This window comes from Cherax quadricarinatus, chromosome 5 (genome assembly GCF_038502225.1).
Source record: "Cherax quadricarinatus isolate ZL_2023a chromosome 5, ASM3850222v1, whole genome shotgun sequence".
NCBI classification, from domain to species: domain Eukaryota; kingdom Metazoa; phylum Arthropoda; class Malacostraca; order Decapoda; family Parastacidae; genus Cherax; species Cherax quadricarinatus.
Window position 1 is genome coordinate 71,272,600 of NC_091296.1, and position 72,089 is coordinate 71,344,688.

The window sequence follows — 72,089 nt, forward strand, 5'->3', positions numbered from 1 at the left end:
ATGTTCAAGTACATATTCCACACCTGCTAATGCCAAGAGTCACCAGTTATTACAAACAATGTCAAATCCATTCATCTAAAAGCAAAAACATAATGTGTACATTTTGAATAATACCCTAAATTTTGAATATAATAGGAATTTACAGTATATAACTTTGAATTCTTTATGCTATTATGTAAATATTATTGATATTGCCATCAATATTCTTGCTAGCATATAGTTGAGACTTGGTTGTTTTCTGTCCATAGGTGACGTGGGGCAGTATCCAGGGGGACGTCAACTCAGCAGCAGGGAACCTCAAGACAGTTGAGCAACAGCTGGGAATACACTCATTCAGGGACCCATTAATAACATCAAATTTCAGTGTATGCATGGAGGCATCTCCACTTCAAGATCACTTAGGAACACACTCCATTATGGAACAACATGCATCAACATCAGTCAGGGAGAAAGAGTTCCAGTGCCAAGATTGTCACAAATCTTTTCCAACTAAATGGAAGTTTGAACGACACAGACGAATTCATACAGGGGAAAAGCCTTTTGCTTGTGAACTCTGCTCATATCGTGCCTCACAGAAGCCTGTTTTACAAGCTCACATGCGCACCCACACTGGCGAGAAATTCTCTTGTCCACTTTGTTCATATCGCTGCTCTCAAAGAGTTACTCTACAAAAGCATATTCAGACTCACAGCCAAAGAAGTTTTTCTTGAGTTTCTACAAAAATATAATTAATTAGTATACTGTATAGGCAAAATTTACTTTTACTATTAAGTAAATGCTGATTGCAGATACTGTCCTTGGTCTAAAACTAGAATATCAAACTGATATTACAGAAAAATATACAGTGTGGTATATGTTAGAATTAGTAGAAGTAATATTTACCTATTGAGAAAAAATATTCCTGAAAAAGCATGGCACTGTGTATGATATTTCTATTGCTCAGTTAGGTAAAGTACAATTGGGTCTAAATAGTAACTGGATGAGTGCTTATATGGACACAACCTTACTTACATGTAACTAGGGGATGGCAACAAGCCACAGGCTTGCTGCTCCCTTACCAATTTGAGTATAGGTATTTGTAAGGTAATTTAAGCATAGCCATTTAATAATAAGTAACAAAATAAACTAAATAGGCAATAAAAAACATCATGCAAAATTTCAGTACAGTATAAAAAGAATATTAATTTGGTTACTAAGAATGTACTGTATTGTAATTCTTTTATTTTCAGCTCTAAATCTGGCTGCAGTAATAAAGCTAAATGTCATTATGTATATGTATTAGTTTTATTGGTTTAAAGATACCATATCTCAATAATGTTATTCCAATATATTTTGAAAATTATTTATTACAGTGTAGTAAAATTCTATCAGGAGTCGAAGAACCTATCAGAACAATACTTACAAATCATTAATTTGCCATGCTTCTCCATGTACAGGACTTGGCAACACTCACAGCATGAACTAAATTCTCTACTTGCACCTGGTCAGGTCTTGGCAACACTTACAGTGTGCATTATATGTTGTATCTGCACACGGTCAGGTACAACAGTGTACATTATGTGTTGTATCTGCACACGGTCATGTACAACAGTGTACATTATATGTTGTATCTGCACACGGTCAGGTACAACAGTGTACATTATGTGTTGTATCTGCACACGGTCAGGTACAACAGTGTACATTATATATTGTATCTGCACACGGTCAGGTACAACAGTGTACATTATATATTGTATCTGCACACGGTCAGGTACAACAGTGTACATTATATGTTGTACCTTAATTTGCAAAGGTCTCAGGGGCAGCAGAGCAAAACAAAAAGTAGGGAGACAGATGAAGGCTGGTGATGGAGGTATGATGAAGGCTGGTGATGGAGGTATGATAAAGGCTGGTCATGGAGGTATGATGTTAGATGACAGGTCATCAAGCTGATGCAGCTACCAGATTTATAACTGTTCTTCCAGTTGGCCAGCCTGCCAGCTGTGTTGGTGCTTCTGCCCAAGAAATGTTTAAAAAATTAAATGTGCTGAAACAGCCACGTGAAGTTATTTAATCACACACACACAGATGAATCACAGGAATGTTAGGAAGTGGAACAATCTGGAGAGTGCTGTAGTGGAGGCAGGATCCACGCACAACCATGAACGTACGCACGCACGCATGCACGCACACACACATGCACGCGCACACACACACACACACACACACACACACACACACACACACACACACACACACACACACACACACACACACACACACACACACACACACATACACTCATACACTCTCTCAGAGCATCTAAATTCATAGAAAAATAAAGGTAAAGGTTCTTAGCTCTTCATGGAAGGGGAGAGGGAGCCTTGGTGACTCTTGATCCAAGGAATTTGAACTACACTCCCCTTTTTTTTAATCAAATCTGATTACCCTTCTATTTCCTAGGTGCTGAATGACCCCTTGTAGGTTTAGCATTTCCCCATGATTATAAAAAAGTTTCACAAATACAGTGGACCCCCGCTTAACGATCACCTCCCAATGCGACCAATTATGTAAGTGTATTTATGTAAGTGCGTTTGTACGTGTATGTTTGGGGGTCTGAAATGGACTAATCTACTTCACAATATGGGAACAAATTCGGTCAGTACTGGCACCTGAACATACTTCTGGAATGAAAAAATATCGTTAACTGGGGGTCCACTGTAATAGGTGAAATAAAGCTAGCATTACCCTAACCTTTTCATCTCTTCTGCCCTCAGGAGCACCACTTACAGTTCGAAATATTGTGCTCTAACTTTAACTGCACATATCTTAGTAGTGCTGATATCAATAATTACTGTGTCCTGATCCCACTTGTGCACACACTATGGAAAACTTGCAAACTTGCAGTCAGGTGTGATTGCAGGCAGGTCCACTGTTTGGAGAGGAGACACAGCACCTGCCCTTCCCATATTATAACCCAAGTCACCCACAGTTGTGTTCTATACCTGGAGTTTACCTGGAGAGAGTTTCGGGGGTCAACGCCCCCGCGGCCCGGTCTGTGACCAGGCCTCCTGGTGGATCAGCGCCTGATCAACCAGGCTGTTGCTGCTGGCTGCACGCAAACCAACGTACGAGCCACAGCCCGGCTGATCAGGAACTGACTTTAGGTGCTTGTCCAGTGCCAGCTTGAAGACTGCCAGGGGTCTGTAGGTGTAGTGTATGATTTTGACTATTTATCAACTGACTTTGGATCTTCTCATCACCATATCTCATCTCTGGATATTAACCATGGCACCCAAGAGGAATAAGGGTAATGTTGGAGGTGCTGAGGAGAATATGCATGACTCACCGAGAATGTTGAAGAAAATGGAAAACTTAGATAACATTTGCTTCGACATGATGTACATGTGATGTAGGCCACATGAACTTTTGGTCTGAGAAAATCAACCATTCGTCCAATTAGAGACACTGATAAAAAAGTAAGAGCTTATGCAATGAGGAAGGCAAAGAGTCAGAAATATTACTGGACTGAGGGGCTAAACAAGGAAGGGGCTCCCATTTAGCACTATAATATGACACAAAGCTCTATCACACTATAAAAGCGTGTGAGAGGGAAGGGAAGCCTTCACAAGTGTGTGTGTGTTTAGTGTTTGATAGTCTGAAAGCTTTAAAAAGTACTACCAGTTTAATAACAAAGTTTAGTGGCAAAAGCAAGTCAATCGATCATGTTGCTGTAGGATGTTACCCTCCTGATCATGCATATATTATTTCTGAGAATAATTACAGCCCCGACCAAGAGTTTAATGCTGATGAAACAGAGCTATACTGGAAGCATGTGCCATCAAGAACATGCATTAGCAAGCAAGAAAAAAGTGAGGCTGGCTTCAAGACAGCTAAAGATCAGAATTAAATTTATCTCATTATAATAACAATCCTTACAGTAAACATTAATAATGGAACATTAAATAAACACCAAGTTATGTACAAGTAGGTGAGCACACACATGCACATGCATGCACACACACACACACACACATGTGCATGTGCCTGCAAGATGTCCAAGCTCCTTAATCTCAACACCTCAGCCTCTTCACCTTACCCTGCTAACCCTTCCTTAGAAGTTTCTAGCATTCCTCTCATCTGCTCTACATTTATGCATCCCCTTTGTAAGCTTATTTTGCTCAGTTAATTCTAAAGAGGCAAACCTGCTTGTTTCAGTTTCTTTCATGCTAATAACCTGCCTCAAATTTTTTCACTCCTTGTTCTTTATATAATATTCATACCAGATGATCTCAGACAATAAACACATTTCCATTGACTCATTTTAAGTAGAGTTCTCAATCAAGCTAAATTTTTGTGTACGTAGTTTATTATGAAATTGTTAACTAATGTGACTATATATTTACATGAATAAACATAGTAAACAAAATGAACTTGGTAACTAACCTACTTAATCTTGCACTACTATAATTTGTTTTAATTAATGCAGTATACAGTACTGCATCATGATAAGATTACTCTAATTGTAATGAGTATTATTATTAAACATGAAAAAATATAGAAAAAATAATGTATAAGCTCTACATATTTGGCAAAAGATTCACATGGGCATTCATGATTTTAAAGTCAGGAAGAAGTGATAAATAAGAGACTGTAGAAAGTCTGTATCAAATACTTCATGGGGAAGTGGAGAAGAATCCTTCTTCCATAAGCCATGCATGTCGTAAGAGGTGACTAAAATGCTAGGAGCAAGGGGCTAGTAACCCCTTCTCCTGTATAAATTACTAAATGTAAAAGCTTTATTGTTTTCTTCTTTTTTGTGCCACCCTGCCTTAGTGGGAAACAACCAATATGTTGAAAAAATACAAATAGAGAATTCTCTGAAACCCTTCATAAAATATTACCCTGCTCACTCTCCCACAGCGCATCAGGTCCCAAAACCATTCATCTCCATTCACTCCTGTCTAACATGCTCACACATGCCTGCTGTATGTCCAAGCCCCTTGCACACACAAAACCTCTTTTACCCCCTCCCTTCATCTTTTTCTAGGATGACCCCTACCCCTCCTCCCCTCCACTACAGATTTATATACCCATCCTTTCTAAATGACCAAAGCACCTCAACAACCCCTCTTCGGCCCTCTGAGTAACACTTTTAGTAACTCCACACTTCCTCCTAATTTTCACACTATGAATTCTCTGCATAATATTTACACCACGTATTGCCCATAGACACAACATCTCTACTGCCTCCAGCCTCTTTCTTGCTGTAGCATTTACAACCCATGCTTCACACCCATATAAGAGTGTTGGTACCACTATACTCTCATACATTCCCTTCTTTGCCTCCATGCACCACCCACCCTTTTTCCTTTATCAATTCTATGATTTACCTCATCCTTCATAAACCAGTCTGCTGACAGGTCTACTCCCAAGTGTCTTAACACATTCACTTGTTCCATACTCCCTCCCTCCAATGTGATATCCAATTTTTCTTTACCTAACTCATTTGAGAGCCTCATCACCTTACTCTCATCTATGTTCACTTCCAACTTTCTTTACACACCCTCCCAAACTTGTCAATTAACCTTTACAACTACTCTTTAGAATCTCCCAAAAGCACAACATCATCAGCAAAAAGAAACTGTGGAAATTTGGCTGGCAGGTTGGATGATGGGTCGCCAGAGTGCGTTTGGTCAATAGGTCAAGTCTACTTGGGAAAAGACTTATTATATTCCGGTTAGCTGGACTTAAGTCCTGGAGATGGGAAATACAATCTGAGCACCTCTGCCAAGACAGTGATTATGTGTGAATGATGGTAAAAGTGTTTCTTTCTTTTCATGGTCACCCTGCCATGGTGGGAGACAGCCAAAGTGTTAAAAAAAAAATAGAGAATTAGAGTACAGTGATCTTCATTTAATTTGTTAATGCCAAAGATACTTCAATGGCTCATTGTACTGCATTATAAATGATTGATTGAACTTAGGCTTTGCTATGTGTTTTATTCACACTTCTGTATCTTTGAACCTGCTCACTGGAATTACAGCACTCAATTTGACATTGAAACTACTATATTGCAGTTCAAAATCATAAACATATATTTAAATTTTCATTAAAAAATATAAACAATTGTACACTTAAGGTTTACCGATAATTTATAGCTTTACTATTGATACTTTCAAAGTAATGTGAAAATACAGTATTAAGTAACAAAGATGAAGATCTATCATTAAGCCATGAAAAGGCCATGTTATATGGTGTAATGATGTTGCAGTTTAGTCTTTGTTAATAGTGGTTTTCAAAAACAAAGAAAAGATTGACTAAATATATGCTTTTCAGGTGAGTCTATGTAGTTTTATCAAATACGTATATGCTGTATTTACTGACTTATGTAGGTTGATACAGTATTGCTAAGCACTAAATTTAGTGATGCTACCATTTGTAAAGACATACTGACACTATACCATTTTCCAGACTAAAGGCAGTGGGAACAAGGACGTAGGCAGCTCTCAAGCCCATCTCCGTCACAGCTACAGACTTCCAGTTAATCCCAACATTCCACTCGTTGAAGCATCGTCCCACCATGCTAGAAGCAGTCAACCTCATTCCTTAGGAAGAATTTGCAAGACAGAAGACAGTAGCCACCCTGATGCCCATCCTGCCATGAGATCCTTGGCACCTCTCAACCTGCAAATGTATTCTGTATCTGGACCTGGACCTGGTTATGCCTGCTTTTTATGTGGCAAGACCTTTGGGTTAAAACATAATCTGTACCGACATCTACGAACACACACTGGTGAAAGACCCCACCAATGCCCTCACTGTGACTATCGAGGATCTCGGCGTTCTCATGTACTCACTCATATAAATAGAGTTCACCAAAAGCATGATCAGGGTGATAATCTTACTCTCTCAGTTGAAGCTACAAATAATCCCCCACCTGCCTCTGGCTCAATCTAACTGATCACAGTTTCCAACAGCTCTGTCCACCACATTTTGTGAGTTGCCATAGAACTGCATTAAAATATCAGGAAAATAGAGCAAAAAGTTTATCATTTACATATAAGCTTAACCCGTAAACGGTCCAAACGTATATATACGTTTTTTCAACATTTGAAAGTACGTAAAAAAAGTAGATCTTCTTTTTGTTTTTTTACATTTGAAAATGTGTAAAAAAACTTTGATCTACTTTTTTTTTTTGTTATATTTGAAAATATGTGAAAAAGCGTAGATCTACTTTTGTAGCGCTACACATGTGAACGTAGATCTGCTTGGACCGTTTACGGGTTAATTATGCAGACATGCATACACATATATGCACATAATTATTTAGCATGCACTATATCTACAGATATAATGTATGCTTGATTATTTTTTATGAATGGGGTGCAAATGTATAATCAAAGGTTATGTTAAGGAAACCAAAATTTTTCGATGTTTTGTTTGTTTTGGGGAAAGTGGAGTGGCTTGTTTGATAGAACATGTCATTGTGAACATGTTTGTACACACTTCAATATATATAACCCAAAAACAACTGAAGAAAGGATAATAAATATCTGCTTCCAAATAAATGATAACAATATTTATGAGGAAAAATGCAGTGCTTTATAATTATTTATTACAAATGCTATTAAGTGTAAATAAAAATCTCACATTCCCTTACTAATTTCTATCACATCCACACAAAACCACCATATACTACCAAAGATCAATGCAGTTGATAAAGGTAACAATTTTACAAAGACAAAGATTTATTTCTTTGTGAAGGTTATAATGTTAGAAAAAAATACCTTATACATGTATTTGTTAATTACAAATTCCATAAGATGTAAATAATTACAGCAGCTCACATTTCCTGACCAATTTATTTAAAAATATATGAAACCTACATGAATATTTATCTATACAGAATTAGTGGAGAGTATTGATAAATAAATAAGAATTTCAGTAAAAAAAAAAATGTACAACACTGCATTAATTCAAAAATTGTTTACTATGACTGCCAGAAGAGTGCTGCCATAAACCTCTCAGTGGCCAAGTGTTGTATGTTTCCAAGATTTGATCCACTCAACTTTATATGCTTTGAAAGACTTGAAAAACAAAGTATATCTTGTAGCATACTGCTATTTTTTTTTTTTTTAACAAGTCGGCCGTCTCCCACCGAGGCAGGGTGATCCCAAAAAAAAGAAAATCCCCAAAAAGAAAATACTTTCATCATCATTCAACACTTTCACCATACTGCTATATATAAATAAAATACAAGTCATCAAGAATGACAGTGATGATGTCAGTATCTAAACATTGGTAGAATTTTTTTTAATGCTATGTATAAAAATTTTAGATAAAATTCAATATTACATATCTTTTAGACATCACATAAACAATGTTTTGATACATTTTTTATCGAAGTCCAGATGCTGATGAAATCATCCTTGTTCACTCTGCCTCTTATTTTTTACTTACAGAGGTAGAGTCACAGTTGAAGTGTCTACCCATGGTCTATTCATAAATTCATAAATTTTCTACTTTGGCTGATATTCTTACTAATAATCTTTGGTGAACTTTAACTGCAGATACCAAGCAGTCACTACGTGAATATGATCAATAATAAAAGTCAAATGTATTAGTTGATTTACAGGTTTTAAATGCTTTTTCTGATAAGGGACCCTAAAAGCCCGAGATGAAGTACAGTGGAACCTCGGCTCACGAACGCCCCACCATGCAAACTTTTCAGGATACGAACCATCGTTCAGTCGATTTTTTTTTATTCTGGATACAAACGAAATTTCAGGATGCGTACTTCCTCCTCAAGGGAGGTTACTTAAATAAATAAAATATTTATTTCTTTGCAAAGGTTACAATGTGTGTTTACATATCATAATATGATTGGAGCAAAGAAAGCCACTATCATGCCGATGCATTTCGGGCAGATTTAACCTTATATTTATAGACTACTTAAGTCTAAACAAGTGAAAAGTAGTGGTTACCAATGTTTTGCTGATGGTGGTGCCAACTACTGGCAGTCTTTTGAAGTTTCTCCTTACTGTTGTTGTTATTATTATTATTATTATATTGTATTATTATTATTATTGTTATAATTATTATTATTAGTAGTAGTAGTACGTACGTGGTGGGGGGCTCTTGATTTAGGGAATTAGATCTGTGTTGCAGTTCCCTAAATTAAGCCTATGTACCTTCCATCCCCTTCCCCCTCCAAGCACTTCCCCATAATAATAATAATAATAATAATAATAATAAAATAATAATAATAAAATAATAATAATAAAATAATAATAATAATAATATGATAATATAATATAATAATAATAATAATAATAATAATAATAATAATATGATAATATAATGTAGTAATAATAATACAGTGGACCCCCGCTTAACGATCACTTCCCAATGCGACCAATTATGTAAGTGTATTTATGTAAGTGCGTTTGTACGTGTATGTTTGGGGGTCTGAAATGGACTAATCTACTTCACAATATTCCTTATGGGAACAAATTCGGTCAGTACTGGCACCTGAACATACTTCTGGAATGAAAAAATATCGTTAACCGGGGGTCCACTGTAATAATATAATAATAATACTTATAATATAATAATATTATGTATAATAATGTACTATAATAATTATAATAATAGACAGCTTCAAAAGGCTATCACTAGATGGCAATGAATACCACAACAATGCAGGGGCGCTTATGGCCACCTCCACTTGTCACATAATGACAAATTTTATTCATTCTAGAGTATATATCAAGTTTTTATGTTATTTATATTGTTTATTATGTCATATTAGATCAATTGTGATATATAAATAACCCATAGAGTTGATATTAGCATTATATTGAAGTGTATTTTTTCTGCCTCTGAGAGCAGAAATTCCTCCGGGATGGATTAACGGCTTTTCAGTTAATTTTAATGAGGGAAATTGACTCAGCATACAAACAAATCAGGATACGAACAAGGTCATGGAATGGATTAAGTTCGTAAGCCAAGGTTCCACTGTATGTCATACCTATTTTATACATTGGCGGTATTTGCCACGTTGCTTCTCCTATCTACCCCTTGGAAAAATAAACAAATGCTGTACATGTATAATGTGATCCTTTATTGACTATATTTTGCCCACACAGTGGGCTTTATCAAGTCACAAACAGATCTGTTTGTGACTTAATAAAGCCCACTGTGTGGGTAAAATATAGTCAATAAAGGACCACATAATACTGCATTAATGTTTATTTTTCCATCATGATGGTATTTTATACCATTTATCCTAATCTACCCTTATCATGTGCCTTTTCCAGATTAATTAATTTGACAGAATATTATTTATCTTTATCTATGTATTCCTCACATATATCTTTCAAAATGAATACTTAGTCTACAGATCTCACTACCCTTCATAAAATTTCCTTGTTCCTGTGCACTCTTACTGTCTCTCTTTCCCTTAACACTGTTAGTAATAATTTGCCCTGTATACTCAACATGCTTTTTTTTTTTTTAACACATTGGCCATATCCCACTGAGGCAGGGTGACTCAAATAGAAAGAAGAACCCAAAAAGAAAGAAAAAACTTTCATCATCATTCATACATAATCATTGTCTTTACAGAGGCGCTCAGATACGACAGCTTAGACGTCAATCCAAACCGCGAATATCCAAAACCCCTCCTCTAAAGTGCAGGTTTATTTCCATGTAATTCTTACACTCTCTTTGGTCCCCCTTTTTCTTGTACAAAGAAATTATGCATGCTCTCTTCCAGTCCATAGGTACCTTCCCTTCTTTCATGCATTTATTGAACAAATACACCAACTATTCCAAACTTACAGCCGCCACCTTTTAACATTGCTGGTTTCCTCCCATCTGTCCTAGCTGCTTGGACATGAATCAGGCATATGTGAGCATGTTACATAGGAGTGAATGGAGACGAATGGCTTTTGGGACTTGACAGGCTCTTGGAGTGTGAGCAGGGTAATATTTTGTAAGGGGATTCAGGGAAATCGCTTAGCTGGACTTGAGTCCTGGAAGTGGGAAATACAATGCCTGAACTTTTAAAGGAGGGGTTTGGTATATTGGCAGTTTGGAGGGACATATACTCTGTCGTATCTGCACGCCTCTGCAAAGACAGTGACTATGTATCAGTGATGGTGAAAGTGTTGATTGATGATAAAAGCTTTTTCTTTCTTTTTGGGTCACCCTGCCTCGGTGGGAAATGGCCGAAGTGTTAAAAATAAATCAATAAATAAATAAATAAATAAATATATATATATATATATATATATATATATATATATATATATATATACATATATATATATATATATATACATATATATATGTATATATATATATATATATATATATATATATATATATATATATATATATATATACAGTGGACCCCCGCATACCGCACGCATCGCATACCGTACAATCCGCATACCGCTCGCTTTTTTCGCAAAAATTTTGCCTCGCATACCGCCCAAAAACCCGCTCACCGCTCTTCGTCCGAGACGCGTCCAATGTGCGGCCTGAGCCATGCTCACATGTTCCGCCGGTGGCATTGTTTACCAGCCAGCCTCCGCGGTAACATCCAAGCATACAATCGGAACATTTCGTATTATTACAGTGTTTTTGGTGATTTTTTCTGGAAAATAAGTGACCATGGGCCCCAAGAAAGCTTCTAGTGCCAACCCTACAGCAATAAGGGTGAGAATTACTATAGAGATGAAGAAAAAGATCATTGATAAGTATGAAAATGGAGTGCGTGTCTCCGAGCTGGCCAGGTTGTATAATAAACCCCAATCAACCATCGCTACTATTGGTGGTACAGCTGCTGCTGCTGCTGCTGTACCACCGTCAGCTGCTGCTGCACTGTCAGCTGCTGCTGCTGTTGTTCCACCGTCAGCTGCTGCTGCTGCTGTAGCACCTTCTGCTGCTGCTGTAGTACCATCTGCTGCTGCTGTAGCATCGTCTGCTGCTGCTGTAGCATCGTCTGCTGCTGCTGTAGCATCGTCTGCTGCTGCTGTAGCATCGTCTGCTGCTGCTGTAGCATCGTCTGCTGCTGCTGTAGCATCGTCTGCTGCTGCTGTAGCATCGTCTGCTGCTGCTGTAGCATCGTCTGCTGCTGCTGTAGCATCGTCTGCTGCTGCTGTAGCATCGTCTGTTGCTGCTGTAGCATCGTCTGCTGCTGCTGTAGCATCGTCTGTTGCTGCTGTAGCATCGTCTGTTGCTGCTGTACCACCGTCAGCTGCTGCTGCTGCTGTAGCACCGTTGTTGGTGTGGCTTATTGAGAATACCAAGAAACAATTAACCCCAGAGGATTTGCCACCCAGGATAACCCAAAAAAGTCAGTGTCATCGAAGACTGTCTAACTTATTTCCATTGGGGTCCTTAATCTTGTCTCCCAGGATGCAACCCACACCAGTCGACTAACACCCAGGTGAACAGGGAAAAATGCCTGGAACTAGTGCTCATATTGGTGAATTTAAAGCCAGCAAAGGTTGGTTTGAGAGATTTAAGAATCGTAGTGGCATACACAGTGTGATAAGGCCTGTTCTGGAAGAAAATGCCAAACAGGACCTACAGTACTCAGGAGGAAAAGGCACTCCGAGGACACAGTGTCTCATCAGTCATTGCTGCATCTTCAATAAAGGTAAGTGTCATTTATTCTTCATTTATTAGAGTAGTACATGCACAATATATATTGTGCATGTACTACTCTACTATTGTGCATGTATCCTTCTCTTTGTGTGTAAGAAAATGTATATTTCATGTGGTAAAATTTTTTTTTTTCATACTGGTGTCTTGCACAGATTAATTTGATTTCCATTATTTCTTATGGGGAAAATTCATTCGCATAACAATAATTTTGCATAACAATGAGCTCTCAGGAACGGATTAATATCATTATGCGGGGGTCCACTGTATACCTTCCTTTCTTTCAACACACCGGCCGTATCCCACCGAGGCGGGTTGGCCGAAAAGGAAAAACGAAAGTTTCTCCTTTTATATTTAGTAATATATACAAGAGAAGAAGTTACTAGCCCATTGCTCCCGGCATTTTAGTCACCTCTTACAACACGCATGGCTTACGGAGGAAGAATTCTGTTCCACTTTCCCATGGAGGTAAGAGGAAATAAACAAGAACACGAACTAGAAAGAAAATAGAAGAAAACCCAGGGATGTGTATATATATGTTTGTACATGTATGTGTAGTGTGACATAAATGTAAGTAGAAGTAGCAAGATGTACCTGAAATCTTCCATGTGTATGAGACAGAATAAAAAGACACCAGCAATCCTACCATCATGTAAAACAATTACAGGCTTTCATTTTACACTCACTTAGCAGGATGGTAGTACCTCCCTGGGCGGCTGCTATCTACCAACCTACTACCTAGGATATATATATATATATATATATATATATATATATATATATATATATATATATATATATATATATATATGCAAAACAACCACTGTGAAAGAATAGAGAAATTCCAAGTGCTTTTGTGACTACTCACATTATCATTGTTCCTTGATAATGTGAGTAGTCACGAAAGCGCTTGGAATTTCTCCATTCTTTCACAGTGGTTGTTTTGCATATTCTGAAATCACCTGTTTACTGTGATCTTATTGCATATATATATATGCTGGTCCAGTGGCTAACGAGACAGTCTGGAGTTTTGAGACTCTCTGACCGAGGGTTCAAATCCTGCCCGTGGTATGGTTAGTTTGCAATCGTGTCATTATGATTTCGTGAGTCATGTTGATGGCAGTGAGGGGACCTGAGCTAGAGTTCGTCACAGCCACGCTAGCTGGAGATTCGTCTGTAAAAACTTGCGTTTGTGGTCACAGTGGTGCCTATGCTAACCTTCCTATGGTGTAGAAATATACCTAGTTGGATGAATCTTATTGTGGCTAGCTGGTCCAGTGGCTAATGCGACGGTCTGGAGTTTTGAGACTCTCTGATCGCGGGTTCAAATCCCGCCCGTGATATGGTTTGTTTGCAATCGTGTCATTACAATTTCGTGAGTCATGTAGATCTACGTTTTTTAACATATTTTCAAATATAAAAATAAAAAATGTAGATCAAAGTTTTTTTTACAAGTTTTCAAATGTAAAAAAAGAAAAAGAAGCTCTACGTTTTTTTACATACTTTCAAATGTTGAAAAAATGTAGATCTACATTTGGACAGTTTAACCCTTTCAGGGTCCGTCCCGTAGATCTACGTCATGAGCTCAGCTCACTCTGATAAACTGTGAGTGGTACATTTGGGCCTAGATATGAGAGAATACATCTATGTGGTATGTGTGCACCACATAAAACAGATCCTGCAGCACACTGTGTATAATGAGAGAAAAAAACTGAAATCATGATTTTTCGATTAAAACAGCGACTTTGCAGTGTTTTTCGTATGTTTTTTATAGTTGTATTTGCGATTTCTTGGTCTCAATTGATAGAATGGAAGACATATTACAGAAATAGAGATGATTTTGATTGGTTTTAGCACTGGAAATGGCTTGAAACTGAGCTCAAAGTAGCAGAAATGTTAAATTTTTGCCGATATTCAAGAGTAAACAAACGACCTCACACGTCTAATACACGCCAGCTGGTGGGTCTAATATGCATTCACAAATATGTTGATGATATTTATACAATTATTACAGTATTGCATAACAGTAAATCTTCAATTTTTTGGTGTGAATAAAAATTCATTATGTGAATAAAAAATCAAAATGGAATTTATTTGTAAAGCCTCAAAACATAACTAATGAACAGAGGAAATGTTAGTTTAGTTCCAAGAATACCTACATTGTTTATTCTGGACCCTATTTTGAAATTGGAATATTTTGAACTTTGTGTTAAATTGGCCAAATTAACAATTTCCGATCACTTTAATTTGTAGTTGAAACAGTTGACTTGCTGATTTCTTGTGCTCAATCGATAGAATAGAAGAAATACTAGTGAAATAGCTAAGAATTTGGTTTACTGGAATAATGTAATTGGCCTAAAATGGGAGTCAAAGTCGGCAAAATCGCCGATTCGTAAATATCGTTGACACATCAAAATTCGCGAGAGCATAATTTCATCAATTTTCCATCAAATTTCGTACTTTTTGTTTTATTACCTTCACAAAAAGATTCTTTACCATTTCATAAGAAAAAATAACAAATTTTTTTTTTTGAAAATTCTTGGACACTGGGGCACCACTTCAGATTTGGGCCTTGGACCCTGAAAGGGTTAAGGGTTAAGAGTAGGGCATCCAGCAAAACTGGATGTGGTACTCTCTTCCCAAGGACACATCCACACCATCGTGTGTCGTTGAGTAGGGAGTACCACATCCAGTTCCGCTGGATGCCCTACTCTTAAGGATTATATGGTTCAGTGGATAAGGGCATCATGTATTTTTGCCCACCATGAGGCAGGCCAAAGCAGCATGAGTTCAAGTCCTTGGCTAGTGTAGTGTTGTTATTGATCAATACCACTCATTCGTGGTCACAATAATATAAAATACTGCTCGTTGAACTAGTACACCAAACAGGGACTAGAATGAAATTAGCCTAGAGTCATCCACACCATCGTGTGTCCTTGGGTAGGGAGTATCACATCCAGTTCCGCTGGATGCCCTACTCTTAAGGATCGTATGGTTCAGTGGATAAGGGCGTCATGTGTTTTTGCCCACCATGAGGCAGGCCAAAGCAGCATGGGTTCAAGTCCTTGGCTAGTGCAGTGTTGTTGTTGATATATATATATATATATATATATATATATATATATATATATATATATATATATATATATATACAGTGGACCCCCGGTTAACAATATTTTTTCACTCCAGAAGTATGTTCAGGTGCCAGTACTGACCGAATTTGTTCCCATAAGGAATGTTGTGAAGTAGATTAGTCCATTTCAGACCCCCAAACATACACGTACAAACGCACTTACATAAATACACTTACATAATTGGTCACATTCGGAGGTGATCGTTATGCGGGGGTCCACTGTATATATATATATATATATATATATATATATATATATATATATATATATATATATATATATATATATATATATATATGCAATAAGATCACAGTAAACAGGTGATTTCAGAATATGCAAAACAACCACTCTGAAAGAATAGAGAAATTCCAAGCGCTTTCGTGACTACTCACATTATCAAGGAACTATGAAAGTAAAGCATCCAAGGAAGGTATATAAGGGGGTCTGGCCAACACCTCACTATCAGATCCCACAACGGTTAAACACCTGACGCGCGCCGGCCCAACTGGACAGGTCCTTTGCACAACCAGCAACAAACTATTCTACCCAAGAAAATTTTTAAAATTATTATTTGTCCAGTGTATTATTAAATTCTTCCCAAATTCTATTAATTATAAATGGATCTAATTTATATAAACCAAAGGAAATATTCATATTATTGTCAAAACTGCTTTTTATGAAACAAGATTCAATTATATTCCTGTCAACCATGGACTTGCTTGATACTACTTTCTCAACTTTTTGAAAATCAATTGGATGGTTAAAATCTCTTACATGAATAAATAGAGCATTGGAATCTTGTCCAGTTCTAATGCCATATTTATGTTGTTTTAATCTTAGTTCGAGATTTTTACCAGTTTGACCGTAATAAACTTTATCGCAAATTTTACAAGGAATCTTATAGACACATCCATCAGCATTTTGGGGGGAATTCTTTATCAATAGTTTTTTTTACTGTATCAAGATTTTTGAATACAACTTTAATATTAAAAGTCTTAAGAAGAGAAGGCATATCAACCAAGTTTTCATGGTAAGGGAGAACCAACATATTTTTAGTTGAATAAGGCTGGTTGTCCCTTTTTGGATTGTAAAAAGTATTTCTAGCAACTTTAAAAGATTTATCAATTACATTTCTTGGGTATTTTAAATCATTACCTATTTCATAAATTTTGGGTATTTCCTCATCTATGAACTCAGGACTACAAATTCGTAAAGCTCTCAAAAACACTGATGAGAAAACAGACAGTTTGACTCTATCTTGATGCGAAGAATATAGTGGACATAGGAACAGTTATTTGTAGGTTTTCTGTAAATTTTAAATTTGAATTCATTATTACCCTTAATAATTAAAACATTTTGAAAAGGTAATGAGTTATTTTCTTCAAACTCAACAGTAAAGTTTATGGAATGGGCTAAGGTATTTAATTTTCCAAGGAAATGGTGTATATCTACATTTTTGGGCATAAGACACAAAATATCATCAACATATCTGAACCATTTAGCTCTATTAGGGAGGATTGTGTTAAGCAATCTTGTTTCAAAAAATTCCATGTATAGGTTACTAAGAACAGGCGAAAGAGGATTTCCCATTGCCATACCAAACTTCTGAGTGTAAAACTTATCATTAAATACAAATTTTGCATCAATAATGCAAAGTTTAATAAGTTTAATGATAGTAGGAACTGGCAATGGTAAATCATAGTTAACGAGTTCTTCAGATAAGAAACTTAATAAATCATCAACAGGAACTTTCGTAAACAAGGAAATAACATCAAAACTAACCATGTTAAAATCATTTAAGTCTGTCAAGGAGCTTAATTTATTAACTAAGTCTATGTTGTTTTTAACATTAAAGTTAGAAATTTTGCCAACAATAGGGCTCAAAATATCAACAAGCCATTTGGATAATTTATATGAAACTGACCCTATGGAGCTAATAATTGGTTTGACTGGATTCCCTGGTTTGTGTATTTTTATTAGTCCATACATGCAAGGTAAAGATGGATTAGTGGAAGTAAATTGTTTGACTAATTTATCTTTGCCTTTCAGTAGAAGTTTTATTGTTTTATTGAAATTGCTGTTAACGGTTTCTAGGGGATTTTTCCTAAGTTTCGAATAGGTTTCAGTATCATCTAAGAGATTATTCATTTTTTCTTGGTAATCATTTTCTTTCATAATTACTTTTGCATTTATTTTGTCTGCTTTAGTAAGGCGCAAATTTTTATTGTTATTAAGTGTATCATAAGACTTAAAGAATCTTTGAGGACAATTGGGAATGTTTGGTTTTAACATAGAGCTATATACCATTCCTTTACTAATATTAATTTCATCAGAGGACAAATCAGAAAATTTTTCAAAGTTACAAAGGGCTTTTGCAATTTCAACATGATTAAGTTTTTTTGAAGTTGCAAAACTTAGGCCATATATATATATATATATATATTATATGCAAAGAATTCGCGAGAGCATGCGAAATATACACAAACACTGATCTCTGGCTGAAGGAGACTCGAACCTACGAACCTTAGGACAAGGTACGCAGTGCTTTACCAATCTACCCACACTGGACCAATACCTTGACGTGTAGCATGAGCTACACGTTTGATCCAAGGCAGCCAGCTTTCAGGGAGAAGGCTTACAGCTTTTCATCTCATCCCCTGCATGCACAATACAAAGTATCTATATTGGAGTATCATAGGCAAACTTATGACTAGTTAGGATTTATTATTTTAAGATTAAGATTAGTATTTCTGGGTTTATAGTCAGTGGGTGAGTGAGTGTAATTGTGAACCACCAGGTGGTTATCATGTAGTTAGTTGTTGGGGTGTATCAGGAAGATAAGATGTTTTCTAACTGTAGTTTTGAAAGTGATGAATGTGTCTGCAGTTCTAGAGTTTACAGGTAGGGTGTTCCAGATTTTAGGTCCTTTGAAATACATTGAATTTTTGTAAAGGTTTAGTCGAACACGGGGAATGTCATAGAGGTGTTTGTGTCTGGTGTTATGCGTGTGGATCCTGTCACAACTATCAAGAAAGTGTTTTAGGTCAAGGTTAATATTGGAATTTAAGGTGCTGTAGATATAGACTGCACAGTAGTAGTAAAATAATATAATATAATAATAATATAATATGTATAATAATAAAATAATACGTACATAATAATACATGTATAATAATAATGTACTATATAATAATAATTATAATAGATGGCTTCAAAAGGGCGTTACTAGATGGCAGTGTTTACCACAACAAAGCAGGAGCGGTTGTGGCCACCTCCACCTGTTACATAATGACATATTTTATTCATTGTAGAGTATATATCAGGTTTCTATGTTATTTATATTGTTTATTATGTCATATTAGATGAACTGTGATAGATAAATAAGACATATAGATGATATAAGCAGAATTATTCAAGGAGTATTTTGTCCGGTCTCCAGACAAACGCTCTTCTGCTGACAATACCACTACATGAATGACATATTTTATTTATTCTAGAGTATATATCAGGTTTTTATGTTATTTATATTGTTTATTATGTCATATTAGATGACAAATAAGCTGTAGAGTTGAGATTAGGGAAATTATTGATGTACAGAATTCCACTGGAACAGATTGCATTTCAATTAATTTAAATGAGGAAAATTGACTCTGCAAACGGAAAGGATTAAACTCGTGAGTGGAGGTTCCACTGTATATGTATGTGTGTGTATATATATATATATGTATATATATATATATATATATATATATATATATATATATATATATATATATATATATATATATATATATATATATATATATACATACATATATACATGTATACATATATATATATATATATATATATATATATATATATATATATATATATATATATATATATATATATATATATATATATATATATATATATATATATATATATATATATATTGAAGTCATTCTGTTTCGCTCCATTCTCTCTACATGTCCGAACCATCTCAACAACCCTTCCTCATCCCTCTGGAAAACAGTTTTGGCAATCCCGCACCTCCTCCTAACTTCCAAACTACGAATTCTCTGCATTATATTCACACCACACATTGCCCTCAGACATGACATCTCCACTGCCTCCAGCCTTCTCCTCGCTGCAACATTCATCACCCATGCTTCACACCCATACAGGGGTGTTGGTAAAACTATACTCTCAAGAGGGGAATGTATGAGAGTATAGTTTTACCAACACTACTGTATGGGTGTGAAGCATGGGTGATGAATGTTGCAGCGAGGAGAAGGCTGGAGGCAGTGGAGATGTCATGTCTGAGGGCAATGTGTGGTGTGAATATAATGCAGAGAATTCGTAGTTTAGAAGTTAGGAGGAGGTGCGGGATTGGCAAAACTGTTGTCCAGAGGGCTGAGGAAGGGTTGTTGAGGTGGTTCGGACATGTAGAGAGAATGGAGCGAAACAGAATGACTTCAAGAGTGTATCAGTCTGTAGTGGAAGAAACGCAGGGTAGGGGTTGACCTAGGAAAGGTTGGAGGGAGGGGGTAAAGGAGGTTTTGTGTGCAAGGGGCTTGGACTTCCAGTGGACATGCGTGAGTGTGTTTGATAGGAGTGAATGGAGACAAATGGTTTTTAATACTTGACGTGCTGTTGGAGTGTGAGCTAAGTAACATTTATGAAGGGATTCAGGGAAACCAGCAGGCCGGACTTGAGTCCTGGAGATGGGAAGTACAGTGTCTGCACTCTGAAGGAGGGGTGTTAATGTTGCAGTTTAAAAACTGTAGTGTAAAGCCACCCTTCTGGCAAGACAGTGATGGAGTGAATGATGGCGAAAGTTTTTCTTTTTCGGGCCACCCTGCCTTGGTGGGAATCAGCCAGTGTGTTAATAATAATAATATATATATATATATATATTACAGTGGACCCCCGGTTAACGTTATTTTTTCACTCCGTAAGTATGTTCAGGTGCCAGTACTGACCGAATTTATTCCCATAAGAAATATTGTGAAGTAGATTAGTCCATTTCAGACCCCCAAACATACACGTACAAACGCACTTACATAAATACACTTACATAATTGGTCGCATTCGGAGGTAATCGTTATGCGGGGGTCCACTGTATTTATATATATATATATATATATATATATATTTATATATATATATATATATATATATATATATATATATATATATATATATATATATTTTATATTATCACACTGGCCGATTCCCACCAAGGCAGGGTGGCCCGAAAAAGAAAAACTTTCACCATCATTCACTCCATCACTGTCTTGCCAGAAGGGTGCTTTACACTACAGTTTTTAAACTGCAACATTAACACCCCTCCTTCAGAGTGCAGGCACTGTACTTCCCATCTCCAGGACTCAAGTCCGGCCTGCCAGTTTCCCTGAATCCCTTCATAAATGTTACTTTGCTCACACTCCAACAGCACGTCAAGTATTAAAAACTATTTGTCTCCATTCACTCCTATCAAACACGCTCACGCATGCCTGCTGGAAGTCCAAGCCCCTCGCACACAAAACCTCCTTTACCCCCTCCCTCCAACCTTTCCTAGGCCGACCCCTACCCCGCCTTCCTTCCACTACAGACTGATACACTCTTGAAGTCATTCTGTTTCGCTCCATTCTCTCTACATGTCCGAACCACCTCAACAACCCTTCCTCAGCCCTGTGGACAACAGTTTTGGTAATCCCGCACCTCCTCCTAACTTCCAAACTACGAATTCTCTGCATTATATTCACACCACACATTGCCCTCAGACATGACATCTCCACTGCCTCCAGCCTTCTCCTCGCTGCAACATTCATCACCCATGCTTCCCACCCATATAAGAGCGTTGGTAAAACTATACTCTCATACATTCCCCTCTTTGCCTCCAAGGACAAAGTTCTTTGTCTCCACAGACTCCTAAGTGCACCACTCACTCTTTTTCCCTCATCAATTCTATGATTCACCTCATCTTTCATAGACCCATCTGCTGACACGTCCACTCCCAAATATCTGAATACGTTCACCTCCTCCATACTCTCTCCCTCCAATCTGATATTCAATCTTTCATCACCTAATCTTTTTGTTATCCTCATAACCTTACTCTTTCCTGTATTCACCTTTAATTTTCTTCTTTTGCACACCCTACCAAATTCATCCACCAATCTCTGCAACTTCTCTTCAGAATCTCCCAAGAGCACAGTGTCATCAGCAAAGAGCAGCTGTGACAAGTCCCACTTTGTGTGTGATTCTTTATCTTTTAACTCCACGCCTCTTGCCAAGACCCTCGCATTTACTTCTCTTACAACCCCATCTATAAATATATTAAACAACCACGGTGACATCACACATCCTTGTCTAAGGCCTACTTTTACTGGGAAAAAATTTCCCTCTTTCCTACATACTCTAACTTGAGCCTCACTATCCTCGTAAAAACTCTTCACTGCTTTCAGTAACCTACCTCCTACACCATACACTTGCAACATCTGCCACATTGCCCCCCTATCCACCCTGTCATACGCCTTTTCCAAATCCATAAATGCCACAAAAACCTCTTTAGCCTTATCTAAATACTGTTCACTTATATGTTTCACTGTACACATATATATACATATATATATATACATATATATATACATATATATATATATATATATATATATATATATATATATATATATATATATATATATATATATATTTATATATATATATATATATATATATATATATATATATATATATATATATATATATATATATATATATATATATATATATATATATATATGCAGTGGACCCTCGAACAATGATGGCATCGAGTAATGATCAAATCGGGCACCGATGCATTTTTGTGTAAAAATATTGGCTCGACCAACAATGAAAAACTCAGGTAAGGTCATTCATCCTGAACGCGTCCGCCTTCCGCCGTCCAGCCTGAGCACCTCAGCTGCCCTGCCTTCAGCTAGTGTGCCATTGTTTACAAGCCAGGGCGGATGGTTTCACGCAAACATGCAATATATTTTGTATTATTCCATTGTTTTTAGTGCTTGTTTTTGTGCTAAATAAGCCACCATGGGCCCAAAGAAAGCTTCTAGTGCCAACCCTGTGGTTAAAAAGGGTGAGAAATACTATTGAAATACTATCGTACCACAGTCAGCTGCTGCTGCTGCTGTACCACGGTCAGCTGCTGCTGGTGCTGTACCACGGTCAGCTGCTGCTGGTGCTGTACCACGGTCAGCTGCTGCTGTACCACCATCAGCTGCTGCTGTATCACAGTCAGCTGCTGCTGTTGCTGCACCACCATCAGCTGCTGCTGTACCACCATCAGCTGCTGCTGTACCACCATCAGCTGCTGCTGTACCACTGTCAGCTGCTGCTGTGCCACGGTCAGCTGCTGTTGTACCATTGTCAGCTGCTGCTCTCACTGCACCATCATCAGCTGCTGTTGTACCATGGTCAGCTGCTGCTGTACCACAGTCAGCTGCTGCTGTACCACCTTCAGTTGCTGCTGTACCACCATCAGCTGCTGCTGTACCACCATCAGCTGCTGCTGTACCACGGTCAGCTGCTGCTGCACCATCGTCAGCTGTACTACTCAAAGATGTGGAGAGAGTGTTGTTGGTGTGGCTTAACTAGAAACAATTACCGAGAAACAGTTAACCCCAGAGGATAACCCAAGAAAGTCAGTGCGTCATCAAGGACTGTCTAACTTATTTTCATTGGGGTCCTTAATTTTGTCCCCCAGGATGCAACCCCCACCAGTCGACTAACACCCAGGTGAACGTGAAAAAATGCCTGGAACTAGTGCTCATATTGGTGAATTTAAGGCCAGCAAAGGTTGGTTTGAGAGATTTAAGAATCATAGTGGCATACACAGTGTGATAAGGCATGGCGAAGCTGAAAAATTCCAACCCCAACAAGTGTTCAATTGTGACAAAACAGGCCTGTTCTGGAAGAAAATGCCAAACAGGACCTACATTACTTAGGAGGAAAAGGCACTCCCAGGACACAAGCCTATGAAAGACATGCTAACTCTCATGTTTTGTTGTAATGCTAATGGGGATTGCAAAGTGAAGCCTTTACTCATGTATCACTCTGAAAATCCCAGAGTGTACTGCTGCCTTCAACACACTACATTAACTTGGTTAAATATCAGGTGGTTCTATATGCAAGTGAGTGATTGCATATGAGTGAAAATGCCCAGCAGCCTCCCTCTCCAATCACGTAAGAGCAAATTCTTACTGCATATAAATTTCCGGTAGAGATAGGATTGGCACATGGAAGTGAAGTCACACACAGCAAATCCACATAAAGTGAGGGACAGGTGTATGTATATATTTATATAAGTTGCCATTCAAAATCATCATGGTTTCATTTATAAAAAGTAAAGTTGCTCATAATTTTGATATGAAAAAATATTTCATAAAAATTTCAAACTTGAAAAATCATTAAATTATTAAATTCTTCTAATTTTCTGTAGCTTAACTATATTTTGTGGGAACAATATTTTTCTGCTGATGCTGCACACCATTATTTGTTTATGTGAAATTATACAAAAAACAAATCTAAGACCCTGATTCAGGGTCATGACTCAAGGTTGGGAACCACCAGTTGAAAGACAAGTATTAATTTTAGCTTCATTATGAAGATGTATAAATACTGTATGATACATATAAACTAAGTAAGCTACCCCAATATAAATTTCTAATAACAATTTATTAAAAAGAGATCAAAATGCAAATTAAAATTACATATAGTGAAAAACAAATTTTTAGGTTATTAAATTGTGAATAGAATTTATGAGATTGTTTTCATATCCTTGATGCTACATTTGTTTACACTTAAATATATCACTACAAGTGTGTGTGTAACATGTAGGTTGTATGACTCAGCACCAGTAAAAATAAATTTTCCTTCAGTTTTTTTAATTGATATTTTAAACTGTGATGGATTTTAAAATATCAGTTACAGAGTACTGTGGTCCCTCGATAATAGTCGGGCTCGATAGTCGTCCTTTTCAGAAATTGTCGCATTATTTTAGTCCAAACATTGGCTCACAAATGTCGGTTGACTCACTAATCGTCGTTCGTCCTAGTCGCGTACTCACGGCGCTGAGCCGCCTCGGCCTCCCTTCCCAGCCAGTGTGCCATTGTTTACCAGTAAGCGACAGTCCCCTCACATGTTCATATGAAATATTTTATAATATTCCATTCATTTTAGTGCTTGCAAGTGCTAAATAAGCTACCATGGCTCCAAAGAAAGCTCCTAGTGCCAAGCCTTTGGTAAAGAAGGTGAGAAATGCGATTGAATTTAAGAAAAACATTATTGAACAATATGAAAGTGGCATATGTGTGGCCGAACTGGCCAGGATGTATAACAAATCCTGTACAACCATATCTTCCATCGTGGCCAAGAAAAAGGAAATCAAGGAAGCTGTTGTTACAAAGGGGGTAAATATGCTGACAAAAATGAGATCACCAGTACTCGAAGAGGTTGAGAAGTTATTATTGGTGTGGATAAACGAGAAGGAGGAAGAAGGAAGGAGGAAGAAGGAAGGAGGAAGAAGAGAGATGGAAGAAGGTGCCTTCTTCAGAAATTAAGGGGATTTTTGAAATGTGGGGTAGGATGGAAAGATTTATGGAGAAACATCACCCTGAGAAGGATGTTGCAAGCCATATCGGCAACTTGTACAGTGACAGAGTCTTGGCCCATTTTAGAGAAGTTTTAAAGAGACGCCAGAAACAGAGCTCTCTGGACACTTTTTTTGTGAGACAGGACTCCAGTGACTCTCACGTTGGTCCTAGTGGCATTAAGAAACAGAGAAGAGAAGTTACCCCAGAAAAGGACTTGGTACCTAAGGTGTTGATGGAAGGGGATTCCCCTTCCAAACAGTAACTAATCCAATCTCTCTCCTCCTCCAGTCTTCCATACACTAAGAAGAATCACCAATAAAGGTAAGTGTTATGCTGTTAATGTTTCATTCATCATGTCCCATTATATTGTTTATGTACTACATCTATATTTCATGTAAAAAATTTTTTTGTTTTAATACTTCTGGGTGTCAGGAATGGATTAATTGTATTTACATTATTTCTTATGGGGAAAATTAATTCGAAAATTGTCTTTTTCAATAATCGTCGCACTTCCAGGAACGGATTAACGATGATAAACGAGGGACCACTGTATTTTATCAAATTTTAAGATGAAATACCTTCCTATTTATTTTTATGTTTGTTAAGGAAAGTATATACTACCGGAAAGCTTTCCAGCTTATCCCTTAAACTGTCCAAATGTAGGTCTATGTTCACTTGCGTAGCGCTCCGAACGTAGATCTACTTTTTTTTTTTTACATTAGAAAGCATGTAAAATCGAATGTAGATCTATGTTCGGAGCGCTACACGAGTGAATGTAGATCTATGTTTGGACAGTTTAAGGGTTAAAAATAGCCTTTATAATTGTGTTCTGTACTCTTCACAAGTGAGTCCATGTTGTATTTATCAGCTGATGAGACCTATGCTGTACAGTCATAATGAGGAGGGAGCAAGGATATGAAGGTGTGAGACTAAAAAGTGAGAGCTGGAACAGCCTGACAGGGTCTTGTTTTATCATGGGTTTGGCCTTGAGATGTAAGGCTGAGTTTTAGAGATCCTGGATCTCCAACAAGAATATGGAGTATGGGTAAAGTTAGCAACCAACCACATACCTGTGTGGAATGTTAGTCTCCCAGATGGTTCTATAGGACTCTGCAATGGTGTATGTCGTCGTCCTGAACTGAAATGTGCAATATTATAAGAGACTCTGCACACATTAACAGTATTGTGATGGACATAATTGGTGTACATCGTATAAACAGTGATAGAGTTCTGTGAAAGATGCAATGAAGCACTGACTGGTGTATAGACAACTGGTAGTGTTGTGCATTAGAGCCAGAGTAAAGTGTAATGAGTGTTGTGGACCTCTCCAGTAGCCTTAGTGGAGTGAAAGAGTCTTGTTCTGTCCCTGCCTGAGCATCAATGACACTCCTCAGAATACCTGTGCTCATCATACAGTGTCAGCTGGGCAGTCATTTAGTGTGCCATACATCAGCAACTTTTTACCACTCTGGATTTCTTCAGTATGCTATACTGTACTAGGCTACTGTACTCTGATCGAACCAAAAGAAATGTAACATGTTTGAATCACTGGAAGAATGTGCTTTACTACAACCATAATAATAACTACTACACTAGGATCAAAAGGAATATTACACAATATAATAACCTGAAGGATATATTTTACTAGGATCTTAAGAACTCTAACATACAAATGTTTCTGTCAGGAACAAGAAGCATTTGGCTTATCAAAATCCCTAAATCAAGCATCTGACCACATCTTCCCAAAGATGAAATCAACATTGATTGTGTAACACCCAGGTACAGTACTTATTAACTGCCAGGTGAACTGGGGTAGCAAGTGTAAGGAGATCACAAGAAAATCTATACTGTACTAGGACCAAAAAGAATCTCATATTCATCATGGACTAAAAGAACTGATTATTGTATAATACTGTTTTTGGAAATTCAGACACCTCAAGCATAATTAAGTTCAGTTTCAATGCTAATGAAAAATCATAGTATTGCAGATATAAATAATATTCATATATGAAATTTATAACTTTCTCAAAATTCTAATGGAGATCAGCTCAGCTAAGGAAATTTAAATATATATTTGAATTCTTTCTGTAGCTTTTCTTCTTTGCTTGTAACAGTAATATAAACTACAAAACAAATAACACTGAAGCTAAAGTTAAACAATATGTTGCCTGACACACCTTTCACTCTCCCTCAGGTGGGGTCGCCATTCCGCTTCACCTGTCATCATTGCTCCAAGAACTTCTACCACAAGAATGACTTCCGTAAACATGTGAGGGTCCACACTGGTGAGAAGCCTTATGCCTGTCCATTCTGCCCTTATCGTGCTGCAGTCAAGGCTAGGCTACGCAGCCATATGAGGACTCGACATGACTCTGATCTGTAGGTAGTAGAAAATGGAAGTTAACAGTTAAATGTATAGCTTACATACATTAGTATTTTTTTATTTTATATATACATATATATATATATATATATATATATATATATATATATATATATATATATATATATATATATATATATATATATATATATATATATATATATATATATATATTATATATATTATATATATATAGTATATATATATACATATGTGTATATATATATATATATATATATATATATATATATATATATATATATATATATATATATATATATATATATATATATATATATATATATATATATATATATATATATATATATATATATAGACAGGCAGTTTTAAATTAAGAGTTATTTAAACTAATTATGTGAAAATCATCATTTGCACATGAAAAGTATAACTAATATTTACAGAAATTAATAGGTAAAATAAAACCATATATTTCAACCTGCCTCATTTTATAACTGAATTCCAAATTATCAAATTATAATTCATGTTACTTTCTTTCTTTTCAGCAAATAACCATGTGTAATTAGTACTAATAACATTGGAAAAAATAAAGTATTTTTTAAATAAATAAACTGATAAATGGATGAATGAATTATAATACTTTTATAATGAATTATATTAGTTTTATAATGTATTTCAAACTTTGTACTTTAATAGTGTGTCTTAAAACAAAGTGGCAAGTTTCCCTCACTTGTTATATCTTAAAATAAAGTGGCAAGTTCCCTCACTTATTATACCATGAAATAAAGAAGCAAATTCCCTCACTATATATCTTATGTAGTCTTCTTGAGCACTTAGATGGAATGCTTGGTATTGCTATGTAACAAATACCATCAGTTTGGTACATGATGTAAAACTAAAGAAAAATTTACATAAATAAAAATGTAAAGCAAAGGTGTAAATTGTCATTCAGATGTTTGTAGTTGAGACCACGATTTTTTTTTTTTTAATTTACACTTATAGCTCAAGATTATTATTATTATTATTATTATTATTATTATTATTATTATTATTATGGTACTGTATATAATTGCAGTGTTTAATTGTTTATGTAAAGGTTTAACTGTTACGAGACTGCCACTAAGACTTTGAACCCTGGGTAAGAAGTTATTATTTTGCCAGTAAAATATATATTGCAATCTGCTCTAACATTTAACACAAAAAGTTAACTGCCATTATTGTTATCAAGGCTTTTACAATAAAAGAAATTCCTAAGTCAGTAGGGTCACTGTTATAGAGATGAGACTGAAATTGAGCCACAGACGATGATTACTGACAGTTTTACCATTAATGTATAGATGTACTGTACACTTTATAAATGTTGAATTTTTGCCTCAGCATTCATAACACAATAATTTTCCTTAATTTACTGTTAATTTTCACTTAATCTCCACATTCAGCAAAGGTGCCCGGCTGACAAACCTAATGAACTACAAACACCCACACTTTCAAACAAGGCATTTAGGAACAGTTAAATTTTTATGATGGTCAATTTGCAGTTATGAACATGTGTGAACCATACCCATAGGAAAATAGATTCAATGTGGACACACACATAAATTGGAACACCAGGAATGCAACTCATTTATAAATTGCAAGCCCCCTTAATGCTGCAGAAATACAATAAAAATAGCTTTCATTTAGTTTACATAAAACAGTTTTCAAGGTTTTACAGGAAATAAAATGTCTTGAGAAAAATACTGTACTTGACACAATAAATTATAATAAATAACACATGATGTTTTGGCCTAGAACTTCTGAAAGTACTGTATCTCAATAAAAATAAGTAAAACTGAATACATCTACTGAATAATATATGCTGTGTTGCAGCTAATGGGCTATGAATCAAATAAAGTTTTTGTTTATCAGATCACAATTATCATAAGTATCAAACAATATATCACAGTCTTCACAAGAATAAAATTGTAACTGGAATCCCTTCTAAGATGATCATGTATCTTGCTTCACAGTACACTCAGTAGTATTGGATGTACTATCTGGCAACATTATAGGGGTTCATACATAACTGATAACAAAACACTGAAAACATTTTCCATCAGTATATAATAAAGTATAAAAATTTTTCCATTTATAACAAATAATTTATTAAATTTACCTCAGTATGCATTTTAAGCTTCACAATTAAAATGTGCAGTGTGTTGTCTTATTATTTGTAAATTTTACATTTTAAATTCATGTATTACAGTATATCAAATCATTATATGTATGTATATATATATATTCATACAATGTTTGTATAATGTGCAGAAAACTTGACTGTACTGTTTACTGAATAAAAATTATGCTTCTTGTGTGGAAATTTAATTCCATAATATTATTTATACAGTACATCCTTTCTCTGGAGCACATTCTCCAGTACATGTATAATGCTCTTCAATATATTTAATCTTTTCACTGTCCAGGCCCCCAATCTGAAACTTGTCCACAGTATCTGAGAATTTAAAAAAAAAAAAAAAATTATTTTTTCTTATGAAATGGTAGGGAATATTTTTCTGAAGGTAAGAAAACAAAAACAAAATTTGATCAAAAACTGATGAAATTACACTTTCGCGAATTATGCTGTGTCAGTGGTATTTATGCATCAGCAATTTTGCCCACTTTGAGTCCTATTTTAGGTCAGTTACAGTGGACCCTCGGTTACTGGCCATAATCCATTGCAGAAGGTCAGCCTAAAACCAAAAAGGCCAAAAACCAAAATACAGTGGACCCCCGCCTTACGAACGCATCGCGTTACATTAAATCTGCCATACGAAGCATTTGAAAGCAAAAATTTTGCCTCGCCGCACGATAAAAAACTCGCCTTACGTGATTCATCCAGGACGCGTCCCACGTGTGGCCTCAGCTGCCCCGTGGGTGCCAGTGTTTACAAGCCAGCCAGTGTGGTCGCATCCACTCATACATTCAGTACATTTCACCTTATCCCAGTGTTTTTTGAGCTTGTAACTGCAAAATAAGTCACCATGGGCCCCAAGAAAGCTTCTAGTGCCAACCCTGTGGTAAAAAGGGTGAGAATTAGTATGGAAATTAAGAAAGATTTTGAAGGGTTTGGGGCTAACCCTTAGAAGCCTATGCCAGTTGTGGAATCCATTGTGCCTACTTCAAAGATTAAGGAAATGTGTGCAAAGTGGATTGAAGTGGATGAAAATCACCCTAACACAGCTATTGCAAGCCATGCTGGTGACTGTTACAATGACAGTGTTGTGGCCCATTTTAGGCAAATCTTAAAGGAATGGGAGGTACAGACCTCTATGGACAGATTTGTTGTGCGACACAGGTCCAGTGACTCTCAAGCTGGTCCTAGTGGCATTAAAAGAAGAAGGGAAGTAACCTCGGAAAAGGACTTGCTACATCAAGTTCTAATGGAAGGGGATTCCCCTTCTAAACAATAATTTCCACACTTTCCCCTCCTCCCATCCTATCAGTCATCACCAGATCTTCATTAAAGGTAAGTGTCATGTATTCTATTCTTAGTAGAGTAGTAATTGTGCATGTCTTCCTCAGTTTGTGTGTATTAAATTAATATTTCATGTGGTAAAAAAAAATTTGTTTTCATACTTTGGGGTGTCTTGCACGGATTAATTTGATTTCCATTATTTCTTATGGGGAAAATTAATTCGGCTAATGATAATTTCAGCTTACAATGAGCTCTCAGGAACGAATTAATATCGTAAGGTGGGGGTCCACTGTACAGTGGTACCCTGAGTTTCGAACTTTCTTTGTTCCAGAAGGCTGTTCCAGTGCTGTTATTGAACGAATTTGTTCCCATAAGGAATAATGTAAATTAGATTAGTCTGTTTCAGACCCACAAAAATACACTTACAAAAGCACTTACAATAATACACTTACATAATTGGTCGAGTTGGGAGCATTTTGAAACTCGGGGTACCACTGTAATATTTCCCATAAGAATTAATGTAAATCCAATTAATCCGTTTCAGGCATCCAAAAATATTAGCAAAAAATACATTTATTTTTCAAAGATTAACTATAGTTTTACATACAGAAAACAATGAGTACATTCATTACTTACCTTAAAATATTTGTAGTCTTAATGTAGGGCGAGAGGTGAGTAGTATTTATTTGTAAGAAGTCAGTGTAGGTAGCGTTAGATGTAGGTATAGTACTCGTATGTAGCCTCCCTGGGCTACACTACACAGCCATGTTATTACACTACACAGCTATATTATTACATTGTTCACTGAGTTTAATCATTTCTAATAACTACCTTTAGATGCCATCATAAACAAAGGGAGAAGTAATAAATAATTCATGCCAAAAATTATAAATAAACATATGATGAGCGGTTACTGGGCGAGACGCAAGATACACAGTTTTCTCTAACGCTGAATCAGAGAAAATATAATGTTTACTCTCCACCTGACTCTCCGCTCGAAAGCATGTAAACATTGCATGTTTTTATGCTGTATGCTATGTAACATGTTTCTTATATAATTTGGAAGAAAATATCATATATGGATTAATGAAAATGTCTATATTAACCTAAAATAAGACATTTAATGTGCCCAAGAGTGATTAACCCCTTCAGGGTCCAAGGCCAAAATCTGAAGTGGTGCTCCAGTGTACAAGAAATTTTGAAAAAAAAAAAAAATTATTTTTTCTTACAGAATTAAAGAGCATATTTTTGTGAAGGTAATAAGACAAAAAAAAAATTCTGATCAGTACTTACCGAGATACAGTGCCAAGAAGTTTGTCGAAAATGATGTGGTGGCGGCAACATCGACGAATTCCACATACGCGCATTACATTATTTAGCGGTTTTTATAGTTTTTTCTTTTCTTTTCCAATTTTTTTCTATTCCTACTAACATTTGGGGCCTGAGAGACCAATACTGTATATAATGTATATATTTAAACTCACTGTATTGAACACAATAACCGCACTGAAGTTATTATCATATTATTGTTTACCACTGTTGTTTATTACAATAAACATGCACAAATCTTGTATAATACTAATGTTCTATCATATATTTACATATTTACAATCACTGGACATGGTTTTAGAACTGCTAGAGCTTGTGGAACTCCTTGAAACAAGGCACCATGCACAGAGGCACCTTACATTCCTCACACATTAACCGAATGCCTTTGCATCTTTGTTTGTGCACAGACGATGCATCTCTTCTGAGCAAATTTCTTCTTAGTTGAAGGAAGCTGTATTATGAAATGATCACCTTCCCTCCTCAAACGCTTGGGTATATCCTGAGTAATTCGAGGACCTTGTTGTATAGCAGGCATTCTTACCTGGTACTTCATTATGAGTTGTCTGACAACAGACAAACAAAATTCACCATACGGTGGTCAGTTGCCAGTCTTTATTTGGTACATATTATATTCATTGAGCATTGAAATGTCCATGAGATGGAAGAAAAGTTTCATGTACCACTTGTAACTCTTACGAACACAGTCAACAAAACCAATCTGCATGTCACATTTGTCAACCAAGCTCATGTTTTGTGTATAATCAATCACTGTCACTGGTTTTCGAATACGTTCATTAGTCACTTGATCAACTTTTCCACTGTCTTTCATTTCATTACGGTGAATGGTTGTCAACAATGTGACATCTCGTTTGTCATGCCACCGTAATGCCATGATGTCATTGGCAGTAAACACCTGCACGTCATCACCACGAGCACCTGCGTTTAGCCTGGGCATAAGTTTACGATTAGAACACACTGTACCACACACATCTGTCTTGTTCACTCGCATGAAATCACTGAGTAATGGGCTTGTGTACCAGTTATCGGTATATAATGTATGCCCCTTACCAAGATAAGGTGCCATCATGTTTCTCACTATGTCACCTGAGATACCCAATAACATCTTGGTATCTTTCAATGTTTTACTTCCCGTGTATACAACAATATCCAACACCAGGCCACTGTCACAGTCACAGAGTACAAACAGTTTTATACCAAAGCGTTTCCTCTTGCTCGGTATATACTGCTTGAATGACAGTCTACCTTTGAACAAAATCAAAGACTCGTCAATTACAAGATTCTTGAATCTATAAAAGTATATGCTGAACTTTTGTTTGAGATACATGAAAACATTTGTAATCTTGTATAACCTGTCACTTCTGTCAGGCCTGGTTTTGTCAGAGAAGTGCAACATACGTAAGAGTAAGATAAACCTGTTCACTGGTATGATTTCACTGAAGACCGGGGTAGAAATTAGCCGATCTGTGGACCAGTATGCTTTTATATTATGCTTATAGACATGAGGCATAAGCATTATTGTTGCTAAAAGCAAATACATTTCTGCAACAGTCGTCTCTTTCCACCTGTGTAGTCTTGACTGTGGTGATATGATCGTATTTGCCATGGTGTACTCAAAATACTTATTACTTTCCCTGACAATAGTTTCCATCAATGGCTGGTCAAAGAATAATTCAAAGAATTCCAGTTCATTGGTTGTGGTTCCAAGGGGACAAGTAGGTAGAATTCCACTTCGAAAGTCATCAAAGTGGTGAGGCTTGGGAAAACAAAATTGGGATTTTGCTGCCAATCCCACATACGGTTTGCTGGTGGATACTGGATATCATAGGCTGGTTGTGCGGGTGGTTGTGGTTGTGGTGGGCTGGTGGCTGACGCTCTGCTTTGTCCTTGAACTGACGAGTCAGCAGCGTGGGTCCCACCATGCAGGTACACATTAAAATCACTAAGAGTCTCTCTACTCTTGATGCCATATAATCTCTTGGGTGCATTAAATGTCGTATATTACATTAATATAGACATTTCCATTAATCCATCTATGATATTTTTTTGAAAATTATATAAACATGCTATGTAACATATAAACATGATACATACACCCACAGTATAAAAATTGGCATATGAGATTTGTTTACCAAGCAGTTTGTAGGACTGTCAGAAGAATTATGTTTCCTGTAGTCAAACACTAGTCGCTTAACTGTAGAAAAATATTCTTTTAGTATGCCTTCACTCTATTTATAGCTATTCACAATTCTTGTGGGTTTAGTGCTTCTTTTTATTATGAATATAATAATAATAATAAGAATAATAATAATAATAATAATAATAATAGTAACTTGTAATAATAATAATAATAATAATAATAATAATAATAATAACTTGCAATCATAATAACTTGTAATAATAATAGTTTGTAATAATAATAATAACTTGTCAGAGCATCATTCCTTCTAAAAATGGTGTTACATGAGAATGGAAGTGTTGGTCTTTATTTATTCTACTGTACCACTGTGGAGACAATTTGTACACAATGTGAAGCATTTGTATGAATGTGTATCAACTATAACCAGACACATTTGTTTACATAAGTACTCTGCGGCTCTGTCATCTTACTTGCTCTCTCTCTCTCTCTCTCGTTTATTCATTTTTATCTCACTTACTCACCTCTGACCCTACATTAAGACTACAAATATTTTAAAGTAAGTAATGAGTGTACTGTATACACATTTTATCACTCTAGGGCACTTTAAGCGTCGTAGTATATTATGTGTGGGTGGGGTGGCCAGGAGGGCTACCATACCTACCCACACCTGACTTCTTACAATAAATACTACTCACCTTTTGCCCTACATTAAGACTACAAATATTTTGAGGTAAATAATGAGTGTACTGTGTGTGTATTTTACTTTTTATTGTTTTTAATGCCTAGTTCTATTGCTCACTTAATATATGTTAGTGTAAACTTGTTATCTGGCATTTACATGTATTTATAAGTGGAAAAAAATGGCGTTCTGCTTTCCGGCAATGTCTGCTTTGTGGTGGCAGCCTGGAACCTAACCTGCCATATAAGTGGGGCCCTACTGTATTTTGTTTTGTCTGTTCTTTTGTTAAGTCCAATCTGAACTGTTTTTCATATTGATGTTTATTATCAACGGATTCGAGGATGCTATTTGTAAACCATGGGCTTACTATTCACAGTATTGTAAAATAAGTCAAGCAAGCAAATAAAAATTATAATAAAAGATACCCATATGAAGAGGAAAGATGAAGATAAATTCTTGGTCCTGCATTTGTACAACAAATTGAAATTTTATACTACTGATACCCTTTGGCAAATTTAAAAAAGGCAAAGAAATTAAGTATGCTTAATGAAATTTGCTACTATGTACTGCACACAACACAGAACAGCATTTATTTCACAACTAAATGGACACAGGTTCAGTCCCACGTAAAATATGGTCAACTTTCTCTTAGACTTGTAATCAATACTGTATAATCCTTATATTGCTTCTTTCATGATATCTCACAGAATTATAATATTAAAAATTAGATCAGTCAGATGAGTGCACTGTGTATGTTGAGTTCTAAGTTTTTTACATCATGAATCAAAATTATAATAACACAATTGCAAGCAAGCTGGTTGGGTTCAACCCATGGCAGGTAAGTCCTAAAACTCACAAGCCAGTGAACTAAACACGGGACCAGCTGCCTCTAGTAGGATTCATATCCAGCTAGGTGTATTTCTATACACCATAGGGAGGTTAGCATGGGCCATGAATGTAGGTTTTATGGCTCCTCTGCCATGGGTTTGAGCCTCACCCATTCTGTGTTTTATTTGCAAATGTGTTATTATGATTATTTTATGAGTCATAATGGTGGTTTTGATGGGACTTGAGCAAGAGCATGCCACAACCATGCTAATGTGGGATTCATCCATAAAACCTTTGTGGTCACAGTGGGGCCTGTGCTAACCTCCCAATAGTGTAGAGAAATATACCTAGTTGAACAAATCCTATTAAGCCAGCTGGTCCAGTGGTTAGTACACTGGCCTGTAAGTTTGCCATGGGTTTGAGCCTCACCTGTTCTGTAATTTGTTTATATCATATGCAGTAGTGCATAGAGCACTGGCACTGCTCATTATTGCAAAGATTGTACACACAGGACAAACATATTACATGCATCTCGTTACTTGCACAGTTGGTGTGTTATCAAGTGCTGTGCAAGGTAAAATTATGAAGGTCATGCAATAAATACAATGCCATACATTCATAAACAAATACAGTGGAACCTCAGCTTATGAGTGCCCCACCATACGAGTTTTTCAAGATATGAGCAGTCGCTCGGTTGATTTTTTGTTTCTGGATACAAGCAAAAATTCAGGACGCGAGCTTTCCCCCTCAAACAACTTTTTTTTTTTAGACCTCCAAATATTACAAAAATAAAAGTGAATATATAATTGTAGTTCATTTTCGTGCTGTATTATGTTGTTTTTATTGCTTAAGACTATAATTGCAACAGAAATAATAGTATTTCTTATCTTAAATTGTGGGTGCTGGTGTTTGTCGATGATTGTGAAGAGAGTGGAGAGTTATGCCTCTACCATCCACCTCAGCCCTACTGGGCTGAGGTGGATGGTAGAGGTTCTGGTACTGAAGTTGATGGTTGCACCGGAGTGTACATAAATTCTGTAATGGATTTCTGTTCTATTTTACCCTGCAGTACATTATATAACTGACAATAGGGCATCTGCTGCTCTAGACACCATTTCAAGGTCTTCTTCAGTGAAAAAGTCGAGCTTTAAGTCATTCAGTAAGTCAGTCAAGTCATTCAGTTAGTCAAGTCAGTAAGTCAGTCAGTTAAGTCAGTGAGTCAAGTCATTCAGTCAGTCAAGTTTGTAATTCAGTCAGTCAATCAAGTCAGTAAGTCATTCAGTCAAGTCAGTAAGTCATTCAGTAAGTCAGCAACACTGGTATGCCTACTGGGTGTCATGATTGCTTGTCTGATACAGATTATGGTAATTAAAGGATCAAAACACAATTCACAAACACAGCTAGCTTGTAGGAAAGAAGTGGAACTGAACACATTTTCACAAAGCTGGGATGGTGGTGTCGGGAGTGTGGGAATGTCAGGGGATGGTGGGAGTTCTCCCCCGCTGACCCACAACAAGGAGGTCACTTGAGGTAGGGAATGGCCACCACCACTTGTCATATAATGACATATTTTATTCATTCTAGAGTATATATCAGGTTTCTATGTTATGTATTTATATTGTTCATTATGTCATATTAGATGAATTGGGATAGATAAATAAGCCGTAGAGTTGATATTAGTGTCATATTGAAGTATTTTTGTCCTGCCTCCTAGAGCAGGAATTCCGCTGGAATGGATTAATGGCATTTCAATTAATTTATACGAGGAAAATTGACTCAGCATACGAGCAGATTGGGATACGAGCTAGATCATGGACATTCCTGACTCCCTGACACTTCCACACTCCTGACACCACCATCCCAGCTTCATGAATACATGTTCAGTTCCACTTCTCTCCTACAAGCTAGCTGTGTTTGTGAATTGTGCTTTGATCTTTTAATTACCATATCTTGTATCTGCCAAGCAATCATGATACCCTGTAGGCATACCAGTGTTGCTGACTTACTGAATGACTGACTTACTGACCTGACTGACTGACTTGACTGAATGACTTGACTGACTGACTGACTTGACTGACTGACATGACTTTACTGACTTGACTGACTGATTGGCTTGCTGACTTGACTGACTGACTTAACTGACTGACTTGCTGACTTGACTGACTGACTTAACTGACTGACTTACTGACTTGACTGACTAAATGACTTAAAATTCGACTTTTTCACTGAGGATCCTGAAATGGTGTCTAGAGCAGCTGATGCCTTACTGTCAGTTGTATAATGTACTGCAGGGTAAACTACAACAGAAATCCATTACAGAATTTATGTACACTCCAGTACAACCATCGACTTCAGTACCAGTATGTCTACCATCCACCTCAGCCCAGTAGGGTCACAGCATAACTCCACTCTCTTCACAATCATCCATAAACACCAGCACCCACAATTTAAGGTAAGAAATACTATTATTTCTGTTGCAATTATAGTCTTAAGCAGTAAAAACAACATAGTATTCACTTTTATTTTTCTAAGATCTGGAGGTCTGAAAAAAAAAGTTCTTTGAGAGGAAAGCTCACATCCTGAACTTTTGCTCGTATCCTGAAAAACTCATATGGTGGGGTACTCGTAAGTTGACGTTCTACTGTATTATCATGTATCTCTCTTGCCTGCATTCCCATGAGTACAGGTCAAGGGATTTCAACCGTTCCCAGTAATTTAGGTGCTGGCATTTGTACATGCAGTAAAAATTCTCTGTATATTCTTTAGGTCTGCAATTTTGCCTGCTTTGAAAGGGGCCATTAGTGTCCAGTAAGACATTGATAAAAAATATATTGTAAGACAAAAAATATTGAGAAATATTCTTCACAAATAGAGTGGTAGTCTAGGATCTGAGAAGTAATACAATGGACCCTTGGTTATCCGCCGTAATCTGTTCCAGAAGGTCGGCTTAAATCTGAAATGGCCAAAAACCGAAATACAGTGGAACCTCAAATATCGAACTTAATCCGTTCCAGGAGCTAATTCTAAATTCGAAAAGTCTGAAAAGCAAAGCAATATTTCCCATAAGAAATAATGGAAATACAATTAATCCGTTCCAGAAACCCAAAAATATTATTTTTTTTTATTATCACACTGGCCGATTCCCACCAAGGCAGGGTGGCCCGAAAAAGAAAAACTTTCACCATCATTCACTCCATCACTGTCTTGCCAGAAGGGTGCTTTACACTACAGTTTTTAAACTGCAACATTAACACCCCTCCTTCAGAGTGCAGGCACTGTACTTCCCATCTCCAGGACTCAAGTCCGGCCTGCCGGTTTCCCTGAATCCCTTCATAAATGTTACTTTGCTCACACTCCAACAGCACGTCAAGTATTAAAAACCATTTGTCTCCATTCACTCCTATCAAACACGCTCATGCATGCCTCCTGGAAGTCCAAGCCCCTCGCACACAAAACCTCCTTTACCCCCTCCCTCCAACCTTTCCTAGGCCGACCCCTACCCCGCCTTCCTTCCACTACAGACTGATACACTCTTGAAGTCATTCTGTTTCGCTCCATTCTCTCTACATGTCCGAACCACCTCAACAACCCTTCCTCAGCCCTCTGGACAACAGTTTTGGTAATCCCGCACCTCCTCCTAACTTCCAAACTACGAATTCTCTGCATTATATTCACACCACACATTGCCCTCAGACATGACATCTCCACTGCCTCCAGCCTTCTCCTCGCTGCAACATTCATCACCCACGCTTCACACCCATATAAGAGCGTTGGTAAAACTATACTCTCATACATTCCCCTCTTTGCCTCCAAGGACAAAGTTCTTTGTCTCCACAGACTCCTAAGTGCACCACTCACTCTTTTTCCCTCATCAATTCTATGATTCACCTCATCTTTCATAGACCCATCCGCTGACACGTCCACTCCCAAATATCTGAATACGTTCACCTCCTCCATACTCTCTCCCTCCAATCTGATATTCAATCTTTCATCACCTAATCTTTTTGTTATCCTCATAACCTTACTCTTTCCTGTATTCACCTTTAATTTTCTTCTTTTGCACACCCTACCAAATTCATCCACCAATCTCTGCAACTTCTCTTCAGAATCTCCCAAGAGCACAGTGTCATCAGCAAAGAGCAGCTGTGACAACTCCCACTTTGTGTGTAATTCTTTATCTTTTAACTCCACGCCTCTTGCCAAGACCCTCGCATTTACTTCTCTTACAACCCCATCTATAAATATATTAAACAACCACGGTGACATCACACATCCTTGTCTAAGGCCTACTTTTACTGGGAAAAAATTTCCCTCTTTCCTACATACTCTAACTTGAGCCTCACTATCCTCGTAAAAACTCTTCACTGCTTTCAGTAACCTACCTCCTACACCATACACTTGCAACATCTGCCACATTGCCCCCCTATCCACCCTGTCATACGCCTTTTCCAAATCCATAAATGCCACAAAGACCTCTTTAGCCTTATCTAAATACTGTTCACTTATATGTTTCACTGTAAACACCTGGTCCACACACCCCCTACCTTTCCTAAAGCCTCCTTGTTCATCTGCTATCCTATTCTCCGTCTTACTCTTAATTCTTTCAATTATAACTCTACCATACACTTTACCAGGTACACTCAACAGACTTATCCCCCTATAATTTTTGCACTCTCTTTTATCCCCTTTGCCTTTATACAAAGGAACTATGCATGCTCTCTGCCAATCCCTAGGTACCTTACCCTCTTCCATACATTTATTAAATAATTGCACCAACCACTCCAAAACTATATCCCCACCTGCTTTTAACATTTCTATCTTTATCCCATCAATCCCGGCTGCCTTACCCCCTTTCATTTTGCCTACTGCCTCACGAACTTCCCCCACACTCACAACTGGCTCTTCCTCACTCCTACAAGATGTTATTCCTCCTTGCCCTATACACGAAATCACAGCTTCCCTATCTTCATCAACATTTAACAATTCTTCAAAATATTCCCTCCATCTTCCCAATACCTCTAACTCTCCATTTAATAACTCTCCTCTCCTATTTTTAACTGACAAATCCATTTGTTCTCTAGGCTTTCTTAACTTGTTAATCTCACTCCAAAACTTTTTCTTATTTTCAACAAAATTTGTTGATAACATCTCACCCACTCTCTCATTTGCTCTCTTTTTACATTGCTTCACCACTCTCTTAACCTCTCTCTTTTTCTCCATATACTCTTCCCTCCTTGCATCACTTCTACTTTCTAAAAACTTCTCATATGCTAACTTTTTCTCCCTTACTACTCTCTTTACATCATCATTCCACCAATCGCTCCTCTTCCCTCCTGCACCCACTTTCCTGTAACCACAAACTTCTGCTGAACACTCTAACACTACATTTTTAATCCTACCCCATACCTCTTCGACCCCATTGCCTATGCTCTCATTTGCCCATCTATCCTCCAATAGCTGTTTATATCTTACCCTAACTGCCTCCTCTTTTAGTTTATAAACCTTCACCTCTCTCTTCCCTGATGCTTCTATTCTCCTTGTATCCCATCTACCTTTTACTCTCAGTGTAGCTACAACTAGAAAGTGATCTGATATATCTGTGGCCCCTCTATAAACATGTACATCCTGAAGTCTACTCAGCAGTCTTTTATCTACCAATACATAATCCAACAAACTACTGTCATTTCGCCCTACATCATATCTTGTATACTTATTTATCCTCTTTTTCTTAAAATATGTATTACCTATAACTAAACCCCTTTCTACACAAAGTTCAATCAAAGGGCTCCCATTATCATTTACACCTGGCACCCCAAACTTACCTACCACACCCTCTCTAAAAGTTTCTCCTACTTTAGCATTCAGGTCCCCTACCACAATTACTCTCTCACTTGGTTCAAAGGCTCCTATACATTCACTTAACATCTCCCAAAATCTCTCTCTCTCCTCTGCATTCCTCTCTTCTCCAGGTGCATACACGCTTATTATGACCCACTTCTCGCATCCAACCTTTACTTTAATCCACATAATTCTTGAATTTACACATTCATATTCTCTTTTCTCCTTCCATAACTGATCATTTAACATTACTGCTACCCCTTCCTTTGCTCTAACTCTCTCAGATACTCCAGATTTAATCCCATTTATTTCCCCCCACTGAAACTCTCCTACCCCCTTCACAAAAAAATACATTTTATAGAGATTAATTATAGTTTTACATACACACAACAAATATAGTGTTCAATTATGTATTAATAAGTTTAAATAAACATATAAAATAACATTTTTATTTACCTATATTGAAGATTGGTGATGGCATCTGGAAGATAGGGAGGAGGAGAGAGGGAGTTGGAGTTAGTGTTTGGAAGGAGAATCCCCCTCCATAAAGATTTTAGGTATCAAACCCCTCTCTGGGGTTACTTCCCTTCTTTGTATTTTAATGCCACTAGAATCAGCTTGAGAGTCACTGGACCTGTGTCTCACAAAATAGCTGTCTACAGTCCTCTGTTTCTGTCAGAAAATAACTGTCCACAGTCCTCTGTTTCTGTCTCACAAAATAATTGTCCACAGTCCTCTGTTTCTTTCTCACAAAACAACTGTCCACAGTCGTCTGTTTCTGTCTCACAAAATAACTGTCCACAGTCCTCTGTACATCCTGGCAAGCTCAACAAGTCTCACACCACTCTCATACTTCTGTATTATTTCCTTCTTCACATCTATGGTGTTTCTCACTTTCTTTACCACAGGGGTACCATTAGGAAGTTTCTTTGGGCCCATGGTAGCTTATTTCACAGTCCCAAAAGCACTAAATACAATGAAATAATTGTAAAATGTTTGAATGAGAGCGCAGGTTAGTGTTCACTCAGGCATCAACAAAACCAGACTGGCTCACGGTGCCTGCTTGGGGACGCGGACAGAGTGGGCTGCCGGACAGGTCCGGTACCCGGCGGTTCGAAAATAGGGGCGAGTTCGATAATAGGAACAAAGTTGGTTTGAAAAAAGCGTTCTATTTTTGAAAAGTTCGATAAGTGATACGTTCGAAATTTGAGGTTCCACTGTAATATTTCCCATAAAAATTAATATAAATACAATTAATCCGTTCCAGACACCCAAAAAATATTAACAAAACATACATTTTTTAAAGATTAACTATAATTTTACATACACAAAACAATGAGAACTAAATAAAATAAATAAATGAACATTTAAATCACTATTACATACCTTTATTGAAGACTCTTTTTGGCTTATGGAAGACAGGGAGGAGGAGAGGGAGGGTCCACTGTATATGCATCTGCAGTATGCAGAATTGGAAATTTTATAAACCTACTGTATATGACAAACTAAACAATAAGATACATCTGCCATTCACACCGGTCAAACATGTTAGGAAACTCGGGAAGGTCAAGAGATTTGCAACATGATTAGTCCCAGAGCTGAGGTGAATAAGCTACAAGGAGAGATGAAAAAATGAACCTGATGACCATAGAAAATGACCAGGGAAAAACATGTTTATGATTTACAAGATACTAACTCAAAAACTTGACAGGGTTGATAAGAGCAGTGTAGTAAAGAAAGTGAATTCCTGACTAAAGTTCCTCTACAGACAAGTACATTATCTACCTACTGAGGCTCCCAGGACCTTATGTTTAGCTCTTATATTCTGCCTTCACAAAAAACTGAAAGACAGACTACAAATTACCCAGAACAAACAGCTCTGATCCTTGAATTACTAACAAGTAATCACATTTCATTTCTTCACCTCACAATATTAGGAGAGAGAGAAAAGCAAAAGGCAAGAAAACAATTCTAAGCCAAATATGTTACTACTTTCTTTTACCTTGTAAAATATGCCAGGATAGAGGGCAGAGGTGCTAGATGCTGGAGATACCTTACCAAGTCACAGTTATCATAATAGAGTGGTACCCCGAGTTACATACAGTTCCCAACTCGAACAGTTATGTAAGTGTATTATTTTAAGTGCTTTTGTAAGTGTATTTTTGGGGGTCTGAAACGAATTAATCTAATTTACATTATTCCTCATGGGAACAAATTCGTTCAGTAACGGCACTCGAACAGCCTTTTGGAACGAATTATGGCCGAAACTTGGGGTACCACTGTATATCTAGTATACAGCATTTTTATTATTACTGTTAAATTCATGAGAAAGTACTAGGAAGTGGGGTTGTAAGTGGATAATCTAGTTTGATATGAAGAGCAGCATTGCTCAAATTACTTGAATTGAGAGCCCTTCACCAGCAATAATGTAACCCCCTTTATGCTGGCAATCTAAAGAAATACAGAAACTTCCTGTTTGACAAAATAATATAAATAAATAAATGCATGTGTGTGTGTAATCACCTAGTTTGGTTGCAAGGGTTGAGCCACAGCTCCTGGCCCTGCCTGTCATAGAACTCCAGTAGGTTTGTGACACAGGATTTTCCCATCACTGAAACCATGCTGGTTGTTGTTGTTAAGCTCATTTCTAGGTGCTCCATCACTCTTCTGATAATCTTCATGACTTTGCATACTATACATGTCATTGACACTGGTTTGTAGTCTAATACTTCGTATCTGTTTCCTTTTTTAAAAACTGGGACTACATTCACTGTCTTCCATAACTCAGGTAATCACTCTTGTTTCGATAGACGTGTTGAAGATTGTTGTTAGTAGCACACATAGCGCCTCTGCTTCCTCTCTCAGGACCCATGGAGAGATGTTATCTGGCCCCATTGCTTTTGAGGTATCTAGCTTGCTTAACAGCCTCTTCACTTCTTCCTTGGTTGTATGTATTGTGTTGTATGTTTCTGGCTCTACGACTGCTCTCCTTATCCTCCTGGGTCCTTTGCCTTCTATATTTCTTCCATTCCCTAGCACACTTGGTTTTTGCCTCCCTGCACCTTTGGGTGAACCATGGGCTCATCCTGGCTTTTTCATTATTCCTGTTACCCTTGGGTACAAACCTCTCCTCAGCCTCCTTGCATATTGTTGCTACATATTCCATCATCTCATTAACTGGCTTCCCTGCCAGTTCTCTGTCCCACTGAACCCCGTTCAGGAAGTTCCTCATTCCCGTGTAGTCCCCTTTCTTGTAGTTTGGCTTCATTCGTCCTGGCCTTCCTGCTTCTCCCTCCACTTGTAGCTCTACTGTGTATTTGAAGCATAAAACCACATGATTGCTGGCCCCAAAGGGTCTTTCATATGTGATGTCCTCGATATCTGCACTACTCAAGGTGAATACTAAGTCCAGCCTTGTTGGTTCATCCTTTTCTCTCTCTCTTGTAGTGTCCCTTACGTGTTGGGACATGAAGTTTTCCAGTACCACCTCTATCATCTTAGCCCTCCATGTATCTTGGCCCCCATGCGGCTCCAAGCTCTCCCAATCGATCTCCTTGTGGTTAAAGTCACCCATGATCAGGAGCTTTGCCCTGCATGCATGAGCTCTTCTGGCCACTGCAGCCAGTGTGTCAACCATCGCTCTATTGCTCTCGTCATACTCTTGCCTTGGCCTCCTGCTGTCCTGTGGTGGGTTATACATCACTGCTATTACCACCTTGGGACCTCCAGAGTGAAGCATTCCCGCTATGTAATCACTTTCTTCTCCGCTCTCTCCTCTCTCCAGCTCATCAAAATTCCATCAGTTTTTAATCAGCAATGCCACTCCTCCACCCCCCCTGTTCCCTCTGTCTTTCCTCAGGATCTGGTATCCCATTGGAAAGATGGCATCTGTTATCATACCTGTAAGCTTGGTTTCTGTGAGAGCTATGATGTCCGGTGATTCCTCTTTGACTCTTTCGTGCCACTCCTCCCACTTATTTGTTGTTCCATCAGTGTTTGTGTACCATACCTTCAGTTTCCTTTCCAGCACTGTGGTTTGGGGGGCCTGTGAGGGTGGGAGAGCTGGTAGCATACTGTGGGATTCTATAGCTCGGTGTTGGGTGTGTGTGAGTGTGTGTGTGTGTGTGTGTGTGTGTGTGTGTGTGTGTGTGTGTGTGTGTGTGTGTGTGTGTGTGTGTGTGTGTGTGTGTGTGTGTGTGTGTGTGTGTGTGTATAAAAAATTTACAATAAAGACAAATACAAAAAAGTATATCTTACTTATGCTAATACATACCCAGTATTGATGTTTGAAAGACTTATTATGGCTAAATTATATTTTCAGATGTTGGTTAAAATATTTTTGGATATTTATACTGCACCTTATCAATTTCCCTGCTAAATTGATGCCAGCTACTTGCTGTGACACTGTCCAGAGGGTGGGCATGTCCTTCCTCTAGAAAATAACACATACCAGTAGTAAACCTACAAGTTAACAAACTAATAAGGGAGGACTGGATGGCCGGTAATAGCAGTTGTAGTGGACAGAGACAAGATTGCTTTGTGCTGATTGTAACATTAACCAATGAACATTGATGGTTGTTTCTGAATAAACTCACCCAGTAGACTTTGTCTTGCATTTCTAAAAACTGTTATATCAAGGTTGTTCTACATGTATATACGTACCACACGTTGTCACAAGCAAAGTGGGTGCTGGAGAGTCAACAAAACCATCCATTGTTTTCCTAATATATTCATGAAGACATTATCTCCATAAATTATCTCATCCAAGTCAGTTTCCCATTTAATGTCCCATGAGAGTTGTAAAGAGCTGTAGCTAGCTCAAGATTTTGGTCTGGGTTCAATCACATAGGTATAAGAAAAATCAGGTTCGATTATTACTTTGCATAATAGCTTGATAAAAGTATTAGACTGGACATTGTTTACAAAATAGCAATAACTAGTTACTGTATTAAGTCTTTATGGAAAATCTTCAAGAATTAATTGAGATGATCTTATGGGTTGAATAACTGGCTGACTGATTATTACAAACTGTATAATTACTGAGCACATGTAAGTAAAATCATTTATACAGATGCATCATTCATTACATTCTTGCCAGTAATACAACCATGTACAGTACTTCTCATACACATTTCTTCTTCTCAGATAATCCGTTCATGGAGTGGTGGAATTTCACCATCTGCTGCTGCCCGGCGCAGGGACCATACTTGCCCAGTGTGCAGCAAGGCCTTTGAAACTCGGTACAAGCTGGAACGCCACCAACGGACTCATACTGGAGAGAAGCCCTATGCCTGTCCATACTGCCCACACCGTTGTAACCAACGAGACAATCTCAAGGCTCACATTGCTAGTAGACACAGGGAGTTCTATGACCCTAATCATTTTGAGTTTTAGTTGTTTTTATTGTATATTAATTAACTAAATTTGAGATTGCAGTAATCTTCTTTGCACCATTCTGTCAAGTTATTTAATTAACCAAAATTTAGGTGAAGATGTTTCTTTTTAAATTTAAGAATGTTAAAAATTATATATAGCAAAATAAAGGATATGTTATGTAAATATTGTTTTTTGATCTACTAGTGCTAAATAATGGTGCTTGAAATACTTAGTTATCATGACAGTTTTCCTTTATCCATAGCAGTCATTTCCCATCAAGGGAGGGCGACTTAAAGAAGGAAATATTCTCTATCATTCACTCAATAGCTGTCATGGCAGAAGTGTTCACACATTACAATTCAAATAACCTCTAAACTGCAACATCTCCATCCATCATTCAAAGTATATGTACAAGCATTGTACTTTTCACCTCTAGAACTCAAGTCAGGCTAACATGTTTCCCATGAATCCCTTCAAAAATGCTATCTTGCTCACATTCCAACAGCACACTAAATCCCAAAAATCCCTTGTCTCCACTAACTCCTAAGTCACACTCACACACACACACACACACACACACACACACACACACACACACACACACACACACACACACACACACACACACACACACACACACACACATGCCTCCTGGATACTCTAGTGATAAACACTCAACTTTTCACCCCCCATCCTTCCAATTTGTCCTTGAGATCTACTCTTCTTTTCATCCACCCTGGACTATACACCCTCTTGGCCAACGTATTCTTCTCCATCCTTTCTAAGTGACCAAACAATCTCAACAACCCCTCCTCTGCTCTTTGAAATACAGTATATCTGTTAAGCCATCACAATGTGTTTTATTTTCTCAAGCATAGTACAGTATTTTCAGTCTCTTCTTCCTCTAACTTTCAACTCATATTTCACACTCTTGTAAGTATTGATACCACTATATTCTGCCTGTAATGTTAACTTTAATTTCCATAGACACTTCAACACTCTACCTTCTCTTTTTTTTCATCATCTATTTAATAATTCTCCACATCTTTCATAGACCTATTTGCAAACCCATCCACCCCTAAATATCTAAATATATTTACAGACTTAGTCTATGCTCCTTCCCTCCAATCTGATGTTCAACCCTTCATTACCTAGACATTTTCTTCCTTTCATCACCTTCCTCATTTTTGTAATTACTTTCAACTTATATACTTCTTCTACTTACCCAACCATACTCAACTAATCTTGCAACTTCTCTTTAGAATCTTGCAAAAGCACTGTGTCATCAACAAAGAGCAACTGTGACAATTCCCAATTCATATCACATTGATTATCCTTTAATCTCACACCTTGCCCAAGCACCCTAGTATTCACTTTTTTTGCAACCCTGTCCATAAATGTACTAAAAATCGTTGTAACATTGCATATACCTAACATTAATAACTCTTCACAATTTTCAAAAATTTACCACCTATTCCATACACTTGCAATACCTGCAATATTGTTCCCCTATTCACTATCATATTCCTTTTCTAAATCCATAAATGCAACAAACAATTCCTTACCCTTTATTGTTCATTTATATTTAATATTAACACTTGGTTTACACATCCCCTCCCTTTCTTAATCCTCCATGTTCCTCTGGAATCCTACTTTCTAAACCATAACTACTTTGATATACTTCACCATACACTTAACTTGGTATGCTCAGCATACTTGTTCCCTAACAATTCTCTTTCTCATTTTCATTCTCATTCTCATTTTCATTCTCTCTCTCTCTCTCTCTCTCTCTCTCTCTCTCTCTCTTTCTTTCTCTCTTTATATGAAGGAACTATGCATGCTCTGTCAGTGAATGGACCCCTTCCCTTCTTCTGTGTATGTAATAAACAAATACAGTGCTACCCTAAGTTTCGTACAGCTCCCAACTCAGTTACATAAGTGTATTATTGTAAGTGCTTTTGAAGTGTATTTTTGGGGGTCTGAAACGGACTCTAATCTAATTTACATTATTCCTTATGGGAACAAATTCGTTCAGTAACGGCACTTGAACAGCCTTCTGGAACGAATTATGGCCAAAACTCGGGGTACCACTGTACAGCCACTCTAAAACTATATCTCTACCTGCTTTCAGCATCTCAGTCATAATCTCATTTATTATAACTGCTTTACTTCCTTTCATCCTACCCACTGCCTCATGCACTTCCTACATGCTTACCTCTGACTCTTCCTTACTCCTACCAGGTTTTACTCCTCCGTGCTCAATACACAAAACCATTGCTCCTTTTCATCAACTTTTAAAAACTCCTTAAAATGTTCTCTCTATCTTTCCAGTACCTCTGTCACCCCATCTAATAATTCATCTCTTTTATTCATAACTGACAAGTCCATTTGCCTTGTAGATCTTCTAAACTTACTAATGGCTCTCCAAAACTGTTCCTTATTCTCAGGAGAGATTTACTGATAAAGACTCATCCACTCCATCACTCAATATTTTTTTTTCCTATTCCATGTCCTTTACCTTCCATATACAGTGGACCCTCAGTTAACGCCTTTAAACCATTCCAGAGAGCTAGTCTTCAACCAATTTAGCCTTTAACCGAATTAATTTTCCCCATAAGAAATAATGGAAATCCAATTAATCCGTTCCAGACACCCAAAAGTATTAAACAAAATATTTTTTTTTACATGAAATGTACATTTCCCTACACAGAAAACAATAATATATGCACAATAAAACAATAATAACATCACACTTACCCTTATTGTGGACATGTTGATGAGTGATGAGATGGTAGGAGGGCAGAGGATGCAGGTGTTCTATTGTTTGGAAGGGGAATCCCCTTCCATAAAGACTGCAGGTAACAAGTCCTTTTCTGGGATTACCTCCCTTCTTTGTTTTTTAATGCCACTAGGATCAGCTTGAGAGTCACTGGACCCCTGTCATGCAAGAGAGCTCTGTTTCTCACGTCCCTTTAAGATTTCCCTAAAATGGGCCACAAGAGTGTCATTGTACAAATTGCCAATACAGCTTGCAACAGCTGTGTCAGGAAAATATTCATCCATAAATGCTTGCAACTCTGTAAACATTGTACACATTTCCTTAATCTTTGGCGAAGGCAACTTCCTCCGTCTCTCTTCCTCCTCCTCTGAAGGAAATCCCAGAGTTTTGGTCTGTTGCTGTTGCACCTGAAGCTCTTGTAGCTCTGTAGTGGTTAGCTCTTCATCGTCATCCTCCACCAATGCTTCCACATCCTTGCCACTAACCTCGAACCCCATGGACTTCCCCAATGCCAAAATAGATTCCACAACTGGCAACGGCTCCGTAGGGTCAGCCCAAACCCTTCAAAATCCCTCTCTTGTACACATTGTGGCCACAATTTTCTCCAACCAGAGTTCAAAGTCCTGCATGTCACTCCCTCCCAAGCCTTACCTATAAGGTTTATGCAACTGAGGATACTGAAGTGATCTTTCCAGAACTCTCTTAGGGTCAATTCAGTGTCTGAGGTCACTTCAAAGCACTTTTGAAACACTGCTTTGGTGTAGAGTTTTTTGAAATTTGAAATGACCTGCTGGTCCATGGGCTGGAGGAGAGGAGTGGTATTAGGAGGCAAAAACTTCACTTTGATGAAGCTCAACTCCCCTGCAATTTGCTCTTGCAAGTCTGAAGGATGAGTAGGAGCATTGTCCATTATAAAGGAGGCACTTGAGTTCCAATTTATTTTCCAGGAGGTACTGTTTCACAGTGGGGCCAAACACATCATAGAACCAGTCAATAAACATGTCTCTAGTGACCCATGCCTTACTGTTTGCTCCCTACATCACACACAATTTAGTCTTGACAACATTGTTTTTCTTGAACACTCTAGGAATTTCAGAGCGCGATACACGAGTAAAGGCTTCACTTTGTAATCCCCATTAGCATTACTACACAACATTAGAGTTAGCCTGTCTTTCATAGGCTTGTGTCCTGGGAGTGCCTTTTTCTCCTGAGTAATGTAGGTCCTGTTTGGCATTTTCTTCCAAAACAGGCCTGTTTTGTCACAATTAAATACTTGTTGGGGTTTAAATTTTTCAGTGTCTATGTACTCCTTAAAGTCCTGCACATATTATTCAGCCGTTTTTTTGTCAGAACTGGCAGCCTCACCATGCCTTATCACACTGTGTATGCCACTACGATTCTTAACCCTTTCAGGGTCCAAGGCCCAAATCTGGAGTCACGCACCAATGTCCAAGAATTTTAAAAAAAAAAATTTGTTATTTTTTCTTATGAAATCGTAGAGAATCTTTTTGTGAAGGTAATAAAACAAAAAGTACGAAATTTGGTGGAAAATTGACGAAATTATGCTCTCGCGAATTTTGATGTGTCATCGATATTTACGAATCAGCGATTTTGCCGACTTTGACTCCCATTTTAGGCCAATTACATTATTCCAATCAACCAAATTCTTAGCTATTTCACTAGTATTACTTCTATTCTATCGATTGAGCACAAGAAATCGCCAAGTCAACTGTTTCAACTACAAAATAAAGTGATCGGAAATTGTTAATTTGGCCAATTTAACACAAAGTTCAAAATATTCCAATTTCAAAATAGGGTCCAGAATGAACAATGTAGGCATTCCTGGCACTAAACTAACATTTCCTCTGTTCATCAGTTATGTTTTGAGGCTTTACAAATAAATTCCATTTTGATTTTTTATTCACATAATGAATTTTTATTCACACCAAAAAATAGAAGATTTACTGTAATGCAATACTGTAATAATTGCATAAATATCATCACCATATTTGTGAATGTATATTAGACCCACCAGCTGACGTGTATTAGACTTGTGAGGTCGTTTGTTTACTCTTGAATATCGGAAAAAATTTAACATTTCCGCTACTTTGAGCTCAGTTTCAAGCCATTTCCAATGCTAAAACCAATCAAAATCATCTCTATTTCTGTAATATGTCTTCCATTCTATCAAATGAGACCAAGAAATCGCAAATACAACTATAAAAACATACGAAAAAACACTGCAAAGTTGCTGTTTTAATCGAAAAATCATGATTTAATTTTTTTTCTCTCATTATACACAGTGTGCTGCAGGATCTGTTTTATGTGGTGCACACATACCACATAGATGTATTCTCTCATATCTAGGCCCAAATGTACCACTCACAGTTTATCAGAGTGAGCTGAGCTCATGGCGTAGATCTACGGTTTGGACCCTGAACGTAAAGCCGTAGATCTACGGGACGGACCCTGAAAGGGTTAAATCTCTCCAACCAGCCTTTGCTGGCCATAAATTCATCAACAGCAGCACTATTTGGAGGCATTTTCTTAATGAGATCCTCATGCAACTGCCTTTCCTTTTCATATATTATTGACTGAGAAATACTATCACCTGATAATTGTTTCTCATTTATCCACACCAACAACAGTCTCTCCACATCTTCGAGTATTTACAATCTCTGTTTTGTAAGCACACTTGCACCTTTTGCAACAACAGCTTCCTTGATTGCCTTTTTGTTGCACAAGATAGTAGTGATGGTTGAATGGGGTTTGTTGTATAACTTTTCCAACTCTGAGATACGCACTCCACTCTTGTACTTTCTATCATCTCCTTTTTCAGTTCGATAGTACACCTCACCCTTTTTACCACAGGGTTAGCACTAGAAGCTTTCTAGTGGCTTATTTAGCAGTTACAAGCACTAAAAACAATGGAATAATAAAAAAAATATCGCATGTACACGTGGAATCATCCTCCCTGGCTTGTAAACAATGGCACACTGGCTGGTACACAGGGGGAGTGGCTGGGCCCGCTCAGGGCGCTGTGCAGACACATTCAGGACGAAAGCTCCTAACCAAGTTTTTAGGTGTTATCCGAGCCAATTTTTTTACGCCAAAGCAAGGCGTTATCCGATTTTGGCATTAGCCAATGCAGGCGTTAACTGAGGGTCCACTGTATTGTATAATTTTTATACAGTGGTGCCTCAGAATATGAACAGCTCAAAGCTCAAACAGTTATGTAAGTGTATTTATGTAAGTGCTTTTGTAAGTGTATTTCTTGGGTCTGAAACAGATTAAGATAATTTACATTACTCCTTATGGGAACAAATTTGTTCGGTATCAGCACTTGAACAGCCTTCTGGAACAAATTAAGTTCGTATCCCGAGGTACCACTGTAGTACAAAACCATCATATGCTGATTTTTTCTCCCTTACCACTTTGTCATCATTCCAACAGTCATCCCTCTTCCTAACAACATTCACCCTCTTGTAACCACAAGTTTCTGCTTCCCACTCTACCACTGAATTTTTAAATCCAATCCATACCTGTATAAAAAGACAACTGCTGATGGTAAAGAGGAAAAAGCACAGGTGTACAACACTTTTACTGATTCATAAAACTCTACCTAAAGCAAAGACATGAGGCCAGAAACTTATAAATAAAGTGTAGTAGCTGGAGATGACATGACAGGTGAGTGAGGCCTGCTTTAAGACCCACCCATGTTGAAAGGTTAAAACTGGTCAGGACAGTCATTGCCAGTTATTGCATGAAAACCATTATCCTCATTTGGTTAAGTATTATGTTATTTTTATTACATTTATTGCCAGGGCACTAAACCCATAGGAGTCATACAGCATCTGAGGGAATGTGAGGCAATCACATTTGATCCAAGGAAGGAGAGTTCAGGTTCAGTTTCTTGGATCAAGAGCCAGTGTCAAAGAACCTTTCATGAGAGGCCAGTTTATTTAATAAAACTGACAAATACTTACAGAACCCAATAAAAACATAATTCTTCCTTTGTTCAAAACACACCAGCACTGAAAGTTTAAAACTGATCAAAAGTGACATTCTCCAGTTATTATACAGAACTTAATTATGATAGTAAATTGGTATATTAGAACCTACACAGCTTAAAATAGTATTGATCTTTCTTCGGTTTAAATTCTGCTACATCTAACCCAATAACACTGCAACCCTTCCTCTATGTAAAGTACACCAGCTTTGAAAGTTTAAAGTTGATCAATAGAACCATTCTAAAGTTATGAATTTATGAATTAAAATTTTGTAGGTAGAAAAAAGAAAGAAAAACAAATTGACAACCATTATAGGTATTCCTTTTCAAGGGGATACCTAATGATTTTAATCCCATGATAAGTGGAATAATATTAACATTTTCAGTACAATATTTTATATTTTATACAAAAAATTTTTTGCACTAAATTGCTCACAAGAATGTTAATAATAAAACTGAGCTACAAGGGCGACTTGAAAAGTTTTATATATGAGGAGCTTATGGGTGGCAATCTGGTTGGAAATAGCATTATTAATGTTTTTTTTTTTGGATGGGGGGGGGAAGCTGATGCCCCTGTTGAGCCATATTCAAGACAAATGAAATCAAACTGGTGGTGGGAAGCGGGGAGAAGACAGCATAGCTTGTTTACAAGTCATACCAATTTTCAGGAACAGTTTTCGGCGGACATGTTTTATATGTGGTCATGATTAGTGTCACGGGTAGCACAGTGAACCAGTCTGTTGCTACAGGAGACATGGGTGCAGTAGTGATGTGATAATGGGTGTAGCAGAGAGTGGTGAACTGGTGGCAAGGCTCCCACACTGTGGTTGTAACAGTGGTTGAGTGCACTGAGGTGTGAGTTAGGGTTGCAAGAGTCACTGTAGTAATGGTGACAGCATTTTCTTGGCTCTTGGTGAAGATTTTGATAGCAGTTGCTGTAGCTGTAGTGACAATATTTTTTGTAACAATTTCAACCACATTAACTGTCTTAAAGTTGTTCCCAGGATGAATGCTGGATGAGCTAATGTGATTTGATTCAGTAAGTGCTAAATATTTGGGTGTATGCAAAGCCAAAGATCTGTGTTGAATATGCATATCTCTTCTGCCCACAGTACTATGCCCAGCTCCAGGCTTCTGAAATGAGTCTGTTAAGAGGACACAATATATTTTTAGTTGTGTATGGTAAGGTTTCATAATTTTACTTATAAAAGTTATAAAAAGATTGCAGGGAATTGCTGCAATAGCACAGATTACAGGGAGTTAGTTGCCGTAGCACAAGCATGCATGCAGAAGTGACACCAGTAATGCTTGTGTACAACACCACAGTTCACACGCCCACATAATGGTGTGGGATAGAGCTACACTGATATTACACGAAAATGAAAGAATTAAATTGTCTGGAGTCTTTAGCTATCAAGCTACCCAACACCATTAATCTGAATAGTGACATGTTCATCTTGCTGCACTCATCACCGATATCATCTTCAAACAACACAAACTTAAAGCATAGCATGGGGCCAGTAGTCCTCCTGCATTGCTCCTTTGATGCTCCACTTCCTGATCTTTTACCTGATATCAATCACCAAATGTGCTATTTAAGAAGCATTGTTCTTATGTTTTCTGTGTACTTGATAAAGCACATTCCCTTCCCTCCCATGGGTGAAACACTGTACTAATAAAGGCTTCCCTACAGTTTGTGTCTTCTTACCATGTCTTACCATATGTCTGCATTTCATGCCTCCTGTATAACTGTCATTTATTGGCATCCATAGTCATACATCCAATTGCAGTCATTGTCATATATGTATTTATTTACAGTCACTGTCATATATGTATCCAGTGACAGGCACTGTCAAGATGAGTTTGTTGATAATTGTCCATGAGTGAATATTTTTAAGTTCATTGTTTATTGACTCAGGATCTGAACTTGATATTAATTAAAAAGGTTGTGACATCAGCAAGTTTTATTAAGCAGGTCACTGACACAGATGCTAAAAAGAAGAAGAGGGGCCCAGAATGCTGCCTATGTGGACACCTAGGTTTATGGGCAGGGTACTTGTGGAGAAAATTTCTCCAGGAGGGGGGTATCAGCCCCTTTCAGCCCTGAGGGGCCCAGCCCTCTCAGAAGGGGCAAATATCTTGTTTACTGCTACAGCGAGTAATTGACCCCAGATGCAGTACCAGTATGTGACGTGGCTCGACACTCCATGCGGTCCTGTGTTGCAAAGTGTAGCTTAATAAAAGACAGTTCATCTCTTACCTTAGCAGGACAATTAAGGAAAATCCTGCTCCCACTTTATTACCATAGTAAAGATAGTGGACATTGTTGTCTATGCTTAAGACAGCAAGAATCAAACATTCTGCTTTGCTTCATCGAGGAAGTGGCAAGGAAGCAAAAGTACTAGGTCAGCTTTTCCTTTGTGCTAGGGGAGTAACGGCGTGGGGCGCTGTGACGTCTTCAGATTACTTTTGACTCTACTGAGAGTGACACTGACGCCAGGATAACCAACAAAGAACGATCTGTGCGTTAGTGTGAACAAAGTGTCTCATAAAACACAATAAACACTTAAGAGAAGTGTGATCAGCTTCTTTAGTGATAAGATTGTGAACAATAAAGACAAATCTTGTGGAACACAGTGTACCAGTGTGCGTATTCCTAGACTATGGAAGACGTGGACATCCAAGGACACTTCAGCTTCTATCAAGTCACCGATATCTGTCGAAGGTGTGAAGAACACCATAGCTCACGCTACAAGAGCAAGGTAGGTTACGAATTTCTTGTAGTACGGGGCACTGCGCAGTTCTTGAGTTGCAAGGAGTTTGTAATCAACCTATAGTCAGCAGTTAGGTGCGGACTTTTGAGTCCACACAAGTAAGTTTGTCAGCCATCAGTGAATGAAATATGCTGACATAACAGCCCCTAGGGGTAATTTATAATCTTACAAATTATAACTCATTTACAGCCCATTGAGAGATGACTTCGACAGCTTCTAAAGACCTCGTCTGCAGGGGCGGCTGTGCAGGCGATGAGCTGTCTTTCTAAGTTAAGTACAAACTCTTTAAACTTAACTGGTAATGCCATTTCTCAACATAATTGGTTGTGCTCGAACCGGATAAAGGCCACACTGTGGTCCAAATATGTTGTACTACAGTGTACAAATAATCTACGAGCCAAGGTCCTTCGAAAAAAGCTGTAAAACTAGTGTTTTACAATATAAATCAGTATAAATGAGTCCCTCCAGACTCAATCAGAGAGAATGGGCAGCCAAAAGAAAACGGGCACTCACCCAGCATTCACCCAAAGAAAACAGGAGCTGGGTGACTCACTCAACAAGAAAACGTGGGATGGCACCCTGCATCCACTGCTCCAATCTCGAAAATCGCTGACTAAGACAACAACCCAAGTGATGTTCAGTTTGTCTGAGTGTATATACACATAGTGTTTATAATGTTTATAGACAGAAATTAAGAGACAAGATTGCTTTAAAGTTTGTTTCTTATAGATATACCTATTATATTAAAGGAACTATATATAAAGTGTAAGCTTTCAAATATATATTAACAGTGACATTTATATATGTGTAAGTAATATTCATGTGTGATTTACAGTTATACAGTGACATTTATAGTGTATAGTGAATGAAGTGTATAACATCGTTATTTACGATTAATTGTGGTCAGGCTGACACAGCAAACTCAAGCCATATGTACTCTGTACCCTTCATGGTCATTGACCCTGAGGTTAAGCTTAGTAGGTCAGTAGTGTCTGACTCGATTATTGCTGACTTAAGCATAACAAAAACTCAGCTGTTTATAGCAGTACAGTGTTTTTTAAACACTCTAAGTGTGGTGCTAGAATTTACAGTATACAATTAAAATGGCTTGTTTGAAAACTCAGTTTCAGTCTTTACAGACTAAGATTACACAATTAGAAAATCTAATTTCAGTCTGTATAGGATTAACTCAAGATACAAACATAGATTTTGATGATCTTGAGGTCAAATTTGAATTACTTGCACAACGTCTGAAAATAATTAATTCAGACTATACACATTATGAAAATAAATTTCTTGAATCAGATCCATCTGAGGATGAAATTAAAAATGTTTTGGATACTTTTAGTAATCAACAATTAAGGTGGACAGGAGTACAGGCTATCTGCCATAAAACTCTGCCACAGAGACCTACTGTAACTAGTGGTCAAACACCTGTTAAACCTGTAACAACAACAAGTGTCCCATTACCAAGCTTACCTACATTGTCATTACCTATTTTCCAAGGTCATAATTATGAAGAATTCATTAGTGGTTTTCAATCCATAGTAAATTCACGGACTGACATAGATGAGATTGCTAAGTTCAATTACCTTAAATGTCTTGTGAAGGGAGAACCCTATGAACTGATTAAGTCATTTCCAGTGGTTAAAGGTAATTATCAAATAGCCTTACGTGTCTTAGCAGACTATTACTTTGATGCTGACAAGGCCAGAGTTAGACATGCAGTCTTAATATCAAGCTTGAAGCCACCCAAACATTGTTTTTCAGACTTACAGGCATTTAGAATCACATTAGACAATAGTCTCAGATCTCTAGGTGCTAAATATGACCTAAGGCAATGTGATTGGTTTATCAGTGGTATTGTACAAGATAAGTTGTCACCACAAACTATTGAACGATTAAATATTATGTTCAATAAACGCTATTTCACTTGTGAGGAAATTAGCAATGGTTTACAAACAATTGTTTCATGCATGCAAGCAACGAGACAAGATGAAAAATCCACAAATCCAGTGGATAATAAACCTTCAACTCAGTATAAAAAGAGTATACCTACTCCCACTAAACCACAGAATGGGAAATCCCATATAGGCATTTATCAAGCTGTGAATACAACAGACAGTAAACAAACTGTCACACATAAACGTACTCCAAAATGTGTACTTTGTGATGGAACACATTGGGCACAGTATTGTATTCAATACACATCAATGGAGGCACGTAAACAACGTGTTCATCAGCTGAAAAGGTGCATCAAGTGTTTAGGTGAACACAAGGGAGGTAAATGCTCACTGAAGAAGTGTTTTAAATGCAAGGGTATGCATCATACAGCATTATGCCCAAACACTTTTGCTGAACAGCAGAAGACTTCCACAGAATCAGGAAGTCAACAAGCAACAGCATTAAATGTGAGAGATAGGTTTAAAGCAACTGCTCTCCCGATAGCTCGAGTTGAGTTATCTAATAAATTACACAAAACCAATGTGCTAACACTATTTGATCAAGGCTCACAAAGGTCCTTCATAAGAAAAACAGTGTTGCAGAAACTGAATAAACAACCCTATGCCAAAATACAGTTAGATATAGCTGGTTTTTTCCACAATTCTGGTAAACAGACATATGACCTAGCCAGAATCACTGTTGGTCTAGGAAACAGGAAAAAGACAGTAGAAGCTGTGGTAGTAGATGATTTGCCTAAGTCTGTGCAGATCCAGGGATTAAAAGAAACAGTTGCAGCACTGAAAGCAGCTAAGGTCAAGTTAGCCTGTCCTGACATACAGACGGACACTATTAGTCCAATTGATTTAATCATTGGAAGTGATTATTATCACTGTTTTGTGCAAAATATAGTAAGTAAACATGATGTTCACTTGCTGAAAACAGCAGGAGGCCACATGATATGTGGTCCCATTCCCTCTCAAAGTGGGAAAGAAGCTGATATTGATTCAGTGGAAAATGTACTAGTTACGAGAATAACCGCTGATCATGTACCACAGCAAAAATTATCATTACTGGAAGAAATGAATGAACCAGTTGATAAGTTGTGGGATTTAGATGCGATAGGTATTGATGTAAATAAACCAAGCCCACAAGAGTCTCAGACTTATAATCAATATTTGGACACTGTCAAATATAAAGATAGACAGTATTGGGTTAGGTTACCATGGAAATTAAATCCACCACATCTGCCTAGCAATTATCGCATGGCTTTCGGACAAATGAAAGCACAAATACATGAGCTCAGGAAGAATCCAGAGCTACTGACTGTCTATGATAATATCATACAAGAACAGTTGGACAATAAATTCATTGAGGAAATAGTCGAAGATAAGTTGAAGACAAACGCTCATTATCTCCCGCACCATGGAGTCAGAAAAGATTCTGAAACTACTCCACTACGTGTTGTATATAATTGCAGCGCACATGCAAATAAAGATGTAGCAAGTCTTAATGACTGTCTGATGACCGGACCCTCACTAACTGAGAAGCTTGGAGACGTGCTTATAAAATTTTGCATAAACCCATATGCCTACACAGCTGATATTTCCAAAGCTTTCTTAAGAATAGGACTACAAGAAATAGATAGAGATTATACTCGATTCTTGTGGCCTGAAAATCCACATGATCCTCAAAGTCCTGTGAAAACTTATCGTTTCAAATCAGTATTATTTGGTGCAACATCCTCTCCATTCTTACTAGAAGCTACTCTAAATACACATTTGAAGAAATCTGAAAGTCCCTTCAAAGAAATCTTAAAGAAAAGTTTCTATGTGGACAATCTTCAAGGTACTGTGAATAAAGAGGAGGATTTGAAATCCTTATACAGAGAAGCTAACAAGGAGATGAAAGAAGCAAATATGCCTCTAAGGATGTGGAATACAAATTCAATGCAATTAAGGGAACTTATCAAAGAAGATTTCCCTGAAACTGAAATTCTTGATTACAACAATATGCTGGGACTTAATTGGAACACACAGGAAGATACTTTGAGTCTCAAAGGGATAAACAATAATTCATGCAGTACACTCACTAAACGTAGTTTACTGTCAGAGGTATCACAATGTTTTGATCCTCTAGGACTCGTCTCACCGATTACCATAAAGGGTAAAATGCTTATGCAAGATGCATGGAAGCTCAAAATTGGATGGGGTGAGAACTTGCCTCTAGAAATGAGTCGAGCATGGGATGAAATATCCAAGGAGTTTAAACAACTTCATCAAATTACATTTCCCAGACAAATAGGTCAAGAGGGAAACAATTACACATTACATGTGTTCTGTGATGCGTCAACCAGAGGTTATGGCGCTGTAGCTTATATGAGTAATGCTGAAGGAAGTACACTAATTACTTCAAAGGCTAGGGTAGCACCCTTGAAGGTCAGAACAGTACCACAATTGGAACTGACAGCACTCTATGTAGGTACAAAATTAGCTGTCTATCTCAACAAAGTACTTGATCATCTCACTATTGAAAAAACCGTGATATGGAGTGATAATGAAGCAGTTCTCCAGTGGTTAAGAAATAATAAGAGTAAGCTGGTCTATGTAAAGAACAGAGTAGCAGAAATAATAGAGATGCAGAGAGATTATCTCTTTCTCCAAGTCTCTACCCAAGAGAATCCAGCTGACATGTTGTCACGTGGCGTCCCACTCAAGAAATTTGTGGATAATAAATTATGACTCCACGGACCGCACTGGCTCTCTAATGAAAATAACTGGCCTCAGCAAAAAGCTCACATTATGCCAGAAGAAACAATCTGCTTGAACACAACAGAAGTAAGTTGTGTAAATACTGCAGACACAACAGAAAGAGTCATTGATGGATCTAAATACTCATCTTTGGGTAACTCTTAAGAGTTACAGCTCTTGTCCATAAATTCATTAAAGGAATAAAACCTGATTATGAATGTCTTGAACCCATTAAATACTGGGTGAAACTAATACAGAAAGATGTTTTCTCTACAGAATATAAATTTCTAGAAACACAAGATAAATCCCCAAAGAAACCTGTTATGATTAATTCTTTAGGACTTTATCTCGACTCAGAAAAGATTATAAGATGTCGAGGAAGAATTCATAATTCTTCACTACCTAAAGAAGCCATACATCCAATATTGATCCCCAAGAATCATTGGCTAACAAAACTGATTGTGCAAAATGCCCACAGTAACGTGTTACATGGTGGGGTAGCTGACACACTTTGTCATATACGACAATCCTACTGGATACCTCAAGGTCGACAAAGTGTGAAACAACAAATAAAGGACTGTATTACTTGTCGTCACTATGATATGTGAGTATGTCAGTATCCAGGTCCACCTCCATATCCCTCTGAAAGAGTTTGTCATATCACTCCATTTGAGGTGACAGGTGTAGATTACACTGGACCAATAATTTTAACCAAAACAGTTGACAAAGTTCCTATCAAGGTGTACATCTGTTTGTTCACTTGTGCTACAACTAGAGCAGTACATCTAGAAGTAGCCACTGACATGTCTGCTGAAACCTTTATCAAATTATTCAGAAGGTTTGCAGCCAGAAGGGAATGTCCCAGACTGATGATTTCAGATAATGCATCGAACTTTGTTGCTGGTGCTGCTTATATAAGCAAGATCTTTGATCAACCAGAAGTACAACAGATGCTGTATCAACGCAGTTGTTGTTGGAGATACATTCCTCCTAAATCTCCATGGCATGGCGGATTTTATGAAAGAATGATCGGCATTGTAAAACGTTGTTTGAGGAAGACTCTTCAACATCAAAGAATCGACTTAGAAGAATTCCGTACAGTTGTGACTGAAATAGAAAATAGAGTCAACAACAGACCTCTAACTTATGTTACCGATGATCTGGACAATTTAGAAGTGTTAAGTCCATCTCATTTACTCCATGGCAGAAGGCTCGAACCTGTTCCTCCCATGAATGATAAAGAAATCATAGAGGATCCTTCTTTTTTCGAACCTGAGCAACTCAGACGTAAATTCAAACACCTTAATAAAGTGATTGAACGTTGGGAGAAAATTTGGCGAGAAGACTATCTCACCTCATTGAGAGAACACTTCTATGGAGTTGGTGTTCCTGAAAATCATAAGTCCTTAAGACCTGGTGACATAGTGATTATCGACAATGATGGTCCGAGGTCCCAATGGCCACTTGGAAAAATTGTGACCATATATCCTGATGCAAATGGAATCATCAGGACAGTTGATGTTTTGAGCAAAAGTGTAGTGAATAAGCAGACAATAAATAAACTAGTACTGTTAGAATTACACAGTGTTGAAAACAAAATCAGTGATTCTCCAGAAACCACACAGACTAAAGCTGTTCAGAAAAGACAAGCAGCAGTGGTGGCGAGTGAGAAAATCAAATTAATGTTAAGTGATGAATAGTTCACCTGCAGCGAACCTCCGCCGCCCCCCAGTGTGGAGAAAATTTCTCCAGGAGGGGGGTATCAGCCCCTTTCAGCCCCTTCAGCCCCTTCAGCCCCTTTCAGCCCCTTCAGCCCCTTTCAGCCCTGAGGGGCCCAGCCCTCTCAGAAGGGGCAAATATCTTGTTTACTGCTACAGTGAGTAATTGACCCCAGATGCAGTACCAGTATGAGACGTGGCTCGACGCTCCGTGCGGTCCTGTGTTGCAAAGTGTAGCTTAATAAAAGACAGTTCATCTCTTACCTTAGCAGGACAATTAAGGAAAATCCTGCTCCCACTTTATTACCATAGTAAAGATAATGGACATTGTTGTCTATGCTTAAGACAGCAAGAATCAAACATTCTGCTTTGCTTCATCGAGGAAGTGGCAAGGAAGCAAAAGTACTAGGTCAGCTTTTCCTTTGTGCTAGGGGAGTAACGGCGTGGGGCGCTGTGGCGTCTTCTGATTACTTTTGACTCTACTGAGAGTGACACTGATGCCAGGATAACCAACAAAGAATGATCTGTGCGTTAGTGTGAACAAAGTGTTTCATAAAACACAATAAACACTTAAGAGAAGTGTGATCAGCTTCTTTAGTGATAAGATTGTGAACAATAAAGACAAATCTTGTGGAACACAGTGTACCAGTGTGCGTATTCCTAGACTATGGAAGACGTGGACATCAAAGGACACTTCAGCTTCTATCAAGTCACCGATATCTGTCGAAGGTGTGAAGAACACCATAGCTCACGCTACAAGAGCAAGGTAGGTTACGAATTTCTTGTAGTACGGGGGACTGCGCAGTTCTTGAGTCGCAAGGAGTTTGTAATCAACCTATAGTCGGCAGTTAGGTGCAGACTTTTGAGTCCACACAAGTAAGTTTGTCAGCCATCAATGAATGAAATATGCTGACATAACACCCCCTAGGGGTAATTTATAATCTTACAAATTATAACTCATTTACAGCCCGTTGAGAGATGACTTCGACAGCTTCTCAAGACCTCGTCTGCAGGGGCGGCTGTGCAGGCGATGAGCTGTCTTTCTAAGTTAAGTACAAACTCTTTAAACTTAACTGGTAATGCCATTTCTCAACAGTACTCAATGAGGTGTCACATAAGGTTACATGTTGATGTCTGTTACAGAGACAGGATCAGAAATATGTGTAGCTGTGTCCTCTGAGTCCTTTCAGCTACAGTACTGATAATGTGAATAAGCTTAAAAAAAAAATTTCTCTATTGTAGGAAATAATCTTGCAGATAAAGTGAAATCCCAAAGACCTGTACCAACATCAGTCGTTATCTGACCGATAACTACCCAAACTTCTACTTGTCTCTTACTACAATCTCTTAACCCTTAAACGGTCCAAACAGATCGACGTTCAAATTCGTAGTGCTACAAAAGTAGATCTACTTTTTTTACATATTTTCAAATATAACAAAAGAAAAATGTAGATAAAAGTTTTTTTACACGTTTTCAAATGTAAAACAAAAAAGAAGATCTACATTTTTTTACATACTTTCAGATGTTGAAAAAACGTTTATATACGTTTAGGGTTAAACATAACAATTATTAAATCATTAAAAAAATCAGCAAGTAGCACGAAAGAAATACTGCCATAAGAATAATCAAAATAAAAAATAAAAATAAAAATTTTATTTCTTTGCTAAGGTTACCATGTGTGTTTACATTTCATAATTTGATTGGTACAAAGAAAGCTATTATCATGCTAAGGCATTTTGAGCAGACTTAATCTAACACTAAAGACTGCTTAAGTCTAGACAGGTGAAGAGTGGTAGATTACAAATATTCAATATTTTACTCTATTATTAATATGAGGTAGTACAATTAATGATACAAACATATATTTTTAAGTTTGTACTAATAGCTAAATAGTTAAGGGATAATTAAATATCTGGAAGAGTTGCTCTAAATTTGGTTAGAGTTTAGCATAGTGTGGATATGGTTGTTATTCAGAGATGAGATGATTTTTGAGTATACTACAGTGGTCCCTCAATAATCGTCCAGCCTGAAAGTCATCCATTGCGGAAATCGTCGCATTATTTCGTCTAAACATTGGCTCGCAAATGGTCCGTTAACTCACTAATTGTCTTTCGTCCTGGATGAGTACTCACGGCTCTGAGCCGCCTCGGCCTCAGTTCCCAGCCAGTGTGCCATTGTTTACCAGTGAGCGACGGTCCCGTCACATGTTCATACGAAATATTTCATAATAGTATTCCATTCATTTTAGTGCTTACAAGTGCTAAATAAGCTACCATGGCTCCAAATAAAGCTCCTAGTCCCAAGCCTTTGGTAAAGGTGAGAAATATGATTGAATTTAAGAAAAACATCAAACAATATGAAAGTGGCGTACGTGTGGGCGAACTGGCCAGGATGTATAACAAATCCCGTACAACCATATCTTCCATCATAGCCAAGATAAAGGAAATCAAGGAAGCTGTTGTTGCAAAGGGGGCAAATATGCTAACAAAAATGAGATCACCAGTACTCGAAGATGTTGAGAAGTTATTATTGGTGTGGATAAACGAGAAGCAATTAGCAGGAGATAGTCTTATGACGTCGATTATTTGTGAAAAGGCTAGGCAGTTGCATGACGATTTGGTAAAGAAATTGCCTGCAACTAGTGGTGATGTGAGTGAATTTAAGGCCAGCAAAGGCTGGTTTGAGAGATTTAAGAAGCATACTGGCATACACAGCGTAATGAGGCATGGTGAGGCTGCCAGTTTGGACCAAAAAGCGGCTGAAAAATATGTGCAGGAATTCAAGGAGTACATAGAGGCTGAAGGACTGAAACCTGAACAAGTGTTCAATTGGGACGAAACAGGCCTCTTTTGGAAGAAAATGCCAAAGAGTACCTACATTACTCAGGAAGAAAAGGCACTGCCAGGACACAAGCCTATGAAAGACAGGCTGATGCTCATGTTCTGTGCTAATGCTAATGGGGATTTCAAAGTGAAGCTGTTACTAGTGTACCATTCTGAAAATCCCAGAGTGTTCAAGAAAAACAATGTTATGAAGAGTAAATTGTGTGTGTTTTGGAGATCTAATAATAAGGCATGGGTCACGGGAAATTTTCGTCGAGTGGTTCAATGAAGTGTTTGGCCCTAGTGTGAAGAATTACCTCCTGGAAAAGAAATTGGATCTCAAGTGCCTCCTAGTAATGGACAATGCACCTGCTCATCCTCCAAACTTGAATGACCTAATTCTGAAGGAGTTTGGGTTCATCACAGTAAAGTTCTTGCCCCCTAATACCACTCCTCTCCTCCAGCCCATGGACCAGCAGGTCATTTCAAACTTTAAAAAACTCTACACCAAAGCAATGTTTGAAAGGTGCTTTAATGTGACCTCAGACACTCACTTGACCCTAAGAGATTTTTGGAAAGAACACTTCAATATTCTCCATTGCATAAGCCTTATAGGTAAGGCTTAGGAGGGAGTGACTACCAGGACTTTGAACTCTGCTTGGAGAAACTTGTGGCCAGGTTGTGTCCACAGGAGGGATTTTGAAGGGTTTGAGGTGGCCCCTAATGAGCCTATGTCAGTTGTTAACTCTATTATATATAAGGGTCACCCCGATCCACAAAGGAGGAGACCAAACAGAGTTGAATAACTATAGGCCAATATCCAACTTACACCCTCTCTCAAAAATCTTGGAAAAATTAATTCATAAACGAATCTACTCCTACCTTATCTCCCAAAACATACTCAACCCCTGCCAATTTGGATTCAGGCCTAATAAAAATACTAATGATGCTATTATACACATGCTAGAACATATATACACTGCAATAGAGAAAAAAGAAGTCCCACTGGGGATCTTCATTGACTTACGTAAAGCTTTTGATACAGTTGACCATGACTTGCTCCACGTAAAATTGTCACACTATGGTATAAGAGGGCACTCCCTCAACTACCTCAAGTCATACCTCAGCAACAGAAGCCAATATGTGTACGCAAATGGGGCAAACTCTTCTGCGCAACCAATTACAGTTGGTGTCCCACAGGGAAGTGTCCTTGGCCCTCTTCTCTTTCTCCTATACATAAATGACCTTCCAAATGCTTCGCAATTACTCAAACCCACACTATTTGCAGATGACACTACATACGTCTTCTCTCACCCGAGCCCAGTCACGCTAGCCAATACTGTAAATACCGAATTACAGAAAATATCTACCTGGATGAGGACTAACAAACTTACACTAAACATTGACAAAACCTACTTCATTCAGTTTGGTAACAGAGCTACAGATGTCCCTCTTAACATAATGATAAACGGATCACCTATCACAAAGCTAACAGAGGGAAAATTCTTAGGAATCCACCTTGATAATAGACTCAAATTTCATACACATATACAACAAATTTCTAAGAAAATTTCCAAGACTGTAGGCATACTATCGAAGATACGGTACTATGTTCCACAGTCAGCCCTCCTGGCCCTATATCACTCTCTTATTTACCCCTATCTCACCTATGGAATTTGTGCATGGGGCTCAACAACAATTAACCATCTCAGACCACTAATTACCCAACAAAAGGCTGCAGTTAGAATGATAACAAATTCTCACTACAGGCAGCACACTCCACCAATATTCAATACACTAAACCTACTCACCATACAAAACATCCATACTTATTACTGCACCTATTACATACATAGAACATTTAACTCTGATATTAACCCTCCCCTCAAACATCTCCTTGCCAACCTCAACAGAACACATGACCATAACACAAGGCACAGATCACTCTTTGATGTTCCTCGTGTCCATCTCACACTATGCAAAAACTCAATGCACATAAAAGGCCCTAAAATCTGGAATTCATTACCTGTAAATATAAAAGAAACACTACCTGTTTATAAATTCAAGTCTCTTCTCAAAGATCACTTACTCACCCAAAACCAAATAAATACTGAATAACTGAACCTTATAAATTGTATATCTTAAATGTTTCTCACAATTATATCACATAAATGTTAAACCTAAAACCGAATCTAACTTTATTATTTTTTTAAATACACTACCTAACAGAATACTTCATACGACTGAATGTACAACAATGCATGCAACCATAAGACCTGTCTTTTGTAATACTCACTTGTGCTTTAAAGTAATCTGTTTACATTAATGTTTTATCACTGATTTCATCATTGCTTAGTTAATCCTAAGTTAATTTTAAGCCAGCCCGTAATGCTATGCATAGTATAAGTGGCTTTGGCATGCTGCTCTTATCTGTATTTTTTGTACCTCTGTATGTGTGCTCAAATTGTAAATAAATAAATAAATAAATAAATAAATAAATATTGTGGCACTGAGGAGTTCCATGGAGTTGGATGTGAGTTTGGAGGATGTGGAAGAATTGTTGGAGGACCACAACAAAGAGCTAACCACTGAGGAGCTGCAAGAGCTTCAGCAGGAAGAGCAACACATCACAGCTCAGAATCTTGCTGCAGAGGAGGACGAAGAGAGATGAAAGAAGGTGCCTTCTTCAGAAATTAAGGAGATTTTTGAAATGTGGGGTAGGATTGAAAGATTTATGGAGAAACATCACCCTGAGAAGGATGTTGCAAGCCATATCGGCAACTTGTACAGTGACAGAGTCTTGGCCCATTTTAGGGAAGTTTTAAAGAGACGCCAGAAACAGAGCTCTCTGGACAGTTTTTTTGCGAGACAGGACTCCAGTGATTCTCAAGCTGGTCCTAGTGGCATTAAGAAACAGAGAAGAGAAATAGCCCCAGAAAAGCACCTGGTACCTGAGGTGTTGATGGAAGGGGATTCCCCTTCCAAACAGTAATTCAATCTCTCTCCTCCTCCAGTCTTCCATACACTAAGAAGAATCGCCAATGAAGGTAAGTGTTATGCTGTTAATGTTCCATTCATCGTGTCCCATTGTATTGCTTATGTACTGCATCTATATTTCATGTAAAATTTTTTTTTGTTTTAATACTTCTGGGTGTTAGGAACGGATTAATTGTATTTACATTATTTCTTATGGGGAAAATTGATTCGAAAATTGTCTATTTCGATAATAGTCCCACTTCCAGGAACGGATTAAGGACGATAATTGAGGGACCACTGTACAGTGGTACCCCGAGTTTCGACCATAATTCGTTCCAGAAGGCTGTTCGAGTGCCATTACCGAACGAATTTGTTCCCATAAGGAATAAGTAAATTAGATTAGCCTGTTTCAGATCCCCAAAAATACACTTACAAAAGCACTTACAATAATACACTTACATAACTGTTCGAGTTGGGAGCTGTACGAAACTCGGGGTACCACTGTAGTCCTAAGTTGATTTGTGGGCAGAGGACCTCTTGCTGTTTCGGGCAAAGAGTTCCAGATATTAGGGTCTTTTATGTGCATTGCATTTTTGCATAGTGTGAGACGGACACGAGGGATGCAAAAAAGCATTTTGTACCTCGTGTTATACCTGTATGCTCTGTTGAAGCTGTCTAGGAGAAGTTTGAGTGAAGGGTTAATTTTTTTTTTTCAACAAGTCAGCCGTCTCCAACCGAGGCAGAGTAGCACAAAAAGAAAGAAAATCCCCAAAAATAAAATACTTTCATCATCATTCAACACTTTCACCTCACTCATACATAATCACTGTCTTTGCAGAGGCACTCAGATATGACAGTTTAGAAGTCCCTCCAAACTGTCAATATCCCAAACCCCTCCTTTAAAGTACAGGCATTGTACTTCCCATTTCCAGGACTCAAGTCCAGCTAACCGGTTTCCCTAAATCCCTTCACTAAATATTAAGGGTTGATATTGGAATTCAATGTTTTGTATATGCATATAGTAGGCACAATAATAAGTGTGTATATTTAGTAAGTTCAAGCTTTTGAAGAGTGGTGGGGTGTGTTGTCTGGCACAGGAGTTTGTGACCATCCACACCATCGCTTTTTTGTTGAGTTATTAAAGGTTTAAGGTGATTGGCTGTGGTAGATCCCCAAGCATAAATACATACCATTGGTGAGGTAAGGGTATATTAGAGAGTGATATACAGTAAGAAGTGCCCTTTAGGGTATGTAGTATCACATCTTGGAAAGGATACCTACTGTTTCGGAAACTTTCTTAGGTATATGCTGGATGTGGGTCTGAATAAGATTACAGTTAAGGTGGAGACCTAGAAATTTGCCCTCAATGTGTCTTGTAATGGGTGAACCATTTATCAATAAGTTTAGCTGGATATTTAATGCTCTGTTTCCAAAAAGCATAAAGTAGGTTTTGTCTGTATTGAAAGTTTGTTGGTCATCATCCAATTTGATATTTTATGTAGCTTGCTGTTTATAGTGTTACTAAGTATAGCCAGGTTTGAGTGGGAGAAGACGTAAGTGATGTCATCTGTGAATAGAACTGGTTTAACCCGTAAACGGTCCAAACGTATATATACGTTTTTACTGCTACTGCCCCAAAAGTATATTTACGTTTCATTTTTCATTCCTTCAAAATTGGCACGATAGGCCTGAGTTACTTAGACACAAGAGAATGGATATGCGCACTCAGTGTGCACCATATGAAAAAAATCGAGGACGCCTGGGTACTGCATGGTAACACCAGTTACATTCAGCTCCAACTTGGGTCAACATCATGGCACATCCTCGTGATTCACTCACGCCTCTGGGATGGCCAGTGTGGCCACATCAGACCCTAGGCCAAGCACTTCTGGGGTGGCAGGTGTGGCCACACAAGACCCTGGGCCAAGCACCTTTGGAGTGGCAAGTGATACCCATAGGCAGCTACACAAGTGTTTTAGTGATAGTGAAAGGGATGACGATGAGATTGATTTTATGCCATTAAAGGATTTGTCTAGTGATAGTGATCATTATTCACCTGTACCTGCCCCTCAACAGCAACCTGTCACACCACAACCTGTCCCCCCAACGACAACCACAGCCGGTGGGGGAAGTGCCAGACTGAATCATCCCTAACTGGTACCAATACCACCTACCCCAAAGAAGAAGCATTCCCAGTGTGGGGTGGCACTCTGTATGAATCCATGCTTCATGGAGTATCATACAATGCCTGTATATAGTTGTAGATAATAGTGTGTGATTCAGCCAGGTGTGCAAAATCACCTATCAGTGTGTACATGTGTGTTTGTGACAGTATGATAATAATTTTGTATATAATATTGGTGTATAAGCAACAATTGACATTGAAATCAAAAGATTTACTATAAAACATATGTATCATATCATGAAAACCAAGAAAAGTAAAAAAATAATGAAAAAACGGTAAATATGTAGAATTTCTGCAAGCGGCAGTACTCCATGTTGCCATCAGGTGATCGCCAACTGCCAACTTTGTGCCCTCATATCTCAGTAAGTACCAACCCTAAATTTTTTTTTTTATCCAGCCCGTAATGCTATGCATATAAGTGGCTTTGGCATGCTGCTCTTACCTGTATTTTTTTGTACCTCTGTACGTATGCTAAAATTACTAAATAAATAAATAAATCCTATAACACTTAGAAAAATGTGCTCTTTATTTCTATAAAAAAAAATTATTTTTCAAAATATTCAGGGCACTAGGGTAGTGAACGTATATATACGTTTTGACCATTTATGGCTTAAGGAGTCATGATGCATTTGGGAGGTCATTGATGAAAATAAGAATGAGTAGAGGACCTAGGAGACTTTTCTG

At 37.7% G+C, this 72,089-nt stretch overlaps 1 long non-coding RNA gene across 1 annotated transcript; it reads left to right on the forward strand.

The window, feature by feature from the left end:
* The first annotated feature begins 22,629 nt into the window (after positions 1-22,629).
* On the forward strand, positions 22,630-47,931 carry LOC138855295 (uncharacterized). Its single transcript, XR_011394513.1, has 2 exons — positions 22,630-27,805; positions 47,220-47,931. It is a non-coding gene; the product is annotated as an uncharacterized lncRNA (long non-coding RNA).
* Positions 47,932-72,089: the final 24,158 nt, after the last annotated feature.